We start from the raw sequence: 72,089 nt of genomic DNA on the forward strand, positions 1-72,089 counted from the left end.
ACAAAACAACAGCTATGCCTGCAGAATTTGTGCCTTCAAGATGGGAATGAATTTGAAGCTTATTCTTCAAAGGAGTACACCCAAATCAGGCAAAGGATTACTGGTGGATGATCAAAGGATTTCAAACGACTCTTTAGACGTGCTGATTATCTCAACGTCTCTTTCACGCCTCTATATAAAGGAGTGAAGACTTGAAGATTGTAGAGAGAGATATATACAAGTTCAAAAAGCGCCAAAACTCTGTCAAATTGATTCTACAAAGCACACTGAATTTCTGCACTGATTTGATACATCTTAGAAATTCAAAGTCTAGAGTCTTTATTGTATTGTATTGAGAACACCACCGATTGTATATCAAGTGTTCAAGTCAAACTCAATTCTCTGTATTTTTGTTTGATCAGAAGTCTCTTGCCTGCGTGCTTGAGCATTAGAAGTCTCTTGCTTAGTGCTTGAGCATTGGAAGACTCTTGCGTGTGTGCTTGAGCATTTTTTGTGAAGTCTCATACTTAGAAAGTATTGAGCATTTGTAATCTTTGTGATTATAGTGAAATCTCCTTGGTAGTGCAAGGGGGACTGGACTACTTCCGTGTTGTGGAAGGAACCAGGATAACTGCTTGTGTCTTTGTCTTTCTTTTCTCTGCTCTGTTCTTTTCCGCTGCATATCTAATTCTGATCATTTCATCAGAAGCACTCACAAACTGCTTCTGAAGGTTTATCAGAAAAAGATTTTTTAGAGAGAAAAAGAAAACACAATTCAACCCCCCCTTCTTGTGTTTTTCTCACCTTCACTAAGCTGCATGAGTCGGTCTAAGATGTTGAAGATGATGATGTCCCAAATTATTGGACTAATATAAGAGGTTGTCGAATTAAGTTGTTTAAGAGGTCGAGTCCATGCATTAGCATTCATTGTTGGGGGCTTGATGCCCTGGAACTTTGTACTTACCACGTTGGAGCATTAGCTCAAAATTAGCAATGGGGGCTTGATGCCCTGGAAGTATATTAATACTCAAATAGCGATGGGGGCTTGATGCTGATGAGTCATTTATTGTCTATTTTAATATGCTTTTTAGTTTAGTTTTATTTAGATTTTATATAATTTTATATTAGTATTATTTCCTTTTTAGGATAGTTTGCTTTAAATTGCAATTTATTATATTTCAGGGAAGAATATTGGATGGATTGAGTCTTGGAGCAAAAGAGAGGGATTTGGAGCAAATTGGACACAAAAATATGAAGATTGAGAGACAAAATATGTCTCCCACAAGTCAGAAGCCTGGCACGGCCCGTGCTAGCCTTGGCACGGCCGTGCCACCCTCCATAGCACCTTTTGCTGCTTTTGCTTGGATTCGGAGCTATTCTATTTTGGCGCACAATCTACCGTGGAATATTCTTGGAATATACTTGCTTAGATTTTAAGTCAAATGTGTACTATAAATAGAGTAGCTAGCCATCACAAATATTCATCTTTACTTGGAATACAATAAGTGACAATTGCTTTTCTAATTAAAGTTCTTTTGTTTTCCTTTACTTTCTTGTCTTTTACTTTTATGCTTTCTCTCTTCTCCCCCATGTCTACGATGAACATGAGTAAGTAGACTTCTCCTTGTCTTGGGATTGTTGGATAAGTCTAAATGACATAATCCTAATCAAACCAAGCCCTAAGCCTTAATCTTATGTAACCCTAATTTCTTATCTGGATTCACTGTCTTAACATGGATCAACCATTATCAAACTGTGGAAACGAAAGTGGAGGGTTTGATAATTGTTTATCCATTATTCCAAATATCAATTCATAAAACGAAAGTGGAGCTTTGATATTCGAACAAGTGAATTCAGACAAGGATTGCAAAGTCAGCGAAATAGGCTTTGCAATCTTTGAGACATATAGTTTCGATCTTCAAGGGAACTAATAACAATCAAGTCAGCGAAATAGGCTTGGTTGTTAGAGGAACCAAAATCTAATAGTAATCAAGTCAGCGAAATAGGCATGGTTGCTAGAGGAACATAAGAGAAACTGTCTTGAGAAATTAGGTCTAACATAACATTATAAGCTTATGGTTTTGGCTTGAGAAGGACTTGTCATTTAGAGGAAACCAACGATCCCAAGGATCCTTTTATTATTATATTCTTTCAAACGCTTGAAAACCCCCAACTTACAATTCTCTCCTCTCTTCTAATCATCTCTAAAAAGTTAATTAAATTGAACTACTCCTTGTCGGAACGATACTCTTTTATACTACTTCGGTAAGACCGTGCACTTGCGGTTTTATCTCATCAAGTTTTTGGCGCCGCTGCCGGGGAGTAAACTAATTTGATTAACTCTTTCTTTGTGATTAGAACTCTCTTCTCTTTCTCTTTTCTTCTACTTCTTTCTTTTGTTTTACCACTAACTTCTTGGGTTCTCGGTTTCTTATGCGAAGAAGTAAAAGTCTCGGAGAATTTATTCCTGAGATCGAAAGATTTTTGCATAAGAAAAAGAGAGAGGCACAAAATAATACTGCTATGGCTGAACGCACTCTCAAAGAGTATGCTACTCCTTCAATGGAAGAGCCACAAGCTATTATCGTGTACCCAACGGTTGCGGGTAATAACTTCGAAATCAAGCCTGCACTACTCAATTTAGTGCAGCAGAATCAGTTTTCTGGATCACCCACTGAGGATCCAAATCTCCATATTTCTTCCTTCCTTAGACTCAGTGGCACCATAAAAGAGAACCAAGAAGCCGTAAGACTTCATCTCTTTCCCTTTTCCTTAAGGGATAGAGCTAGCGCTTGGTTCCATTCCCTAGAAGTCGGTTCCATTACTTCATGGGATGATATGAGGCGAGCATTCCTCGCCCGATTTTTCCCCCCATCCAAAACTGCTAAGTTTAGAGACCAAATCACGCGTTTCAATCAAAAAGATGGGGAGTCTCTCTATGAAGCGTGGGAGCGTTTCAAGGAAATGCTTAGACTTTGTCCCCACCATGGCCTAGAGAAGTGGCTTATAGTCCACACATTTTATAATAGCTTGTCATATACCACTAAGATGTCTGTTGATGCAGCTGCAGGTGGAGCTCTAATGAACAAAAACTACACGGAGGCTTATGCTTTGATTGAGGACATGGCTCATAATCACTACCAATGGACCAACGAGAGAGCCGTCACTACTCCCACTCCCTCTAAGAAAGAGGCAGGTATATACGAAGTCTCTGAATATAACCACCTTGCTGCTAAGGTTGAGGCATTAACCCAAAAAATTGAAAAACTTAATTTTAATGCTGTCCCACCTTCTTCTGCATCCCCTCCTTGTGAAGTCTGTGGTATAACTGGTCATATAGGTGTTGATTGTCAGTTAGGTAGTGCTGCCAATATTGAGCAACTGAATTACGCTCAATACAACCAAGGAATGAGGCCAAACCAAAATTTTTACAAAAATCCTCAAGGTTCCTATGGACAAGCAGCACCACCTGGCTATACACACAACCAAAGAGTGGCACATAAATCAAGTTTGGAGATTTTACTGGAAAATTGCATTGCAAATCAAAATAAAAATCTTCAAGAATTGAAAAACCAAACAGGATTTTTGAACGACTCTCTCTCCAAACTCAATACCAAGGTTGATTCCATCGCCACACACACCAAAATGCTTGAGACCCAAATCTCCCAAGTGGCCCAACAAGTGGCCACCTCTTCTCAAACACCAGGAGTCTTTCCTGGTCAACCTGAAACAAACCCCAAAGCCCATGTTAACGCTATTTTTCTAGGGGGTAGTAAGATAGAAGAGACTGTTACTAAGGCCAAAAATGTCAAGAAGGAGAGTGTCAGGTGTCTCGGTAAGTATGGTGTGATAAAAAGTGAGAAACCGCTTGATAAGAACAAAGCCCTAACACCTTTAAGGCTTACTAAGCTCAACTTGGAGGCTCAATTCACTAAACTCTTTAACATAATTCGAAAGATTTGCATTAAAATCCCCTATGCTGAAGCTTTGTCTCGTATGCCTCTATACGCCAAGTTTTTAAAAGAAATTTTTTCAAAGAAAAAGGCTATAGATCATAATGAAACAATAGCTTTGACAAGGGACACTAGTGCAATCATAAAGAAGCCACCCACTAAGCTTAGAGATCCCGGAAGTTTTGCCATCCCTTGTATGATAGGGAATGAAACCTTAAACCGTGCCTTGCGTGACTTAGGAGCTAGTGTTAGTCTGTTGCCCTTGCCCCTCTTTACAAGGCTGGGGTTGGGCAAGCTCAAGCCTCTCGAAACAACATTGAAGTTAGCCGATTGTTCTGATATCCAACCTGTCGGATATGTCGAGGACATCCCCGTTAAAATAGAAGGGATAGAAATCCCAACTGATTTCATGGTGCTTGACATGGATGAGGACAATGCGTGCCCTATAATCTTAGGACGACCCTTTCTCGCCACTGCGGGTGCTATAGTAGATGTTCAAAACGGTAGGATTGTTTTTCAAGTGAGTGATGAGTTGATAGGATTTGAGTTGGAGAATTATATGAAAGGTCCCGCCCTCTATTCTTGTAATATGATTAAAGGTCATAAAGTGAAAGAACGCTCATTAGCGCCATCTACACAATATGACCTCTTTGATCCATTCTAAGGACACTTTCTTATAAACGTCAAGCTAATGACTATAAAGAAGCGCTTCGTGGGAGGCAACCCACGTATTTAACTGCTTTCGTTTTGTTTTTTTTTTTTTTAAGTTATTTTGTAGGTAATTTTCCGAAGGTGATTCAAGAAAACGAGAAAAATTTTGAGGCCCCATGTCCAGAACCTTGGCACGACCCGTGCTCACACTGGCACGGCCGTGCCAGACCTTGCTATCCAAAAAAAAAAAAAACTGACCCACAAGCCAGAAAGTTGGCCCGGCCCGTGCTAAGTTTGGCACGGTCGTGCCCGATCCCAGGTTCAGTTTTATCTAACTTTCCATCTTCTTCATCACCCATTCTCAACCACTCACATCCCTCATCCTCCCATTTTTTCTCTAAAAACTCCATAACCACCAAACCTTACAAACTCCATACCTCCCTCAAAACCTCACCAAATCTCAAAATTTCTTCACCCCACTAACCACAATCCACATTCCAATCATAACCCTTCCATCAAAAACAACTTTCTTCCATCCCAACCAAAAACCACCAAATTCGTAGCCCCCATTCAACCAACTACAAAACCCACAAATTCACCCAACCCAACTCCTAACACTTACTCAAACCCCAACCCCATCACCCAACCAACCTTTTCTACCCAAAACATTTCTCAAAACCCAACCTTCACCCAAAACACAAAAGGTCAACCAAGGTTCCGGATTAATGGCATCTAGGAAAGGTGGAGCAAGCTCTTCCGGAGGACCACAACCAAAGAAGAAAACGCAAGCCAAGAATCATGGCATAATCTTCAAGGACAACAAGCAAAGGGACAGGTATAAAATTCTTCTCTCTAAACCTTTGCATCCTTCTCGATATCCAGATCCTTATACTTTGAGTGTGCTAGGACTAAGGGATAATGTGTTTAGCTTACTAGGAAATTTAGGATGGGTTGATATGCTTAGACCTATGAAAGGCTTCGAAAATTTCACTTATGAATTCTTAAGTTCTATTGAATTTACGAAGGATAAGGTGAATTTTGACAACCCCGATCATAGAGTCTCTTTCCGACTTTTGAATATGGATTATGAGATGTCTCTTGAAAATTTCTGTTTAGAGATGGACTTTGCAAATGCGGGGTTCATCCATGACTCTTGGAATCCAAATTTAAAGTCGGCACACTATGACCCCGCTCTCTTTTGGAAACGCATTACCGGGCTAAGGCAATATAATCCTCGCAACAACAAGGCTAGTAACATTCACAACCCAGTGCTTAGATACCTCCAGAGAGTCATGGCTTGTACCATTTGGGGTAGAAAAGAAGTAGGAACAACTAGGACGGATGAACTTTTTATGCTTTGGGCAATGCTTAGTAACAATCCCGTTAATACTTGTTTCTACCTACTTGACTACCTTTCCTCCATAGGAGCTAGAATTGACAATAGAGCTGAGATAGTAGTCGGTGGTATCATTACCTTCATCGCTAGGAAGTTTGGAGTGGGTGACGAAGATGGGATAAATCCAATTGAGGGCAACAATAGACTTAATATTGAAACCCTTATTGCTATGAACTTCATTAAGATTCACCCACCCATGACTTATGCACTTCAACTTCGCATACCACTTTTATTTCTACTTCCTAACCCATCTTGGACTAACCCCGAGGTGGAGGAAAATTTGTTGTATGTTGGTGATGGATTACAGGTACATGAAGAGCATAATCAAGGTGACGAAGAAGAGGCACACATGCACCATGCAGAAGAACCCCATGACCATAACGACAACGGTGAAAGATGGGCATGGATGCAAACCGAGGTACAAAGGATAAGCACCGAGCAACAAAGGCAAGGTGTTGAATCATCTGGGCTGAGAAATGATGTCCTACGGGGCAACCGCATATCCGAAGAAAATAACCAAATGCTTCAGAACATGATGCAACACTTCCACCTCCAAGGCCCTCCCTATGGACCTCAATAAAAATGTGAGTTTTCCTCTTCCTCTTTTTCAACTTATCTCTTCCATCTCTATCTCACTCTTCTACCTCTCCTTCTCTTCTACTTTTCTTTTATCTTGAATCATTGAGGACAATGCTTCTCCTAAGTGTGGGGGGAGCCTAATAAAGTGTCTTTAGTCGTAGTGTTCCCAAACTCCCTTGAACTTTATTCTTTTGTTTTGTTTTATTGTAAAAGGCATGGTTAAGTAGCTAATTTTTATTAAAAATATCATGACACAAAATTTTTCATTGTCTCCTCGTATTTTGTTGATTCTTGTACATGAAAGCAAACTCTTGTGTTTTAAGTCTTCTTGACATACCCACATCTTGTTTAAAGTGAATAAAATTCTCCAATGAGAAAAACACAAAGTTGCTTCCCTTGAGTAAATGTATGAATAGGTATTTTAAGGAAACGCGTTCTAATCTTAGTGGTGCATTAACCTTTAAAGATTCTCAAAGCGCCAGTAGTATAAGTGAGTATAAGGGAGTTCATAAAAAGCCAAAAAGCAAAATAAATTCCAAGATCTCATCACTGAATCTAGATTGGGGAAGGAGGTAGGCCCTCCGACTTCCTACGTGAAGGTGATTGTTATCTTGAGAAAAACTTTAAAAAGCATCATTGAATCTAGATTGGGGAAGGAGGTAGGCCCTCCGACTTCCTACGTGAAGATGATGTTTTAAGGGATACCATTGAATCTAGATTGGGGAAGGGGGTAGGCCCTCCGACCTCCTACGTGAAGATGTTGTTCCTTAAATAAAGAACTTAAAATGTGCAAATGGCAAAGAACAAAGATTCTCAAATACTCCCATCTCTCTTATATGAATTGTCGAAGGAATCTTTCTTGGTTAGTTTAGTGCTAGGATTAGACCATGTTTCCTCATAATACCTATCTTATACAGGAGCAAGAAAAGGGTTGGACTTCACACACACACTCACTTGAAACTTGATCGTTGGGTTGAATAAAGATTTCAAGAAATGCTTGGGTTTGTGATTAGTGTACATTTGGGATTTAAGCCCTTGAGGAGACATGTGCTTTAATTGAATTGTCATTTGAATTAAATGTTGATGCTACTATGTTTATGTCTTTTGCTTGAGGACAAACAAAGATTCAAGTATGGGGGAGTTTGATGAGTCATTTATTGTCTATTTTAATATGCTTTTTAGTTTAGTTTTATTTAGATTTTATATAATTTTATATTAGTATTATTTCCTTTTTAGGATAGTTTACTTTAAATTGCAATTTATTATATTTCAGGGAAGAATATTGGATGGATTGAGTCTTGGAGCAAAAGAAAGGGATTTGGAGCAAATTGGACACAAAAATATGAAGATTGAGAGAAAAAATATGTCTCCCACAAGTCAGAAGCCTGGCACAGCCCGTGCTAGCCTTGGCACGGCCGTGCCACCCTCCAGAGCACCTTTTGCTGCTTTTGCTTGGATTCTGAGCTATTCTATTTTGGCGCACAATCTACCGTGGAATATTCTTGGAATATACTTGCTTAGATTTTAAGTCAAATGTGTACTATAAATAGAGTAGCTAGCCATCACAAATATTCATCTTTACTTGGAATACAATAAGTGACAATTGCTTTTCTAATTAAAGTTCTTTTATTTTCCTTTACTTTCTTGTCTTTTACTTTTATGCTTTCTCTCTTCTCCCCCATGTCTACGATGAACATGAGTGAGTAGACTTCTCCTTGTCTTGGGATTGTTGGATAAGTCTAAATGACATAATCCTAATCAAACCAAGCCCTAAGCCTTAATCTTATGTAACCCTAATTTCTTATCTGGATTCACCGTCTTAACATGGATCAACCATTATCAAACTGTGGAAACGAAAGTGGAGGGTTTGATAATTGTTTATCCATTATTCCAAATATCAATTCATAAAACGAAAGTGGAGCTTTGATATTCGAACAAGTGAATTCAGACAAGGATTGCAAAGTCAGCGAAATAGGCTTTGCAATCTTTGAGACATATAGTTTCGATCTTCAAGGGAACTAATAACAATCAAGTCAGCGAAATAGGCTTGGTTGTTAGAGGAACCAAAATCTAATAGTAATCAAGTCAGCGAAATAGGCATGGTTGCTAGAGGAACATAAGAGAAACTGTCTTGAGAAATTAGGTCTAACATAACATTATAAGCTTATGGTTTTGGCTTGAGAAGGACTTGTCATTTAGAGGAAACCAACGATCCCAAGGCTCCTTTTATTATTATATTCTTTCAAACGCTTGAAAACCCCCAACTTACAATTCTCTCCTCTCTTCTAATCATCTCTAAAAGTTTAATTAAATTGAACTACTCCCTGTCGAAACGATACTCTTTTATACTACTTCGGTAAGACCGTGCACTTGCGGTTTTATCTCATCAGATGCCCTGTAATGGTACCACATGCATATAAGAGGTCTAAGTTGCATAGTTGCATTTGTCGAGTCGATGATGATAAAATGATTATTAAAGAATGAAGTGATTTATGATATATTATTATCAATGTTGAATAATAAGATGTTTTATGTTGTTAAATATAATTGTTGAATTATATGCTTAATATTATTGTTTTGTGAAATCTCACCCCTTCTGCTTGGAAATGTTGCTCTTCGTATGAGTAACTTGCAGGTGATCAAGTTTAAGTAGCTGGAGTTGCTGTCATGAGTGGTTATCTGTAACACCCCGTTTTCCCCAACGTAAAAATTTCATTTAAATAATCAGAGTTCTCAACATAAACGGAATGTCACACTTCTTTTCAAAAATCGTAAATGGAATAAATAACTATTTATCCTTCATAAATCAATAACATAATATTTAATACTTCGCAGCGGAATTTATTCAATAACTAAAACAGTCCTTGGCACGAAGGCCTCTTCATAAATGTCTCATAAAAGTCCAATCTAAAAATATAGTCATAAATCTTCAAAAACAATACGTAAGGAATAGAAAAGCAATAACAAAGTTCCCATCCCGTTACGTATCAGAGCACCTAAGACACACGAATAGAAAAGCTCACACGATATCAACTATTCTTGGTTACCTGTTAGTTACCCATGGTGGGCAAACAGAAGGGGTGAGATTTCACAAACAATAATATTAAGCATATAATTCATCAATTACATTTAACAACATAAGCATCATCAAGTATATTTAACAACATAAGCATCACCAATCATATTTAACAACTCATAGACAACATCATGTAATCATCATAATATTCATCATAGATAATAATATATCATAATTCACTTCTTTAATAGTTCATATAAAGAATCACAGCTTTAAACAATTTCATGATTTAACAACTTAACAACTCGACAACTTGACAACTCGACAACTTAACCTCTTGACTATGCAACTTAGACCTCTTATATGCATGTGGTACCAATACGGGGCATCAAGTCCCAATCGCTATTTGAGTATTATTATACTACCGGAGCATCAAGCCCCAATCGCTATTTGAGTATTATTATACTTCCGGAGCATCAAGCCCCAATCGCTGAATGCTAGTGCATGGACTCGACCTCTTAAACATCTTAATTCAACGACCTCTTAAATAGTCCAATAATTTGGAACATCATCATCAACATCTTAATCAACTTAGACCGACTCATGCAGCTTAGTTAAATAACAACAGCAACACAGCAGTATACAAAAACAGCATGACATAATAATATCAATTGTAAGTCAACAACGTCTCAATTATTCACATATAATTCAAGTAATGCATATATAATTATATCACAATATAACAACATCAAATGGTAATCAACATCCTAAAACATCATATATACATATAACACTTCATCAATCATGAACAATATCGTATTCACAAACATATACATACATATACTAATTCATCAATCATATTCAATTATTCACTGTGACCTACGTGCAGTAATTTGACCATAACTCAAGTTCTATAATTCATTTTGAAGTCAAACCAACGGCATTAGAAAGCTAACATACATACCTACAACTTTTGTGTTTACACGTAAGACCAATTATGTACCAATCAATACCAGTTTTCATTTCAAATTCGGACAAAATTGTGCTGAAATTCATAAAAATTCACTGTGACCTACGTGCAGTAATTTGACCATAACTCATAAACCAAAAATCATTTTCAAGTCAAAACGACACCACTGGAAAGCTAACACAATTATCTACAACTTTCATGTTTATACCAAAGGCTAATTCAAAACAGAAACGTGTGAAGAAGACGCAAGAACATGAAACAGGACATGCTGTCAGAGAGCAACTCGGGAAGAAACACACTTTTCACCCCAAAATCCCAATTTTAACTTCCCTATGCTCAAATTTGATCCCAAAGTTTGTCTAAACATTTATATACATCAAAAGAGACTCAAAACCATATAAAACTTGACCAAAAATATTATCTTAGAAAATCATCAATTAACCACTTTTAACCCTAATTCCCAAATTCTCAAAAACAAAAACCTACAACATGTTAAATCCAATTTTCAGAATCAATGACTTAAGATTATTGAATATTAGTCTCACCCTTACCTTAGAATAAGAAAATCGCAGCCTCTATGTGCTTCTCCCTTCTCTTGGCTTTTTCTCCCTTTTTCTCCAAAATTGATCGTACGTTATGTTTTTTCTAAACTAGGTTTCTCCTATTTATAACCCTTTTTTTCTATTTTATCTTATTTCTCTTTCTCCCCCAAAACTCTCTAAAATCTCATAACAAACTCTCAACTCAATCTTATTTCTATTTTCAAATCTTATTCTATTAAATAACAACATAAGCCACTTAATAAATCACATAATCAAATAAATATATTTTAAACTCTTCTTAATAAATTTTAGACTCAATTAAATAATTAAATAAATCTAATAATTCAAAGAGGGCGTTACATTATCCCTCACTGTGTCCTTTTAGGTGCTATGATACGTAACGGGATGGGATCTTTTGTGGCTATTTCTTGTTCCTTTACGTATTTGATTTATGAATAAGTTGTTCAACTGAATTTATGAGATATTTTGATGAGGCCTGCGTGCCAAGACTTTTATGACGTTAAATTAATTCCGCTGCTATTATGTTGATGAAGGATAATTAATTAATTATCTGTTTTAAGATTTTTAAGAAGTGTGATATGTCGTTTATGTGATGTTTTACTCTGATTATTTTATGAAATTTTTAAATTGGGAAAACGGGGTGTTACAATTTTTAGGTGGTGTGCTTATGCAAGAAGGTAAAGTAGTAGCTTATGCTTTGAGACAGTTGAGAATTCGTGAGAAGAATTACCCTACGCATAATTTAAGGTTGGCTGTTGTGGTCTTTGCATTGAAGATATGGAGACATTACTTGTACGGTTCGAGATTTGAGGTGTTTAGCGATGATAAGAGTTTGAAGTATCTGTTCGATCAGAAGGAATTGAATATGAGACAACGTAGATGGCTAGAATTGCTGAAAGATTATGATTTTGAGTTGAGATATCATCCGGGTAAAGCTAATGTTGTTGCAGATGCTTTGAGTAGGAAGACCTTGCATATGTCTGCTATGATGGTAAAAGAGTTCGAGTTGCTTGAACAGTTTAGAGATTTGAGCTTAGTGTGTGAAATGCCATCCGAAAGTGTGAAGCTAGGAATGTTGAAGATTGATAATGAATTTCTGAAAAGTATTAAAAAGGCACAGAAAGCTGATGTTAAGCTTGTGGACTTGTTGGTTGCTAGTGATCAGACTGAAGACAATGATTTTAAAATCGATGATCAAGGTGTGTTGAGGTTTCGAGGTCAGATTTGTATTCCCGACGATGATGAGATGAAGAAAATGATTCTTGAAGAGAGTCATAGAAGTAACTTAAGTATTCATCCGGGAGCTACGAAGATGTATCATGATCTAAAGAAGTTGTTTTGGTGGTCCGGATTGAAACGCGACGTTGCACAGTTTGTGTATTCTTGTTTGATTTGTTAGAAGTCGAAGGTTGAACATCAGAAACCTGCTGGTATGATGGTATCGTTAGATGTGCCAGAGTGGAAATGGGATAGTATATCCATGGATTTTGTGACGAATTTGCTGAATACTCCTAAAGGGAATGACGCGATTTGGGTGATTGTTGATAGATTGGCGAAGTCGGCTCATTTTCTTCCGATTAATATTAGTTTTCATGTTTCTCAGTTGGCAGAGATCTACATTCGTGATATTGTGAAGTTGCATGGTGTTCCTTCGAGCATTGTGTCAGATAGAGATCCAAGATTTACTTCTAGATTTTGGAAAAGTTTGCAAGAGGCTTTAAGTTCTAAGTTGAGGTTGAGTTCGACGTATCATCCGCAGACAGATGGTCAGTCGGAGAGGACGATTCAGTCGTTAGAAGATTTGTTAAGGGTTTATGTTCTTGAACAAGGAGGAACTTGGGATAGTCATCTTCCATTGATAGAGTTCACGTATAATAATAGTTATCATTCTAGTATTGGAATGGCACCTTATGAGGCTTTGTATGGTCGGAGATGCAGAACTCCGTTGTGTTGGTTTGAATCAGGTGAAAGAGTGGTCTTAGGACCAGAGATTGTTCAGCAAACTACCGAGAAGGTTAAGATGATTCAAGAGAAGATGAAAGCGTCGTAGAGTCGACAAAAGAGTTATCATGATAAGCGTAGGAAAGATCTTGAGTTTCAAGAAGGAGACCACATGTTTTTGAGAGTCACTCCTGTGACTGGTGTTGGACATGCTTTGAAGTCAAAGAAGTTGACTCCGAGATTTATTGGTCCGTATCAGATATCAGAAAGAGTTGGAACGGTGGCGTATCGAGTGGGATTAACTCCGTATCTTTCGAATTTACACGATGTGTTTCATGTGTCGCAACTTCGGAAGTATGTACCGGATCCATCCCATGTGATCCAAAGTGATGATGTGCAAGTTAGAGATAACCTTACGGTTGAGACTTTACCGGTAAGGATTGATGATCGAAAAGTGAAGACGTTGAGAGGCAAGGAGATACCTCTTGTGAGAGTCGTTTGGGATGGAGCAACTGGTGAAAGCTTGACGTGGGAGCTAGAGAGTAAGATGTTGGAGTCTTATCCAGAGTTGTTCGCTTGAGGTAAATTTTCGAGGACGAAAATCTTATAAGTTGGGGAGAGTTGTAACGCCCGTTTCGAATTATTTAATTATTTAATTGAGTCTAGAGTTATTTTAGATGAGTTTATATTATATTTATATAATATATCTGTGATTTATGCGATTTATATGATTGAGGTGGTTTTTATGATTTTTATGAGGAGTTGTAACTTATTTTATTGTTTAATAAAATAAGATTTGAAAATAAAATAAATATTGAGTTTAGGGGTTGTTTTGATATTTTAGAGAGTTTTGGGGGAGAAAGAGAAAATAAGATAAGATAATTGGAGGAGGTATAAATAGGGAAACCTAGTTTTAGAAAAAACATTGTACGTACGATCAGTTTTTGGAAAAAGGGATAAAAAGCCAGAAGAGGGGAGAAGACCTAGAGGGGCTGCGATTTTCATCATATATAAGGGTGAGACTAACTTTGCAATCTTATTAAGCCTATGAGTCAATGGTTACATTTAACATGAATTAGGATGAGTTTAAGAAGAATTGGAAATTATGTCAAATTGAGTGAATTGATGATTAAACAGTGAAAAGTTGTTAGATTGATGTAGAAACTGTTCCTAGACCTTAGATAATGTGTAGGATGAATTCTGGAATCAATGTTAGGCTTAAAACCATGAGAAAAGATGAATTTTCGTGAAAACTGCACTTCTGCCCGAGCCTACATTCATCGCTCGCCCTCGCGAACGATGATCCTCACCTCGTGAGAGATGAAGTCCATCACTCGCCACGCGAACCATTTCCCCTCGCCTCGCGAGTTGCACGTCGCAGCTCGCCATAGCGAACAGACGAACTCGCCTAGGGAGCTAGACCAGAGAGCATGCAAGATTTCGTATTTTTGACTTTCGAGTTGAACCTTAGATGCTTTTGAGTGCCTGAACATGTCTAATAATGATTAGGAAAGAATGTAGGACGAGATTGAACCTGGAATTAAACTTGTGGGATTCTGACCTGAACTCACCATGGCGAGCAGAGGCTCTCGCCTCGCGAGTGACCCAGAAACAGAGTGACTTGTTAGATTTTGCGACCTTTGTTGCACGAGTTGTCAAGAGTTGAACCCTTGGGTAGGAATAAGACTTAATAATGATGTTAATTATAATCTGTGAAGCTGTATCGGATATGTTGTTGTTGATTATGATGTGATATAATGTTTATGCATTACTTGAAGAATATTTGTATACATAAGATGTTGATGAATTGAAATTGATATTATTATGTCATGTTGTTGTATACTGCCTATGTTGGTGTTTGTTATTTAACTAAGCTGCATGAGTCGGTCTAAGATGTTGAAGATGATGATGTTCCAAATTATTGGACTAATATAAGAGGTTGTCGAATTAAGTTGTTTAAGAGGTCGAGTCCATGCATTAGCATTCATTGTTGGGGGCTTGATGCCCTGGAGCTTTGTACTCACCACGTTGGAGCATTAGCTCAAAATTAGCGATGGGGGCTTGATGCCCTGGAAGTATATTAATACTCAAATAGTGATGGGGGCTTGATGCGTATTGGTACCACATGCATATAAGAGGTCTAAGTTGCATAGTTGCATTTGTCGAGTCGATGATGATAAAATGATTATTAAAGAATGAAGTGATTTATGATATATTATTATCAATGTTGAATAATAAGATGTTTTATGTTGTTAAATATAATTGTTGAATTATATGCTTAATATTATTATTTTGTGAAATCTCACCCCTTGTGCTTGAAAATGTTGCTCTTCGTATGAGTAACTTGCAGGTGATCAAGTTTAAGTAGCTGGAGTTGCTGTCGTGAGTGGTTATCCCTCACTGTGCCTTTTAGGTGCTATGATACGTAACCGGATGAGATCTTTTGTGGCTATTTCTTGTTCCTTTACGTATTTGATTTATGAATAAGTTGTTCACCTGAATTTATGAGATATTTTGATGAGGCCTGCGTGCCAAGACTTTTATGACGTTAAATTAATTCCGCTGCTATTATGTTGATGAAGGATAATTAGTTAATTATCTGTTTTAAGATTTTTAAGAAGTGTGATATCCCGTTTATGTGATGTTTTACTCTGATTATTTTATGAAATTTTTAAGTTGGGAAAATGGAGTGTTACATTAACCGGGGTCGGACCGGTGATATTTTTATATCATTTTAATGTTCAATTATATTAGTTTTTATTACTTTTGGAAACTGTAATATCATTTTTTCACATAAAATTAACAAAATAATTTACATTTATATAAAAGATAGCATTATAGTGTGAATGATTTCCAAGAGCAAAAACTTGTGTGAATGAATAAAATAATATTCTTGTAAAAAAAAATCTCACGTATATTTGTTTGTTAATTATTTTTTTAATTGACTAAAATAAAATGTTTTTTGTATTACTTCTATATTTTTTTGACCAAGCCCACTTTTAATATTATTTAATTACCCAAACAAAGGGAAGGTTTTCCCTCCTTTCTCCCTTTCCTCCCTTTCCTTCTCTTCCCCTCCTTAGCCTTTCCTTTCCTTCCCCTCAAAACTTGCAAACAAAGCCTAAGGAAACGATAACGGAGATAGCTCCTGTAACACTCCTATCTCTATTAAAGCAATTAAACATGCGAATAATACATTTATTCAAGAAATAGAGGCTACGCCACATTCAAAATTCAAAAACCAATAAACATGTATATAAACCTCAACAGTTACAGCGTAATATAAACCAGGGTAATCCAAAATATATACATATCAATAATCAATAAATTACATCACATCGATGCATCTCAAAAATCCCAAACAAACGGGTAAACTCCAGCATAACAGAATCCAAAAATAAACTAATCTAGACCGATACAACAAGCCTAGATCAGAGCCGACTCAACACCAATATCGGAGAAAACTCCCGATATCACCAAGCACAAACTCACCAAGCACTACTCCTGCACAGCGTCTACCCATCCATACAGACAGGCAGGCGGTTAAAACTACTGGGGGTAAGTATTACATTATCATAATCCAAATAACAATTATCATGAATAGTTCAATTAACATTATGCATTTGATCAATAATAATCACACATTAATACTTACATCACACCCCAATATCTCACATCAATAATCATCAATCACATGAACAATTATCAATTCACAAATATTCATTCACAATCACCAACCGCATTTATCAATAAGACTCATGTCATGATATGCACCTATTGACACATATATGCATGTGGTACCAAATCATTCCAGGGTCGTCACCCATATCCAGATCTCTGTCAGGCCGAAGCCCTATAACGAAATCAAACGTCGTATCCAGATCTCAAAAGATCTCTGCCAGGCCGAAGCCCTATAACTAGACCTCAAAAGATCTCTGCCAGGCCGAAGCCCTATAACTAGACCTCAAAAGATCTCTGCCAGGCCGAAGCCCTAAAACTAGACCTCAAAAGATCTCTGCTAGGCCGAAGGCCAATAATGAATAAATCATCATCTCAACTCGACTATGATGCATGGACATGTATAGGGACTCGATAATGCAACAACAATCCACAATTTCAACTTCAATATATATGGCGACACCCAATTATATTGATTTTCTCCACGCATTGCATTATCAAGAAAACATGCCCACACACAATTAAATCATCGTATTCGTCATCACACATCAACATGATTATCAATAGTCAACAATGTCTTTCAACATCAACTATCACATATAGTTTCACCAATTCAACATTTCTTACATATCTCATGATATATCATATCCAATATAATAATTCATTCATACAACTTCACTTAGTTATATAAATATAGCCACCACAATTCTTAAGACAATTGGTTAGAGAAACAATTCCGACTAAAACTATACCAAGTGGCCACCGGCCAACACCGACGAACTCCAAGACAAAACGACATAGACAAGTTGAAAACCTTCAAACAATCTTAATCGACAATATATTCATGAATTTAAGTCGTCTCCGGATCATTAACATTAATCCAAGCACAACTTAAGTTCATATGAAAATCCCGTTTTCACAACCTTTCACTTTCCCACCCAAAATATCACTTTCTACTTGATTAAGATGTTTGACCACTCTTGCCAGTATTACCTAAGTCTATATGAGTTGTAGGTTCAACTTGCAAGCTTTATTAGTTTACAAAATTTATTTTCGACAAAGTTTGGAATTCTCAAAATTTCACAAGTTAAGACTCAATTCAAGAATTTCAAGTATAGGCAAGCAATCATTGTTCCAGTAGGTTTTGGAGGATTAACAGTAGTTAAACATGTTTAAAGAATCATTTAAGAAAACTCGGATTGGCCCCCAAAGACTCGGAACAAAAAAATGAAAGTGGCTGAAACTGAACATGTTCGCTTAAGCGACCACCTGATTCGCTTAAGCGACCACCTGATTCGCTTAAGCGAACAAATTACATTAGCAAACTACTTTGTTCGCTTTCTAGTCGCTCACCAGTTCGCTCAAGAGACCACATGTTCGCTTAAGCGAACGAGTTCCAGTAGCTACCATAAAACTTCGCTCACTATCTCGCTCACAGTTCGCTTAGGCGAACTGAACCCAGAAAAAGTATGAATGTTCGCTTACCAGGTCGCTTAAGCGAACCTCTAAGCGAACCTTCACAGGTTTTCAGAAAAAGTTACGGGTTTGGACCCCTTTTCATCCCAAATTCCCAATTTTGATCCCTCATCGCCCAAATTGTGTTTCCAGAACATGTTTATAGGTCAATATGACTAAAAAGACTCACAAAGACTCAATCAAACTTGAAAACACTTGACAATTGGACAAATTCATCATTTCCACCAAAACACCAACAACAATTCAAATTTTCATCCTCAATTCATGAATATGCATACCCAAGCAATGATTCATCAACCACAACATCAATTAACAGCCATGTTACTCCTTCCTATCCACTATCATGATGGGAACCACCAAGCTTAAGAAATCAACACATTGATTTCTTTAACGTAAAGTATGCATGAGTTGAAATGTTAGTCCTTCCTTGGAAGTTGGAAGGGATAGGAAACCCAAGATATATTTCCTGAAAGACATAGTGCTACGGATACCATACCAGTATTTTGAGTGCATGATTAAACTTCGCAAGCAGAATTCATGAGGAGAAAAAGGATCTAGATTTGTGACCAACCTTGAGCCCTAAAGCAAAACTAAATTGCTACATTCCAGGCGGTATAACCAATAAAACGGTTAAAACCACAAATCAAATACAAATGAAGCTTTGAGGGATTAGTCCAAATATTAAACTTTCATTACAAATAAACACTAACGCGCAAGAGAGACCATGGAAACTAATTGGAATCTCATCTTTTTTGAACAAAAAGTGTTTGATATTTTGAGCATTTCACACAAATTAAAAAAAATGTATAAATAAAAGAGAAAAGAGTATTTTTCGTGTTATCTTTATCAAGTGTTGATAAATTTAACGTTATCATAGACGTACATTGAATTGAGAGTGATGCATGTAATATTAATTAGATGGCGCAATTGGAAAAAATATATAATTGACTCCAAAGAAACGGTTATTTCAGAACAAATTATTTTTGCAAATAGATGAGATAGAGGGTATTGTATCAACACCATAATAATTTGTAGAACAAAGCTTTTTAATTCGCACAACCACAACAATTGACTTTTGAAGCCTTGCCAGCCTAATATTTCAACAAATTTTTCCATTCCATTTACATTTTATCAATTCACCAAATAAAAAGTGAAAACCAATTTAAACTTTTCATTCACGACCTTCAATAATCTTTAAAAAATAATCTAAATTTACCTTTTTATGATTCCATCCTCAATAAGTAAAGAGAAATGATATTTGTGCCAAAACAATATAAATAACCGTAACAATGAAAAACCAAAAGTTCAAGTGGTTCGCAACTCGTACTCTTACAAAATTTTCGTTAATCTTAGCATTTCAAATAAATAAATATTGTTGAAAAGTAAAAATTAAATCCTTTTCAAGACTTGGGGTGTGTAGTTATTTTATCGGGTCTTGTTAACGAGTGCCCCCAAGAAGGATGTTACAAATGTAATAAATCCTTTAAGGATCACAAATTTAGAAAACTTGCTATTAATGGTTCTTAAAGAGTGCCACCAGTTAACATTTCCCTTATCTTTTTATAGATAACCTTTTGAGTGTAAGTTATCTTTTTCCATATAGCCAATTCCCCATTTCTTGTATTCACAGTCCCCATTTTGGGCACACCCTACTCAAGTGACATATTCCACCAACGCATCTTAATGTAACAGATACAATTCTTGTAAAATACAGATGCTAGCAGTAACTAGCTATTGTAACTTTCAGCTTCTAATTTACCTTATGCCCTAAGTAATAACTCATACACATTGGAGTTGTTGTCTCCACTCACGCGCTTCAACATTTCAAAACTCGTACGACTACCCAAAAATTCAATTCGTTTCAACATCACATACCCACGCTCCGCTGTTTCCTTACTTGAGTAAACTGATCGAAGCCTGTCCGCATGTCTTGAATCTGTATGAATCGCCACATCTATTTCAAGGCTTGACATGTTCTCCTATCACAAAAATTGCCACATCCATTGTCTCATTAGTGACAGTTCTAGATGAATGAGAGACACGTAATGAACAATATAAGCCGTATTATAACAAATGCCAATAAGGCCTGCAAGTTTCCTTTTACCTGATAAAATGCATGGATATGATCCAACACCTGAATACATGTAAAACCGTTATGGCTGAACAACGTTCTTGTGGAAGCGCCGATCTCGGAAAACCGGTCCACAGGGAAGAGTATGGTGAGAAAATGGTTTTTAAATATCAACTCGGACTTCTCACTGCAAAAAACCAAAATGAAATATTAAGCCATGTTTACTACATCGGGAAAAAATATACCCATCAGGCCACAAATTGAGAACAACCTTTCTGTTAGAGGACGTGTGGAGTGTGAAAATGAAGCATCTGAATCCTTCCCATCCCCTTTTGCATAAAAAAATATTGAGGTATGATTTTCACTAGGATCTTCAGCACTGAAAGAGTCTGTGTAAATGGAAGCAGTTGAAGTTGCTTCCGATATTGACCAACAGATAGAGTCCAGAAGGTTATTGGGTGTAATCGGACGGATCGGAGTCTGACAAGTCTGCAAAAGAACGTTCAAATTAAGTTAACAATTGACTCATATCTTCAACTTTTAGTACTTATTTAAAAAAAGATAACAAACTAAAGACGGGTGGATAGTGCTCGAAATTAAATATTCCAATATGGAAATCCAGTTTCATAGACCAAAATGTTAAGAATGAGGAACTTTCAAAATTCTCTAATGCATACCAAATTACCAACTCAAATCACATGTATAGTAGATGAGCAAAATCAACAAACTTAGAGGTGGAGTGTGCAGCCTCTAAGACACACAATTACATGGGTATTGAAATCCAACTCCACTGAAAAGACAAAAGTGGAGGTAATCAATGTAATGCTGACCTGCATTCGACGACCACGGCGACTTCTGACACCATTTTTCGCTGAATTTACAATTTGTTGTCTTTCTTTGCAACCAATTTCACTTTTACTTCCCTGAAGATCATCATGGACTTTTTGCTTTACTATTTCCTGTTATGTCAATGAAATTCAGATCACAATTCCAAGAAAATGAGGGAAGTCTAGGATGTTTTTGCAAACCAAATTTGAGTGGTTTGTTGAAAATTAGCAAGTTTAATCTTGATATTTACAATTCCAAGATAAGGAGGGAAATCTAGTTATGTATTGAGAAATTACCTTTCCTGAAATGTCATCAAGCATCAGGCCAACTTGTCTTGCCAAATCAACAGACATGCTAACAAGCCTTTGTACTTGTTTCTCCTTAGCTGTTTTGAGAATCCACACTGGCTGAAATATATCATACATCAAAAAGATGCCATTGTGATATAAATAATACGGTATGGGCCTACTTATCGCATAATATTAACAACATATTTATGTCTTCCAGAAGATGTACAGGGACCGTTAAAAAAAAAAAAAGCAAAACAAGTGGGAGGAGAAAACTGTTCGAGCTTCAAAAAAATTGCATGCCTCCAAAAGATTATTCTAAATGTTTAGATAAGCACTAAATTACAATGTAGAAGCACTCACTGTAATGAGGTTACTAGAGTATCCAAGATATCTTTGAATGGATGTCCCTTCAGTGACTACATGACTAACATTACAGCCAACAAACCATTGGTCTGCCAAACTAGCACCTTCTCTGGATGCAGTTTCAGCAACCTATCGAACATGTAAAGCATCTAAATGTGTCAGCCGAGAACACTTCAGTCATACGCTAGCCTAACTGAAACAGAGGAAACTGAAACCATTACAAAATGTCTAGATATTTATTGCTATATCGCATAAATTTACCTTGTTCTGCAATTCGGATGAAATGCCTGGATCAACGTAGATGGAGCAACCAGACAAACTTGAGTCCAAACTTCTGTTAGACTCTGCACCAGAGAATCTTCGAAATTCTTCAGCATGATGAGTATGCTTGATTTCATGGATTCTTGCAGGAAGACAATTTCCAGCATTTGTGTACCCGGGAAGCAGTCTAAAATCATCCAACTTCATATCGTTATCCCCATAACTCTTCAAACTATAAAGTGATTCGGTCAACCTTACTGTAGTAAACAAAATGAAAATGCATTCAAGTCATAACAATCACAAATATCAGTAAGTATAATTAGAATTCATAAATATCACAAAAGATGTGTGTCAGGTTCTGTATTGTGCATGACTTCAAGCATAGCAGCTAAAAAAAATTAAAACGTGACTATAAATTAAATGAACTTAATTACCATTTTTCCTGACACTATCCACAAACCAACCCAGTGTGACAACAAAGAGACCATTTTTTGTTCCATGCTTCAGCGCATGCTCAAATTTGCGTCCACCAAAACTGTGCTAAATGTTAAAGATTTCATGATGGTACTACAGAAATATCCATGCTGTGGAAACAGATGGCAATCAACAACCATGATCATGGTTCATAAGAGGTGCACTGAGTATAACATAATAAGATATTGATGAGCGCAGAACAGATAAATTTAGATAAACCAGTTTTGTCAATTGCAAATCGCAGAAAACAGAGGTTTGTTCAAATTCCGCTGTGCAGCAGCGCTATAGCGCCGCTACTTCACCATATTTCGTACTAAATAATGTATCGCAGAACAATAGTGGTCTGTTCAAAATCTGCTATGCGATAGCACTACAGTACTACTATAGCCACTATTTAACACTACCGGGATAAAGTAGAAATACTGATACGGGACCAAAATTACTTCTCTCACACAACCAAAAATGTTAAGAAAACAATTTTCAGGATTTAACAGAACTTTTTTCCAATGTGTTCATATAAGTATATGTAAATCACATCCTCCTACCACAGCACATCATCATGCTCATGCTATTGTTATTGTTATACAGGAAAATTCAAGATAATTTAGAAGGAAAGGATATCTGAACCACCAAATGAGTACATTGAGGATGCAGATTGGGGCTATACTGGCCACCTAATCTCTCTGTAGCCTCCATGACCTGATTCCTTGCTTCTGCCAAAACGCCAATTCATAGAATAACATTAACAACATCACAGTATGAATATCAATAAAAAATATACACCTTTTCAAGCTCAGGTATATGAACATGCTATAAAAACAATTTTGTAGAATTTAGGCAATGACTTGAAGTAAGATAAGAAAAAAGAAACGAAATCCAATCAATCATAGAAGAAATGAATCCAAACCTTTGGATAAACCAGTAACACATATAACAAGACCAGCAAAAGGAGCATTTGATGGCAATTGCGGAGAGGATGAAACAGGAGACATTTGGTCCAATGGTTGAAGATTTCTGATTGAAGACGAAAACAGCCTCGAGCACCCTTTGCCACTCACAACTTCAACTCTACCCTCACCACCCATAACTGTTACCACCACTAAAACAGTGAACAAAACAAGAAATTTTTATATTTTTTACTATGCAACACTTTTAAAAACAAAAGCTTCTCTTCATCAACAAGCAATTGAAAATCTATATAACTTATAAACAATTCCTCATTGACCAAAAAATTAATTTTTAATATTTGATTAGCAATAATTCATCATGCAGAACAAACCCAATTTGGAAAAGGTGAAATTTTTGAACAAATTGGGAAAATTAAGAGGAAAGAGAGGGTAAAAGGGGAATCTGGACAAAAGGGGTTATAGAATTGGAGACAAAGAATGAATTTTTAGGATGTAAAAAATGTGGGTTTGTTATGGAGTGTGCAGAAGAAGTAAAGGACAATAAGAAAAGGGAATTTTTTGAATATAGTGCAGTGGTGTGAGGAAGAGTCACAATCAGAGTTTTCAATCTTCTTTTTGTGTGTGATTCCATTTCGGTAATAAATAAATTAAAAAAAAAAACAGTGCTTTTTTGTGAATTGGAATAGCATGTGACTTGTTAAGAGAGAGAAAAGAAAAGAAAAGTGGGTCAAAGATAATGAGTAACGGGAACCATGCTTGTGTTTGGGTTGAAATTGAAATGAAACGGAAAGTGGCAGAGAGAGATTATTATGGAATTATCTTAAAGTGAGCGCAACGCAAAGGGGACAATGAGCTTTACCTGGGTCTGAGTCTGAGTGATGCTTCAACTTCAACCATGATGATCAGTGCCATCGGAGATGATGATGCTTATTCTCTCTGAAACAGGGGGAACCAATTTCAAATATTGAATCAATGTCATTGTCATGTCATGGACCCTTCATATTTTATGTAGATTTAAATAAGTTTTTAATTTAACTTTGGCTTTCACATGTTTTTCCATTTTAGCTAATTATAGTTTAAGAGATGTTATTCGTAAATATAGGTATCTCCCTTGCCGCTATAGCCATTATTTAACAACATTAATCATATAACTAAGTAAACAGATTCAGATTTTGCAACAAAAAAAAAAATGATTTAGCCAAGAACTTCCTAATGTCACGTGAATACAGTACAGACATATTCAAGTTCCTGCAACAGACACTGCCTTTTAAAATAGTTGGCAAAGCAGATAGGGTAGTAATGATTTGGAGACTCACCATCCATCTAGGTGAAGCAGTGAAGTCTCTTCCATTAAATTTTGACAGAGACTTACAGCAAGATAGGAAGCAAAGTAAATATGACCAATAATGAAGACCATAGCAGGAAAAGATGAGGGTTGATTCCAACCAACTTGCCAAAGTTAAATACAAGTCCATAATAGTAACGTATAACAAAGAAAAGTACAACAATAAAATAGATAAGCATCACTTACGTGTCACATTAAATTAATGATTTGACAATAACAGGACAAAGATTTGCTCTGCTTGACTTTTGGCCATTTTAGGACGATTGACATTCTAACTTCTCAAATTGAATAAAATGGAACATCAAAGAAACCATTGACCAATTCAATATACAGTGTTTAAAAAATTGGATCGGAAATCGAACTGGTGAGATCTTTGGGTCATGGTTCAAGCGGTTCAACCATGGTTGAACCAGATGACAAATAAATAAATATTTAAAAAGTAAATAAAAAAAAAAAAGTTGTAAGAATAGTTGAACCCGCTGCGGTTCAACTAGCTCATTCCGGTTCAACCAGACTAAGGTATAACTAGAATTAATCCAATTGTCGAACTGACCTAGTTTTTAAAACATTGAAAATATCCAAATAAATTGACCATAACTTGTCGATGCTGACTAGCATGTAATTTTAGATTTGTCTGTTAAAAAGGTTTGCAACTTCTGAACAAGAGATGGTCAATCCTTTCTCAATTTTTTCCATGTCACAAGTAATCAAATCATTCCCTTCACTAAATATATTTCCCTTTGTGAAAGACACACTAATCATCTTTGTTGAAGCAAATTTAAATCCCATTGAGCAATTAACATCACACCCTAGACTTTTAGGCTAATACTAATGTTTGACAGGGCCTAAAAAATATTGGCCTCAAATGTGATTGATTAAATGATCCCCTCAAGTAGCTGATTTGCATATACTTAAAATATAGGGAAATTACATTCACATCCCTTTGAGGTTTCATTAAATATCGCATACAACTCCCTCCAGTTTTAAACTCAACACTCACCTCCCTTAATTTTCCAATTGACATAAACCCCCGCTTGTCCTCTGTTAAAAAACACTCACACATTACCATTCACCTGGGACTCTCCACATTAAAAACAATAATAAACATTCAAAATCCCCCACTAATTATCTTTTCTTCCTTCCATAATTTTTCTTTTATTCCCTACCGCGGACATCAAATTTTCTTACTGAACATCACTACTCACAAAAAATTATATGAAATCAACCAGTGCAGTAAACCAAACTAATGATTAATGCACTTTAAACCAATTCCTTTCCATGAAAAGATAAAAGATATCGGATTTAGATTACACACAGTTACTGTGTGCCGCTGTTGTTGATTTCAGCCATCCAATCTAGAATCAAACAGTTGAGATTTAATTTAGTGAAGGTGTAATGTGAACCGACGATCTCAAGTCGATGGCCGAGATCGAATGCAGCGTGTAACCGTGAGGTTTTTTTAGAGCTATGGATCGAGGTCCAAAGATGTCCTGCATATCACACACTGGTTTATGTTGATAATACAGTCATCTTAACTGGGTAAAGATAGAACCATCCAGGTACGACTACCAAATTTATCAATCCTCTTTAGTAATATTAGAGCCTAGAATTAATCATGTTTTGTTATTAAAGATGCATTTAATTATCCTCCAAAATTATTCACTCCATATTTACTCTTCAGCTGAACAAGAAAACCATGTTGTCTTGGTTTTCCCATGCCCAAATGTCCGGAAAGAAAAAAAATGTCCCTCCTACCATATAGCCATTAATTAACAACAATGCATGCAGGTACAAAAACAACCTTTATTTCGTATACATTTTTTCATGCATAAAAGAGATCAAGTTTGTTGAAAGATACAAAGCAATGCAAAATTGACTTACAATGAGGTATTAAATTGCATGTTCTTGAGGTAACTGAAGTTTGAATTGAAATATGACAAACCTCCACCTCAATAAGTTATAAAAAATTGACACACTCACGAAATCCCTCTAACATCCATCTCAGAATCGTCCTCAAGTAAAGGATCCTTGTACTCCAAGGTATCCTGTTGCTCAAGCTCCACATTCAAGTCCTCCTCATCAGAATCACTCTGAAGCAAACGCAAACCATCACCGCCTTCCTCATCACTATCACTATCCGCCTCAAACTTCTTCTTCCTTCCTCTATAACCAACAAGACTAAGAAGCTTCTCCCTCCATAAAAACAAAGGAGATTTCTCAATCAGCTCCGAACCTTCATAAGCTTCTGTCAAAAACACACTAAACCTTTTCCCCCTCTCAGAAACATAAAAAATACCACAATGTTTGAGTAAAAGCCTCATCAACTTCTGAGGCATAACTAACTCCCAACGAAAGTGAGTAAGGTGATCTGTCACCAACCTCTTCTCAACTGTAAAACTAAGCAATTCATGCATAACAGCAACAGCCCTCTTATCAAATTCTAAAGAACCCGGTTTTAAACCCTTCGCATCGGCATAAGGAGACAAATAAGTCCTCTCCTGAAACATATTTATCTTTTCACCATAATAACTATGCACCCTTTTAAAATTTGCAGGAAATTTCAAAGGAAATGGCAGAGAAAGCAAACCCGGAGTATGTTCGGTTTCGGTTACCCCTTCCACAATCATCTTATTCTTCTTCTCAATCTCTGTGATAGCCCATTCAGAATTCCAAGAAACAAGCTCCAAAAACTCAACATCATCAAGAGAAGGCTTTACCACACGAAAAAGCTGAGGATACTTATGCACCCAATGAGTTCTAAAATCCATTGGCAACCCAAAATCTCTTCGAAAATGCGCAATTTTATCCAACTGAACACGTTTATCAACAGACATCATAAGCAACCTAGTAACATATTCAGCAGCTTTATCTTCATTTTCCTCAATGACCCTTTTGTGTTCTTCCATCAAAACTTCAGCTTTTTGCGTCAAACCACACCATAACACCCCATTACGATCCTTATAGAGCTCAAAAAGTTTTGGGGTTTTGCGAAGAAAATCAGAGATTCTGTGAGGTTTTGGAAGGCTGATTTGTTTACGATAATGTGAAAGGGATCGAACGGGAATAACAATTTCTGGTTCTTGTTCGAGAAGTTCTATTAAAAAAACGATTTTGGATGTTATCTTCCATTTCTCTGTTGCTGCTTCGAGTTCGTGAACCCTTTTCTTCTTGCTTCGATCTTGTACTCGTTTGCTTGTTGTCATCCATCGTTCACAATGCGAATAACAGCAATTTTTTCTCCATGAATTGATTGCTATGAATCCGAAACGCATTGAATTTGGGAAGGTTTTCATTTACGCATTTGTGTTGTTGTTGAACAGTGACATTGTTGAAATGGTTCAGGGGTTTTAAGAGGTTGCGGGTATTTTCGTCAATAAAAGAGGTTGAATGTGTTTGCTAAGCCCAGATATAGCATCTTCATTCATAAACAAATTAAACTCCCCTGCCACAAACAAAAATCATAGTAAATTAATAACAGGTAAAAAGGAAGGAAATAAAAAGAGTGATTAACAACAATAAAAAAAAAACTATAAGGTGATTAACAACAATAGTAAGTAAGAAGGTTCATAACCAAAAGGAAAGAAAGAGATAACAAAGTCATGTACATACAATTGTAGGAAGTAAGAATGATTTACCCCAAGTTAACAAGTTCATTCCATGAAGAAATGTCCTATTTTTTTTGAGTAAAAATGGTTGACAAGTACATGCATGATAACTCATTTCAACAAGTATGAAACTATCTCTTTGTACCAAATATGAAACTATAGCATGATTTAGTATAACATTCTTTTATACGTGGTTGTAATGAAACTACTGATCTCATCCATAGTTTTTTTCTTCAATATCTTTCAAAAGTATTCAGCAATTACACAACAGAACTAGCAATTACACAATTTCAAAAGTTCAATAAGCAGCAGAACTTGTATTCAACAGTATTACAGCAACAACAACAAAACTTGTATTCAGCAATTACACAATTTCAATAAGAAATCTCAACAAATATAAACAGGGATGAATCAAGGACATCAATTAAACAGCGATTACAAATATAAACAGGGATGAATCAAACCCTAAAAACCCCAATTTCAATCTCACCCTCAATGTGAATCTCAATCCTGTTTGGTTAAACTACTTCGAGTTCAGAGCGTTGGATGGAGGAGCGAGGGGTGTAGGAGAGGTTGGTGATGAGTTTATCGGGTTGGCGGAAGTTTTCAATCCAGAGATTGGAGATGAGGGAGAAAGCGTCTTCCTTGAGGAGGGTGGAAGGGTCGTTTGGGTCGGGTGGTGGACGGCGGAAGGGAGTGGTGGAGAAGTGGCGAGGAGGGGGGTGTAAGGGAGGGAAAGGTAGGTGTGAGTGGAATGGATTTGTGTGGAAGAGATGGCAGAGAGTGGAGAGAGTGAAACGGTGTCGTCGATGCTTTGTTTGACGAAGAGTGAAATGAAATTAAGGTGACTTCATTTCTATTTCTTAGGAGTAGAGAGAAAAGCCCAACAAAAACCCTTGAAGCTGCTACTTCTGCAAATCAAATTAATTCTAACATTATAGACAAAACTTGTTGTTAATTAATTTAAATAACATCAGGATTAGAGAGGATAATTTTTTTTCGCACCTTTTAGATTCGAGAACGATCCAGCATGTTCATCGTAACGTAACGTTTCGTTGCAAAAAGAAGAAGACGAAGTTGGAAGACAGTTTTGGGTCGCAATATTAAGGGGGTGTATTGGATTGAGATTTTAAAGGATTTTAAAATACTTTTTTTGTTTTATAAAAGTCTTGTGTATTCAATCAAGATTTTTAAGGAATGTAAAACATTCTTGTGGATTTTCAAGATTTTTTAATGAGTCCAATGAAATACAGTGGTATTCAATTGAGATTTTGCATAACTTAAAAATTGTCTGCTGATATTCAAAACTCTACGGATTTTAATGGATTGTTGTGAGTAATGGATTTTGTGAGATTGTTTAGTGTAAAATGTATCTACTAACAATCTCACACCTAACCTTGAGACTTTTCTATCTCTCACACATAGCCTTGAGATTTTGTAATACTCTTCCAAATTCATTTTATTTTTTTTTACGTTTCTTCTAAATTCTTTTCTGTTCTACTGTAACAATGGCAGGTTATATATTTTGTTTGGCAAACTTATTGTCAAAATCATCATGCCTCTAACTTGCACTTTTCTTAACATAACTTTTACGTTCATTAAAAAAAGAATGTACCGTATAATCTTGTTGTTAATTTACCATCTACCTATATATCAAATTATTATAAAAATCATAACTTTACGTTCATTGATATTATAATAATTTTTCTACTTGCATTTTTCTACCAGTAACATGCATTTTTCAATCAAATTATTATAATCAATAAACTAACATAATTTATTTTTAGGTTTATTTATTTTGATATCATATGTCCAGAATTTTTAAGATCAATCAACCTGCTAGTAGTATATTATCTAATAGTCTTTTTTTTTTTGAAGAAATATTACACTCATTGATTCAATGTTTTTTTTCGGTTGATTTATAACTGTACTTTTGTTTTTGAGATTTTTTGGTCTGTACTGTATCTTTAAATTTATTGACCCTTTTAAAATCTTTAAAATCCATTAAAATCCTTTAAAATCTATATCATGAATCCATTAAAATCTTGCAAAGAATCTTGATTGTAAAAAGTCTTTCAAAAAAAGTCTTTTAAAATCCCACAAAATCAATACAATCCAACAAAGTCTTTTAAAATCTTCAAGATTTTTTCTATCAAAAAAGTCTTTTAAAATCTCAATCCAATACACCCCCTTAAATCTTCTCTGTAGAAGAGAAAAACCCAACAAAAACCCTTGAAGCTTCTTCTACAAATCAATCAATGGCTTGCGTTTTGAGGTTTTTTACATAAGTCACTAAACATGTGTAATCATCACATCACTTGCTATTATATTGTATTTTTATTTTTATTTTTACAATATTAGTGTATTTACCTGGTTGTCTGGGTTAGATGTACAATTAAGAATGACAAAAATGTTGTATGCATTATATTCGCAAATAAAATTTATCGCGGATTAGTATGAGACAAATATTTGAATGGATGCAAGTGAATATAATAAAATAAAACTATATTTTAACAACCTATAAGTTAATAGATGCACATGCGCGGATGAAATTATCTGGATTTAGTAAAATTATAAAGACATATAAAATAGAATAAACATTTTTTAAGAACATGACTCGCTTAAACCCGTATCCATTATTAAATTAGTAAAATTATACAATTATCATAATACTTAAAAAAAAAAATCTTCTTGTCATGGAATAAAATATAAATGGATTTCCTAGTTAATGATCTTTTTTTTATTAGTAATTTGATGTCAAAGTGAAAGCGTGTAGTATAATATTTTGTCTTATCAAAATAGAAGAAATAAGTCTTAGAGGTGTTTGCTCAGTGGTAAGAGTTTGACTTTGTAGCTTCGAGAAACATTGTCCAAATTTCACATGAAACAACTGTAAAATGATCATTAATGTGTTACAATTATTAATAATACAATTTAAGGAATAAATTCTACATGATTTCAATTATATTATAATAATGCATTTTTTTGTATAAAAATGATTTTACACATTAATATTTGCAACTATTTGTAAATATCTAAATAGCTAAATATCCACTGATACTCGTCTAACATATATTCATATGAATATGAAAACGGTATAAATATCATTAGCTGATACTAATATAGCTATACGCAAAAACATTATATTTGATTCTGAACATTGCTTATATTCATGCATATTGGTTAACAAATTTTGTTGATGATTCTTTCATTAGAGATAGAGGACCAAATTGTTTAGGGTGTCATTGAATATAAGTGGATAATAAAATTGTGTCTACCGTCTAGTAGTTTTATTTCTTAGAATTATTCTCCAAATCATGCATGCTTGCGATGATCATCATCATAACCATCGTCTTAGACTAACGTACTAACCACAATAGTTCATGGCCAAGTTTAAGAAATCATATTATTCCTGTTCAAAGAACTATTGATTTTTGCTGAAGAGGTTCCAAAAACTATTTTAAGTTGTAACACGTTAAATTCAACGATGTGAGGTCATAGTTTTCTTTATTCAACTAGTTAACAGTTTCACTTTCCAGTTAGTTTAGTCTAGAAAGTAGCAATCTAAATCCAATTATGATGAAAATATGTATAAACTATCAGCCCTGCAAATAACATAATAATACCATGAAAAAATATTCACATACTAAAGAATATACAGAGTAACTGGATTTCTCAAAAGCAGGTTTAATCGGAAAAATTCTTTACTTTTCGCTATCATACAAGAGAACGGCATGTTCAATAACTACCAGAAGTGCCATGCAAAATTCATCTAATCAGAGCTCAAGTTAAAACACAGGAAAGATTATGCCTTGTTTCCAAAACTATCAATAGAATATATGCACTTTCATACACCTTCGAAAGGTGGATCACGTGATTGAAGAGTTTTAGAAAAACATTCATCTAATTCCTTCAGAAGATTAAAATCTTCAATGCTCAAGATGGAAGACATATTCTGTCAGCTGTTGCAATTTGCGAGGATCAAGTTTCTGCACTGACGCAACAGGTTGCTTCTTCACAGTAAGCATCCGAGAGGCATTGTCCACGGTCCAACCTTGTTGTAGTACATCTACAATCATACAGTCAAAAAGTCTATAATGATATCATAGGAAGGGAAGAGATGGTTGATATAATTTAATGCGTGATTAATTTTTCAAAAGGCAGCAAAAATAAGACTACACAAGCAGAGCTGCCTTTCCAAGATAGCTCATTTTAAGTAATTGTCATGTTCACTTCCAGCCAGCCAGATTGACCAGTGTTGTCAATTGTAGATGGTGGAAAATAGTGGATTGTTCAAATTCCGCTACACTACAGCATTATAGTGCCTATATAGTTGCAATTTGACATCATTTTGGACTTAATTGCGTATCGCTGGCGAGCAATAGCAGTTTGTCAAAATTCCGCCACGTTGTGGCACTAAAGCACTTCTATAGCTGCTATATGACAACACCTATTCATCATCAAATGTCAATAATCATGTTGATTTGGGCATCAAATATAATTTTGATTATTCTCTCTCAATCCAAGCACAAAATATAACCAATATCCAAGTTCTACTGTTTCTGGGAGAGGGAAAAGTTAAACTGATAATATTAGCTTCAAGACCTTGTTCTCTGATGCAACTGCTCTCCGTAAAAAAACATATATTTCCAAACCGTGGTTTCTACAGTGTCAATATTCATTCTATTTCCTTCTCTTTTCTCCTCATTCCAAGGGTATACTTGTCAGATACTTAGAATTTCAAGAAACAGTTAGCCTCAAATTCAGCAACTGCTCTCCGTAAAAAAACATATATTTCCAAACCGTGGTTTCTACAGTGTCAATAGACCCAAAAACAAACCACCTTAAATCCAAACCCAATAAAGTGAGACACAAATATAAGATTAAACCATTTAAGAGGTTAAAGATTGAGTGCAGAAGCTACGCTAATAAAGATCCAACATATATGTCACTAACAGGACTCTCAGCTATATCTACTTGACCTCCACTAATTACATCACATGGTACATGAGGAACCTTAAAAGATTCTCTTATTGCCCATCACATTTTAGCATAAAATTTTGATTAGCTACTCTACAGTCTACAGTCTAGCTAAAAATCCAATTAGTTAGTAGATATATTGACAGTAGTGGCATGGAATACAACAAGGAGAATTGGAATCCACTTTCACTGAACACATTGTGTATCCGAGTGCAAGATTAAAAGGACTATTTTCGGTTCAACGGTCGTCAAGAAAGGATAAGGGCCAAGCATTAATGAATATCATCTAGTCATGCAAAAATAATGTTGAACATAATCAAGTTATAATAAATACAATGATTGCTTGTGGATGTTATTTAATGTAAAAAAATATATATCAGGACAACATTGTTTATGATCCAAAAGGTGCTAAAACAAATAGACATGCATTGTTTGATTTAAAAATGAACATAAAATTACCTGCAACTTGTAGCACCATCCTCACTCATTCCCAGAAATAAAGCAGCATCTTCAACACTTATTGTAGAATAAGCAGATACAAGAAGCTGAAAAATCTCCTTTGTGTAAAGTTCTGGAAAAAGCATGTTGGTGATATTAACTTTTGCGTTGTACAACTCATATTTGGAAGGAAAAAAAACATATAGATGCAAAAGACTTTTGCAGTCAAACTGCATAGAAAATAAGTTGAAAAGCAAGAAACATACTTATTAAAACAATTGCAAAAGTCATTGCAGAAGTGGCACATCACTAGTTTACTAAATTTTATGCGATCCATGGCACCTTCGTCAACAATACATGTTGGTCAAAGAAATTACATTATTCATCAAATTCTTTTTTAGTTATATTTAAAGGGGAAGAGAACAGCCAAAAACAAGTGATCAATCACCGTTCTTCCCAGGTTGAAACTATATTACACTTTTTTCCATCAAAGTAATTCAACTTTTTGCAATGTTTCCATCCATAACATACTAAAGCAACATGTAACTACTCTACATAAAATTCAATTAGCTACTCAACAGTCTACAGTCTAGCTAAAAATTCAATTAGTTAGTAGTAGTAGATATATTGACAGTAGTGGCATGGAATACAACAAGGAGAATTAGAATCCACTTTCACTGTGAATGGCAGAAATATGTCACGCCATAAAGAAACTCCGCAGTGCTTCAAACATCTCAACAACAGGCGGTTTTGCAGCATACATCATAAAATTTGTGTAGCAGTCGTCAAACATTTAACATACACACAAGTGAAGTAACATCACAATTTCTCAGGCAACATATTTCATCGTCTAATAACGAACAATAATCCATGAAGTAACCAGCAAACAAAAGGTACATAACACATGTGAATGGCTTTTATATTTGTAACATTCATCATTCTTGTAACACACTTTAATGACTACACATTAGATCAAAAGGTAGAGAAAGCAGAGAGGAAGAGGAGGAAGGTAAAAGAACAAGAGTATCTTGAAAGATCCTATTCAAAAAACACATACAAATAAAAAAATAGTATAATTAAAGCATTTCAATGCAAGTGCACATTACCAACCCTTCTGTTACATTTGTGCTCCATTTATCCTTGCATCATTTTCTTCCTCTTTGCTTGTGTCGTCCTGGTTTGAGGAAGCTAGAAAATGTTGATTCCCTACAACACTTTCGTCTCTCTTTGCTAACGAGAAATGGTCCATAGGAAGAGAGTTCCTTTTGTAATTCCAAACAAGCATTGAAATATAATCTTGGGGTGTAACAAGACCTTGTTCTCTGATGCAACTCTGTTGCTCCTCCGAAGTCTTTGGATCTGCTAATTTTATGTATTCTAGCAATGCGTTTACATGGTCAGGCCTCCAATTACCAGGGAATGGGGTGTAATCCGTCTCAGGCACGAGGGACATCCTTGTATACTGAAGCTCATCAATTGATTCGGCAAGACCCATCCTAAGCAAATTCTGGTATTCAGGAGACTGCCCTTTCTTCTCCTTCAGCGGACGGCTCAGGTTTCGAGCACCAATCTTATATACTTTCGCACGCGAGCGAAGCTTGTATTTAGCAGCATAGAGCTTTGCAAGTGAACCTCTTATGATATAAGAACAGAAATTCACAATCTTCTTCCTATTGTCTGCAAACCTATACCACTCAACCATGGTTGACAAAAACTTGTTCATTTGAGCATTGGTATGAGCTTGAGTGGCATGAAACATCCTAAAACAAGGCTGTGGATCAGGATCCCTATCACCCTTAAGAAAACTCAACTTTCTAAATTGCCTAATACATTGCTTTAAGCTCGCGGTGACCGATAAAAGTGTTCCTACACCCTTTTCACTAATGATCTTACCACCAGTTGCAGTGTACCTAAGTGTCGGATAAACAACTCTCCTACAAAGCACATGATCAAGAAACATTATACCTTTGGTTATATGTTCTATAGGGAGGCATTCGTTATCAAGCTTGATCATGAACTTCTGATCACAAAACTCAATCAACTGCTTCCTCAACGTCGCTGCGTCTGCTCTAGGACCCCGAACACCGATCAGTACATGACCTCCATATCTTATAAAATCCATCTTCCTAGTTTTATCCGGTCCACTAGTCGGCACAAACTCCGGCCAAGAAGTGTTCCCTTGCTCAGCTTCCCCTTCGGGACTATTCCATATAACATCACTCTTAGAAGGAACGTAAATCTCCTTCATTTTCCCTTCCAACCAACGATCCAACTCATCCAAAACAATATTTGCCAAAAGCGGACTCAAAACACCACAATGACCCCAACTCGGAACCTTCTCAGCTTCCTCAGGCGCAAATCCAAAAAAAGTATCCAACCAATAAGGATCCGGCTTTGGCTCATCCTCATTCAAAACCCTCTTTTTCTGATACTTCCTCTTCTTCTTCTTCACCTCCCTATCATCAACCTTACTCGTTACAACCGGCGTAACCAACGCGGATTTCAACAAATCCACAGCCATCTTATCCCTAACATCTCTCATAACAGAATTAATCACTAACCCTACTTTTACTCCATCCAACAAAGTACTCAAATCACCTTTCAAATACCATAAATAGCCTGCGAAATTCCTTCTTATCACCCTCAAAACCGTATGCGGCGTCCTCCCAGGACGAAAAGCATACGATTTCTCTGAAAACCTAGGTTCATAAATTGGTTCAAGAATCATTAATAAAACCTCCTGAACAATTCTATCTTGAAAAGGTGTAGGTTGTGTGGTGTTTAAGATGATTTTGATTTTTCTTTTGGATAAGGAATCGTGATCGGTTTTATCAATGGGTGATTTGATGAAGAATTTGAGACGGGAGCCCCATTTGAAATTGCCGTCAACGACGGCGTTACGAAGAGCGAGGAGGTTTTCGAGTTCAGAGCGTTGGATGGAGGACCGAGGGGTGTAGGAACCGGTTTCATCGGTGGTGACTTTCTGGTAAGCTAGGAGCCAGAGTTCGAAGCGGCGGAGGGTGGAGGAGAGGTTGGTGATGAGTTTATCGGGTTGGCGGAAGTTTTCGATCCAGAGATTGGAGATGAGCGAGAAAGCGTCTTCCTTAAGGAGGGTGGAAGGGTCGTTTGGGTCGGGTGGTGGACGGCGGAAGGGAGTGGTGGAGAAGTGGCGAGGGGGGTGTGAGTGGAATGGAAATGGATTTGTGTGGGTGAGATAGCGGAGAGTGGAGAGAGTGAAACGGTGGTGTCGATACATTGTTTGAAGAAGAGTGAAATGAAATTAAGGTGACTTCATTTCTTTCTTAGGAGTAGAAGAGAAAAACCCAACAAAAACCCTTGAAGCTACTTCTGCAAATCAATCAATGGCTTGCGTTTTGGGATTCTTCTCAAAGTTTTTCTGATGGCTTCATCATGTAATATTGCATCAAGGGTAACATGGATTTGATACGGCATCATCCATTTTTCACTTCCACAGCCGGTAACAATTATACGTGTTCTTCCTGAATTTCAGACACAGTTTTTATGTTAGCAACAATCAATAAACCAACATTCAACACAAATCAATTGTTTATTAATTATCAAAAAAAATCCACCCATTAAAACTTCAGTCAAACAAATTCCTGTCTTTTTACAGATTCACAGTTTGGTATTTGGTCAACAAATTTACAGTAATAATGGTAAATTACTCAGGTTTATGCTCAAATTTAACTTTTTCAGCTTTAAAATATAGACACAAAATCCACCGTTCCACCCATTAAAACTCATTAAAATCAAATTAATTCTAACATTATAGACAAAACTTGTTGTTTCGGTAAGGATAATTTAAATAACATGAGGATTAGGGAGGATAATTTTTTCGCACCTTTTAGATTCGAGAACAATCCAGCATGTTCATCGTAACGTTTCGTTGCGGAAAGAAGAAGACGAAGTTGGAAGACAGAGTTTTGGCCTAAGGTACTTACAACAGTAGCATTCTTTTTAGCAACAAAAACATGCAGAAATTTTTACCTCCTCAATGTTATATTTACAATTACTTAGCTCTAGGATTAATCCCCATTAACAGAATTTCTCTCACTAGACTCCTATCAGCTACTAGTCAGATAATATAACATTATCATCACTTATCATAAACTTACATCACATCACTTACAATATCAAGATTTGCATATAAAACTTCCTCAAGAAAATTTCGAGTTCCATACAAAACTTCCATCTTCTACCTAATTAAATCACATCAAACACTTATACAACCCTAGCACGTAAACAAAACTCGTAGAAATAGAACCATTAACAGTTAAAACCAAAGTAATTGTTAATGATTCATCGCATCCCTTTTCATGCAAATTATCAAGCAAGTGATATGCACAAAATTTATAGAAATAGAAACATTTACAATTAAAACCAAAGTAATTGTTAATGATTCATAACATCTCTTTTCATTCAAATTATCAAACTTAATCTTTTGTTTTGCTCCAAAATGAAACAAACTTAGAACCATAAATAATTAAATACAAACACACGTACATACAAAGTCTTTTCTCACCATTAAAGTAACAGAAATTTAATCATTCAGCATTTTGTCGAACACTTGGAGCACATTAAAACAAAATACTTAATCCAATTCAAATAGAGAAGAAATGAGAAATTGGAGAATCAATTGGCTTACCTTAGCTTATCTAACAACAAGAGGTGAGAGAGAGACGAGAGAAAACAGCGGGAGAGTAAACACAAGGATGAGATAATACAGACGTTAGGGTGAGGCGAGTGAGTCGTCAGTGAGAAGAGGAGAATAACTGAGATAATATGATTCACATGAGAAGAATTGAAATACTTGTTGCTGCTTATGGTGAAGCTAAATTGAATACATGTTCATACAGCCCCTGATTCTCTAACATAAGGTGAAGGTTGTGAAAGGAAATATGGTCGTGTGGTGAGTGAGCTGAGCGTTGATGGTAACAACAATGATAATAAAACCCTTCTTAAGCCACTTATTGTTTTTCACTTTTTTACAAAAACTAAAAAATAAAAAAAATAAAAAAATAGATAGTCTGTCCCTTAACTTAATTCTTTGTTTCGAAATGATCTCATGATTATTAAAATTTGTAAATTGCTCCCTTATATATATCCTGTCGTTGGTTATTGGTCATCACCATTAAATTTTTAACACTAAATGTCTAAACTGGATCAATATTGTCGATGATGCACCATAGACTTTTTTTTTTTTTTTTTTTTGAACAAATCAAAATGGGATATATTGCTCAAAAGAAAGGTGAATCGCCCTGCACAAGGTGTGCAAAAGTGAAAAAACACCTAAAGTCTGTTACAAACAAAAGCACCTAAAAGTGATGCCAAGAAAGCTGAAAGCTACAATAGATTACATAATACCCATACAAAACCGTGGAAAACGCCACCAATCATGAAAACCAAACGAAAAACTAGCCATGTTGGATGAAAGCCAAAGAAAAGACAACAACTTCACTCTTTCAAAAATGTTAACAGGATTGATAACCACCATATTGAAAACACAGTTATTTCTCTCCTTCCAGATTGCCCAAACACAAGCCAACCAAATAACCTTCATAAAAACATGAGAATGATGCGTCATCCCTGCCATCTGGCTAAACTGAAGAAAGTGTCGTTTAACCGAGCCCTGAAAAACGCAAGGTATACCAAGCCACTGGCACACAAAATACCAGACCTGCCCAAAAGAAGTACACTGAAAAAAAAGATGATTCGCCGTCTCAGAGTAGCCACATCCACCAACACACAAATTATCAGTAGCTTGTAAAACTCGACGGCGCACCAGATTAGCGCGAGTAGCAACTCTGTCTTGAAGAAGACGCCAAGCAAACACAGACACCTTGGAAGGAACACATTTATGCTATACATCAAGACCTACAACATCAGTCACCGGAACCTCCGTATTGGTTAAGAAACAATAAGTCCCCTTAACCGTATAACCATGAATAGGATCAAGTAACCACCTCCACTGGTCCTGAATATTATCCTGCAAAACAATGTTATGTAACAAATTGACACAATCCCTCACGCCTTCCTCCTCCCAAGCAAATAAACGGCGCCTCCACTCCCAACCACCTCCACCAACATCCCACCCCGCTCTCGCCATATCCTCCACCGAACACTCCTTATTAACAGCTAAATCAAAAAGACGACTAAACTGAATTTTTAACGGAACATCACCCAACCAATTATCAGTCCAAAAAAAAGTGTCACGACCATTACCTACCACCCTTCTAATGTTATCTTCCCACCAACTTCCCACCAATAACCCCGTACCATCCCTCACCCTACAAATCAGTCTCCACCACCTAGAGGAAAGACGCCCTCCCTCCTTAATCCGACCCCCAACTTCCCCATACCGAGCCTTTAAAACTCTGTACCACAGGCCATTCTTATCCACCAACACCATTTACCTAATAACGACAGATTAAAATCCCCTAATTTCCAGACCCCTAAACCACCACGACTCAAGGGTAGACAAATAGAATCCCAATTAATCCAGGCAATTTTGTTAGAACCCTCACACCCACCCCAAAAGAATTTTTTAAAAAAGAGATTCGATAGAGGAGATGATACCTGTAGGGGCCTTGAAGAAGGAAAGAAAGTAAACCGGGAGAGAGGATAGGACTGACTTCAAGAGAACCAGACGACCACCAAAAGATAAATACTTATTATTCCATGTCGACACTCTAGCAGATATACGATCCAACACAGGTTTCCAAAAACAGAGCTTTCTCTCATCACCACCAATAGGCAGGCCCAAATACAAAAAAGGAAGTATCCCAGTTTTACAATTCAACACTGCAGCCGCTTCTGATAACCATGAGTTAGGAATATTAACACCAGTCAACATACTTTTATTAAAGTTAACCTTCAACCCTGACACTTCCTCAAGAAAAAGTAACACCGCCCGAATCGTACGAACATTCAACCAACACTTCTCACCAATAATAAGAGTATCATCGGCAAACTGAAGATGAGAAAGTTTAACCTCCCCTTGAACTCCTACCCCATACGGTTGAAACAAATCATTCGACACAGAGGCCTTCATCATAACATCAAACCCCTCGGCCGCCAGTAAAAACAAAAAAGGGGAAAGAGGATCCCCCTGTCTAAGACCCCTCAGGATCGGGAACTCCTCCGTCGGACACCCATTAACCAAAACTGCTGCAGAGGCTGTGCCAATACATTCCATAATCCATTTTCTCCAAAGAGTTGGAAAATTCATATTCACCATCACCGAATTAATGTACTTAAAATCAATCGAGTCACAGGCCTTTTCAAAATCAACCTTAAAAAGTAATAATTCTTTTTTCATACGCCTAGCCTCATCAACAACCTCGTTAGCAATAAGAATACCATCCAAAATTTGCTTACCTCGAACAAAGGCTGACTGAGCATCCGACACCACAAAATCCAGAACACTACGAAGGCGATTAGCAAGGACCTTAGCTAACAATTTATACATGCAACCCACAAGAGAAATGGGACGAAAATCAGCTAACCTTTGAGGACTAACCACCTTCGGAATCAAAGCAATGAACGTCGAATTTACACCCTTCGTTAATTTCCCATTTCGATGGAACTCCACAAAAAACCTCAACAAATCATCTTTAAGTTCATTCAAAAAATCTTTAATGAACCCCACATTAATACCATCTGGACCCGGGCTCTTAAAACTATCACAGTCCCAAACCGCCTTTTTAATCTCATCCAAAGTAAAAGGCCGAACCAGACTCCCAGCTTGGATAACAGAAAGCTTTCGAAAGTTGAAACCATCCACACCTGGCCGCACCATATCAATATTACGGAAATGGCTTGCAAAATGATTAAAAACTGCTGTTCGAATGCCTTGGACTCCTTCCACCAACACGCCATCAACATGGATCACCTGTAACGCATTTCTTCGTTGTCTTGCAGACATTACATTATGAAAAAATTTAGAGTTCGCATCCCCCTCCCTCATCCAATTCATCCTAGCCTTCTGCCAATTCATACTAGTAAAAACACGTGACATAGAATGTAACTCAACAGACAAATCACGAAGCTCCTTAGATTCTTCCTCCACCAACTCACATTCCTCCGCCTTAGTGTCCAGAATAGAAATTTTATTTTTAATCTTCCCAATCTGACCATCAATATTCTTGGAATGTAGTTGATGCCACTCCTTAAGACACAATTTAATCATCTTAAGCTTCAATTTCAGCACATGGCCGCCCCACCCTTCCAAGTCGAATGAATTCAATTTTTCTCAAACAAAATCACCATAACCGGCATACTCGGACCAACACTTTAACAAACGCAAAGGACGAGGACCCCAATTTGAGTCATCAACAAATAAAACAAGGGGAACATGATCGGATAAACCCCGCTGATAAGCAACTTGAATACAGTTAGGCCAAGATTCACTCCACTTAGCAAACACCAGAAATCTGTCAATTCTACTCATAGAGATACCATCACCCCGAAACCAAGTAAATAATCTACCACACAGCGGTAAATCAATCAGAAAATTTCCTTCAATGAACTCATTAAACTGGTCAGCATCTACTTGTCTGAAAATCATATTCCTACCTCTTCTCTCTTCCGCCACTCTAATAGAATTGAAATCCCCACACACACAAATATTAGCTTCATTGTTATTCAAAATAAAATCAGACAGACGAGCCCATAAAACTTGTTTTGCAGCAAAATCACAAGGAGCATAAACATTAACAATAATAAATTCTTGACCTGACAATAACACCCTCCCTTTAATAATCAAAACATGTCTGAAACTCACAGTACACCAAACCTCCACCACGGACGAGTCCCAAATAGATAATAACCCTCCTGAAGCCCCAACAGAAGGTTGATAGGAATACCCACAACAATTACTGCCCCACACCGATTTAACTGTAAAATTATCAACCAAACCCAACTTAGATTCTTGTAGACATAACACAAACGGTTGCTTATCTTGAACCAAATGCCGCACCTCCGCTCTTTTCTCAAAACCACCCAACCCCCTAACATTATAAGAGAAAATCTTCATAAGCACCTAGACTCCACCCCCACCCACCACTTCCCCACCTCCACTTACATTTCATCCCCACCACCCCTACTAACCACCTCCACATCTTCCCCATCCATACTCCCTCGCTCCGCCCTCAACCCTCGTCTACCCTCCTTAGTCAACAAATTGAAACCATTTAAATTATCACCCTTAACTGAAGCACCCAACAACTTACCCAACTTCCTCACATCCTCCTCCACCTTCTCCTTTTTATCATGAAGAACCACCCAATGCTCCCAATCTTTGTTCACCGACGCATTGGACGAGTTATTAGAAGTAGAGGTTGAATTATTTACTGCCAAAGAAGTCTTGATCAAAGCCTTTTTTTTTCGATCTCTTTTTCGTAGAATTTTCAAAATCTCCTTTCTATCCTTCGAAGGTAACCGAGCAATTCTTTTAACAAAACCCGCCGAATGCTTAAAAGAGACCCCCATCTGCTTCTTATCATTAAGTTTCGATTTTGAAGAAGGCACACTAGAAGTAGGACACACCTTAACCGAACGAGTGACACCATGAGATAATGAGTTTACTTCCTTACCAACACAATCCGCCACCCTGACCAAGGCCGGTTCCTTATTCTCCACCGAGGGCTGCAACTTCTTCCCAAAAAAGTCCTCATTACAAGACACAGTACCCGCAGCATCATTCGAACCACACCCTTTCCTCCAATCTTCATTCAAATCATCCACAAAAAAATCAATATCCTGTTTAAACGCGTCTGTTTCGATATCATCTTGGAAATTAGGAAAAGCTTCCGAAGGTGCCTCCACATTCTCATCTGACAAAAAAGCATCCTCCCCTAGATTACAACCCCACTCCTCCACCAACTTTAGATCAAGTTTAACTCCATCAATAATAACCTCACAAGAATTATCAATAACCTCCAAAAGCGATGTCGAGATAAGAACACGAGCGTAATCCAACCGCCCCCTATCCTCCGTACACCCATCAGAACGAATAAATCTTCCACACTTTGCCACACATAATTGATAAAATGAATTGTTCCATGCATGTAAAGGAACACCATAAATCCGTAACCAAGCACCCCTTTCATAAATAAGATCCACTAGTGACCATTTATGCAAATCCCCAAAGAGCATCCCAAAAAAATGAATAGCATCATTGAAAACATTCCAAATATCCTCATCTCCCAAACAATACAAAAAAACCCTATCACTTCCCAAAGGAATAACAACAACATTTGAGAAACCAGCATCCTCCACCCTATGCTGTAAGGATAACGATGAGTCACCCGATAACACCCTTGCCACCATACCTCCACTAGCCCACAACCGATCCTCCGCTTTCGAGTTATAACATAAAACAAGACTCTCCTTCTCCTTAACTCCCTCATCCTCACCCTTCTTTTCTTTTTTATTATTTTCAACTATATTATTTTCATCCATTTTCTTTTCTATTTTATTATTTTCAACTATCTTTTTTTCATCCAACTTACCATCCTCCATACCAGACTTTACCACAGTATTCCCGTCACTCTCCTTCTCCACCTCCTCCTCCTTTCTCACCCTCACATTCTCAATCCCTTCTCCATGAGTTATCACTACTGGCTGAACCTCCACACCCTTCAAAGAACTACTACTAATCAAATTATCCTTCCTACATTCCTCATCAAAAGCCGCAAACCTATCAAACCTTGCTTCCCTAGCCCATATACGGCAGTCTCCAATCCAAATGTTATTCAAAGCCTGTCCTAGTTTGTCTCTATTTTTCACATTCACATATCTAACAAACCCATAAACCTGACCACGTGCATTAAGCCGTCTAGCTACAAACACATCTGAAAGAATACCACATACCTCAAAATAATGACGTAAACGATGACCAGGAACACGTTGAGGGATATTTGTGAAATAGAAGGAGACTCTGTCACGAGAATTCGCTGAGTAACCCTTGCTGTCCGCAGCATGCTTACGTGAATGATCATAAACCCTAGCCTGGCCGCGCGCTGCCCAAACTGACCTACCAGAATTCTGATCTGCAAACCCTCTTCCCTGAACCAGCCGTCCCTGCCTCTCTGAATCTCTGAACCAGTCCCATCCTCGATCCTCCGGTTGCGTCGCTTTCCACTTCCGAGACCGCACAACAGACCATCCACCCCTATCCCCCCCACTCTCAATATATGCCGCCCTGGCATGAACCCTAACCCCCCCTGTGTTTCTCTCAACAGGAGAATGCCACCGGCGCGGTTGCCACCGTTGGAACGGCCGGCCCCCTCGCAGGCGCACCCTCGCCTCACGTTCGCTCGCCTCACGTTCTCTCATTTTTTACTTAGTTTTTTTTACCCATAGACTTTATTAAATTTTTAATTTTAACTTTTTGATTTATAAATTGTAATAGTTTCGACCGTTCTAATGGAGGGACAACAATCAGGTGTCTATTATACACGTTATTTATTTTTAAATTTAATAATAATAATGAGTAGTGATGTACCAAAAAAAAAAAAAAAGTGATATTTGAACAACCATTTTTTACAACTACGATGACAACTTCATTTTTCTCTTTTTTTATTGATCAAAAATAAAGGAAAGAGAAAAATGAAGAGAGAGAATAAAATTATAATGTAAGTATGAAAGAGAGAGAGTTGTCAAAAAATTGCCACAAAATGATTGTACAAATATTATTTCTCAATAATAATAGCTTCCAGGTTGGTACGATTCACTTGTTGTGTGCTTCAGAACTTTTGACTGGTTTCAAACCTACATTAGTAGGTCATTTGAGTGGTCCATGTTGAACCTAAAGTATAACCGGTCCAAATTATATGAACCCAAGTCACTAGTGCAATCATCACATCACATCACATCACTTGATATTATATTTTATAATATAATAATGATAATAAAACATAAGGTTTATCTGTCACGGTAAAACTGTTATTGACAGTCAAATCTTTATCGATATTTGAGATTATTTAAAGGTGAATTTTTGAATGTGTGATTTAGACTATCCAATTACAAATTAATGGAAAGGTTACAAATTAATGGAAAGGATTGTCTATTGCATATGACTACATGCGGTAGACAAAGATATCGGTGGAGAAAATGGTGGTGAGGTCGTATTTACTAGCTATAAGCTGAAACATTATATTTGATTCTGAACATTGCTTATATTCATGCATAATATTTTTTGGTTAACAAATTTTGTTGCTGATTCTTGAGGACCAAATTGTTTAGGTTATCTTTAAATATAAGTAGTTTTATGCTAAAATATGCTAACGCATCGGAAACTCAAAGCTTTGGCTTTATTTCTTAGAATTATTCTCCAAATTATGGATAGTTCCGGGCCATGATTTTAAATATATATTGCTGATAAGGCATGTTTGCGATTATCATTGTCATCACCGTCTTAGATTAATGTGCTTACCACAAGTTTGCAGGTCAACTAATGTTGGGCAGCGCAATAGTATGGCCAAATTGAAAAAATTCTAAAATTACCGTTCCAAGAACTAATATTTTTAGTTAAAGAGGTTCCAAGAACTATTGTAAGTTGTAACACGTTAAATTCAACGTTGTGAGATCTTAGCTTTCCTTATTTAACTAGTTAACAGTTTCGCTGTCAGGTTAGTTGGTCTAGAAAGTAGCAATCTAAATCCAATTATGATGAAAATACGTATTAACTATCAGTATTACCCCGCCTACAAGTAACATAATAAGAGAATTGCTGTTTACACATGTTATAAGGCTGAGAAACACTAGTAAAAGACGAAAATGACCCCTCGGCAGTTAACTACCGAAATAATGAACCGGCTGCAGTTAACTACCGAAGTTTCTTCCCTTCGGTAATTAACTGCCGACGGAAAAAACAAAAAAAAAAACCTCGGCACTTAAGTACCGAGGAACTCATGAACATTTGTTTTTCCTTTTTCAGCATTGTTGCTGATTTGTTATAAATATGTACAGAATATACATAGTACTTTTATATAAACATGCCTAAAGAATCATTGCAATCAATTAATAGCAATTTATTTCCGAGACATCATATTAGTGGTGGATATTTTGCCAAATGTTACAAACCAATTTCTATTTGCCATGGATGGTGACACAATGACATTTTATGGCAGAAAAGTAAGTATTATTTTTGTAGGAAGTATCATTTCAAGTTTGTAGGAAGTACTCTGTTTTAAAAAGAAAAAAAAGTTTGATGAGTTCCTCGGCAGTTAAGTGCCGAGGTTTTTTTTTTTGTCGTTTTTTCATCGGCAGTTAACTGCCGAAGAAACTTCGGTAGTTAACTGCAACCGGTTCCAAACTTCGGTAGTTAACTACCGCAGGGGCATTTTCGTCTTTTACATGTGTTTTTCAGCCCAAGCATATGTGTAAACAGCAACTCTCACATAATAATCCCATGAAAAAATATTCACTGTACTAAAGAATATACAGAGTAACTGGATTTCTCGAAAGCAGGTTTAATCAGCAAAATTCTTTACGTTTCGCTATCATACAAGAAAACGGCATGTTCAATAACTACCAGAAGTGCCATGCAAAATTCATCTAATCAGAGCTCAAGTTAAAACACAAGAAAGATTCTGCCTTGTTTCCAAAACTATCAATAGAATATATGCACTTTCATACACCTTCAAAAGGTGGATCACGTGATTGAAGAGTTTCAGAAAAACATTCGTCTAATTCCTTCACAAGATTAAAAGCTTCAATGCTCAAGATGGAAGACATATTCTGTCAGCTGTTGCAATTTGCGAGGATCAAGTTTCTGCACTGACACAACAGGCTGCTTCTTCACAGTAAGCATCCGAGAGGCATTGTCCACGGTCCAACCTTGTTGTAGTACATCTACAATCATACAATCAAAAAGTCTATAATGATATCATAGAAAGGGAAGAGATGGTTGATATAATTTAATGCTTGATTAATTTTTCAAAAGGCAGCAAAAATAAGACTACACAAGCAGAGGTTGCAGTTTCCAAGATAGCTCATTGTTAGTAGTTGTCATGATCACTTCCAGCCTGCCAGATTGACCAGTGTTGTCAATTGTAGATGGTGGAAAATAGTGGATTGTTCAAATTCCGCTACACTACAGAGTTATAGTACCTATACAGTTGCAAGTTGACATCATTTTGGACTTAATCGCGTATCGCTGGGGAGCAATAGCGGTTTGTCAAAATTCCGCCACGTTATGGCACTAAAGCACCACGATAGCCGCTGTATGACAACACCAATTCATCATCAAATGCCAATTATCACGTTGATTTGGGCTTCAAATATAATTTTGATTAATTTCTCAATCCAAGCACAAAATATAACCAATATCCAAGTTCTACTGTTTCTAGGAGAGGGAAAAGTTAAACTGATAATATTAGATAGTGCAGGGAAGTTTTAATCTTTCATTCATTTTTTTCCTTTTGGTTCCCACCCCCATTATTTTCTCCTCCATTTTTCACTGACTGACTTCTTGAATTGATAATCCAATATTCATTCTATTTCCTTCTCTTTTCTCCTCATTCCAAGTGTATACTTGTCAGATACTTAGAATTTCAAGAAACAGTTAGCCTCAAATTCAGCAACTGCTCTCCGTAAAAAAACATATATTTCCAAACCGTGGTTTCTACAGTGTCAATACACCTTAAATCCAAACCCAATAAAGTGAGACACAAATATAAGATTAAACCATTTAAGAGGTTAAAGATTGAGTGCAGAAGCTACGCTGATAAAGATCCAACATATATGTCACTAACAGGACTGTCAGCTATATCTAGATGACTTTCATTAATTACATCATGTGGCACATGAGGAACCTTAGAAGATTCTCTTATTGCTCATCACATTTTAGCATAAAATTTTGATTAGCTACTCTGCAGTCTAGCTAAAAATCTAATTAGTTAGTAGATATATTGACAGTAGTGGCATGGAATATAACAAGGAGAATTGGAATCCACTTTCACTGAACACATTGTGTATCTGAGTGTCTTCACTGAACACATTGTGTATCCAAGTGCAAGATTCAAAGGACTATTTTCAGTTCCAAGGGTCGTCGAGAAAGGATAGAGGCCGGGCATTAATGAACTTCATCTAGTCATGCAGAAATAACGTTGACCCCAATCAAGTTATAATAAATGCATTGATTGCTTGTGGATGTTATTTAATGTAAAAAAAAATTATCACGTAAACATTGTTTATGATGCAAGAGGTGCTAAAACAAATAGACAAGCATTGTTTGATTTAAAAATGAACATAAAACTACTTACAACTTGTAGCAGCATCCTCACTCATTCCCAGAAATAAAGCAACATCTTCAACACTTATTGTAGAATAAGCAGATACAAGAAGGTGAAAAATCTCCTTTGTGTAAAGGTCTGGAAAAAGCATATTGGTTGTATTAACTTTTGTGCTGTACAACTCTTCTTTAGAAGAAAAAAAAAACATATAGATGCAAAAGACTTTTGCAGTCAACCTGCTTAGAAAATAAATTGAAAAGCAAGAAACATAATAAAACAATTGCAGAAGTTATTGCAGGAGTGGTACATTACTAGTTTACTAAATTTTATGTGATCCATGGCACCTTCATCAACATTTCATGTTGGCCAAAGAAATTATATTATTCATCAAACTCTTTTGAGTTATATTTAAAGAGGAAGATAACAGCCAAAAACAAGTGATCAATCACTGTTCTTCCCAAGTTCAAACTATATTACACTTTTTTCCGATCAAACCAATTCAACTTTTTGCAATGTTTCCATCCATAACATACTAAAGCAACATGCAACTATCTTGAAGACTATACACAGCAGTGCAAACAATCAATAACAATTTTTAGCCACTTGTTTCCATCCATAGCAACATGCCACTATCTTGAACACTAAATACAGTAATGTAAACAACCAACAATACTACAGATTCAATAATCAATACATCAATGGTTTAGTGATCGTCCCACACAGAAATGGCTTACTTTCATGATAAAATATAGTCTGCTGACAAAATTAACAAGATATAATGGGTTATAATAAAAGCAAGGGCTACGTTTAGATAATTAGGAGTCTATGGTAACAGCTTATACAGCTATAGTTTTAAGAAGATATTTTAAGTGAAGATAAATTGAACAGAATCATGCCTAAAATATAGTGAAGATCAAAGAGTTTCTTTCTACAGAACTTTCAAAGCTCTGCTAACAAAATTAAAAAAATCAAAAATTCTTAAATGCTTGCCTGAGAAAGCAGAAATGAAGCCTTGGAGTTCTGGACTCCACTCAAAACCACGGACCGCCTCATGCACTCCACCATAGTTCCTTAACCAAAGCTGTTGACCAATTTTCCACACAGCATTGACTTCAGGGTTGCTTTCTTTGATTGAAGAAGGTATTGTTTTCCATAGAAAACGAGCACTGTTGCTGTAATATCACAACAGAAAACATGAAAACCTAAAATCAAAGAAGTTACAAGACATAAGATATAACCAACCCCATCCCTTCCAAAATACTGATCCTGTTTGGATAAACAACTTAATTAAACGTCTATAGCATTAGTGCTTCTCATATAAATACTTATGCATAGCTGTTTCTATAGCATAAAATAAAATAAAGTCAAACTATTTTCATATAAGCTATAAGCTATTTCATTTCATAAGCAATCCCGGAGAGCTTATGGAAATAAACTGAAAACAACTTATAGACATGTCATAGGTTGTTTCTATAAATCTACCAAATAGTCTCGCAAGGGCTTATGTAAGTAAATAAGTCCAACCCAATCGGGCGAGTCTCACAAATGCTAATGTAAGTAGGTAAACTAAAATAAGTCAATTCTAACAGCCTATTGTCAATTATAAAACAAAGATTATAACAGTAGCAATATATCAATCCAACATTAAACTAATTTAACTTGAAGCATATAACACTTCCATCTTCATTATTTATTTGTATACATTTTGAATAATAAAATTAAGTAGAGGGAAAATAGATTACGTGTCATGAACATAGAAGTGAGCCAGAAGATGAACAGCGTAGGGCCATTCGTCGTGAAAAGCAACACCGTTGGCAGCAACCTGAGTGAGAGTGAAAGAAAGTAACGAAACTGAAGCATTAGATTATCGCAGATATCAGCAATTTTGTCGTAAGATTTGGATTACAATGCGGTTTTCACTGCTGATAAATCCATTACGTTCTTCTCTCTTCACAAATACTGGTTTCAGATCAAAACCCTAAACGAGTAAAATAATCGAATTGGGAAAATTAAAATCATAACCTAAAAAATGACATGAGTAAAAAAATCTACAAAACCAAACTTTGCATTCATACCTCAATTCGATGCGATGATAGTAGTAATAGATTACTCTCTCCATCATAAATTAAAAGAAAATTACCCTATCATACTTGGCATAAGTACTTTCAAAGGTTTTCAATTGAATAATTGATCTTTCTCTTACTTTTTATTTCCTCGAGGGGTTTGGTTATGTACACCATCTTTTGTACTTTCATTTCCTTTTCACTTATATATCATATAAATTAGAGAGACAAAGAAATATAATTTGATGATTTATGTGATTTTATATGATTATGTGATGTGTTGATATTTTATTTAAAGATTTATTTTATTATTTACTAGAATAAAATTTGAAAATAAAATAAATATTGAGATGTGAGGCTGTTTTTGAATTTATAAGAGTTTAGTGGAAATAGAGGAAATAAGATAAAGTGGATTGAGAAGAGATATAAGGAGGAAACTAGGTTTGGAAAAGTTTTTACGAAACTGCTTCTTGGAGAAAAAGAGAGAAAACAAGAAAAGAAGAGAACCAAGAGTGAGAGAGAGACCGCCGATCATCAATACTAAGGTAAGGGTGGGACTAACCTTCAATAATTATGAGTATGTGATTCTGAAGATGAATTTAACATGGTTGTAGGTTGAGGTTTTAGAATTTGAGAGATTAGAATTAAAAGATGAAATTGAAAGTTGAGAATTAAAGAAAACTAGTTTAGGTGAATTGAGTTTCTAGTCTTAAAAAGAGTGGATAATACAGTAGGTTGATGAATAATTAGTGTTATAATGATAGGGTGATCATAGGGTAATGATTAGGGTCATGTTTGGAGAGTATTGGATCGAAAACGGAGTCGAAAAGATTTCCCCAAAGGCGAAATCGCAGCTGAACTGCGATTTTGCTGTCAGTGTGCAAAACACGTTTTTATTGTCTCAGTTTGACAAGTTTAAGTTTCGAACTGGGTTTAGGTGCCTTCACGAAAGTTGTAGATATGGATGTTATCTGTCACTCGGCTTTGGAGGCACTCGATTTAAGCACATAGAACTCAAAATATGATCAAATTACTACACAGGGGTCAGCAGGGATCAACACAGTCGTCCTCTTTTCACGAGCATAGGAAAATCAACTTTTCTGGAATTTTCTGTTCTGAATTAGGTTTGGGAGTCTTCATGAAAGTTGTAGATAATTTTGTTAGCTTTCCAATGGCATTGGTTTGACTTGAAAATGATTTTTGGTTTTTGAGATATGATGAAAATACTCCAAGGAGGTCTTAGTGAAATTTTATGAAAATTCAGCATAACCGTTTCTAAGTTAATCCAAAACTTAGGGAATAATTCCAAACCTCAAAACTAGAGGTACTAGGAGTTCAATTAAGGTGTTTAAGAGTATTTAACCTATGTTAAGAGTTGATCCTTGGGGTAGGAATGGAGGTTGAATATAATATTACCGATGATCTGTGAAGCTGTTATAATATGATTTAATGTTGATAGTAACGTAATATATTTGTATATGCATTATGTGAATTATATAAGATGTTTAAGTTGATGTTGATTATCATTTGATGTTGTTATATCTTGAGATGTTTACGTGCTGCCTATGTTGTTGTTATTAGTTATGTGAAATATTTATATGCCTTATGTGGAAAATTTATGATGTTTAAGTTGTTGATGCTCTTCATTAATATTGTTATGTTGTGAATTGCTTGTACTGTTTCTGTTGTTGTTGTATATTGATCAAGTTGCAGGTATTGGTCTAAGTTGTAAAGTTGTAAGTTGTCTTTCCAAAGTATTGGAGTCTTAAGTTGTTAATGTTGTCTAAGTTGTTGAAGTCGTAGTTGAAGCTGTTGTTGGTGACTGTTTATGTTCAGGTGTTTTGTGAGAGGTGGTGTACTCTTATGTTGTTGTTCTATAAGAGGTGGTGTACTCTTACATTGTTGTTTTATAAGAGGTGGTGTACTCTTACGTAGCTGTATTGTCAGGTTGACGTTGTCATCGTTGAATCGTTGAAGTTGTTGTTGATGACAAACCATAGAATATTAATGATTATGTTGTGTTTATATTATTATAAGATGATGAATATGTTGTTGCTTATGTTATTATAAGATGATGATTATGTTGTTGTTCTATAAGAGGTGGTGTACTCTTACGTTGTGGTTTTATAAGAGGTGGTGTACTCTTACGTTGTCGTATTATAAGAGGTGGTGTACTCTCACGTAGCTGTATTGTCAGGTTGACGTTGTCGTCGTTGAATCGTTGAAGTTGTTGTTGATGACAAACCATGGAATATTAATGATTATGTTGTGTTTATATTATTATTATAAGATGATGAATATGTTGTTGCTTATGTTATTATAAGATGAGATTATGTTGTTGTTTATATTTGTTATAAGTTAATGATGATTAGAAGTGGATTGAACTATTAATGGAGCACTATATGAAGAATTATTATTATTAATTAATAATGTTTATGTTGTTAAATTTAATTGTTGAATTATATGCTTAATATTATTGATTGTGAAATCTCACCCCTTCTGCTTGGAAATGTTTCTCTTCGTATGAGTAACTTGCAGGTGATCGAGAATAAGTAGTTGTTGATTGTTGTCGTGAGTGGCTATATCTCACTGTGTCTTTAGGTTCTCTGATACGTAACGAGATGGGAACTTTTGTGGCTATTTTCTATTTCTTACGTATTGCTTATGATTTTACATGACTATGATTTAGTTTGGATTTTTATGAGATGTTATGATGAGGCCTTCGTGCCAAAGACTATTTTAGTTGTTGAATTAAATCCGCTGCGAAGTTCTGAATATTTATGTTGAATTGAATTATGAAGGATAAATTGTTATTTATTCCATTTATGATTTTTAAGAAGTGTAGCATTCCGTTTATGTGGAAAACTCTGATTAATTGTTATGAAATTTTTATGTTGAGAAAACGGAGTGTTACATTTCTTATCTCGAATTGTAAATGTGTGCAAATAACAATAATAAATGAAATCCTAGAAAAATATACATGAGTGTTTGTGTGGAGAATGAGTCATTGTCGTCTTGATGTAGTGCACACCAAACTATATTAGAGAAACTCGTTAGACTGAGGTGAGTGATGAAGGAGCACACGTTAATGTGAAAGAATACAACTAATATCACTAAAACTCATTGTGTAACAGCACGATTGTCGCTAGAATTATTTTAATTGTTTTAATATGTGTTTATATGTGCTTGTTTGTGATTATCTATTGGGTGCATTTTTATGGGTTTACGTGTTGGAATGGTAATTTTGTAAATTCATAGTGAGGATTATTTTTAGTTTTTCAAGTGAGAACCATTATTTTACTAAGTTACTAGTGTGGTAATTAGTTGTGAGTCGGTAAGTAATCGCTGTTATTATTTTACCGTTAAGTGAGTAGAAATATTTTAGAATTTATGATTGAGTAGTGAGTTAAGCCCACTAAGGTATTAGGGTTAAGCCCATTTGAGAGGAGCCTATATAAACCCTTGTCTTTAGAGAAAATAGGTTTCATTCATTTCATTTCATAAGAAATTTGAGAGAGGTAGAGAGAGAAAGTTCAAGAGAAGATAAAAGGGTTAGAAGGGAGAGAAGCTTGAAGACTTAAGAAGTGATAGAGATTATAGGAGCTCAATTGAAGCTTTTGCTAGGATTATTGCTAATTGAGGTAAGGGGGTTAGATTTCAATCATAATCAATTAGTTGTAATTTTTCCTTAATTGTATGCTTAAGTGCTTAATTGAATAAGTGATTATTTTGTTCTTAGTTATTGAAATTCGTGCTCTTGTTGTGATGATATGTTTGAGTACATGAAATTGGTGATAATTGAATTGTTGTTGATGAAATTGCATGTTCATAGTATGTGAAAATGATATATTATGAATTGTGCTCTAATTGTTGAATTCAATTTTTCAATAAATCTCCTACAACAGTTCGTCTTGGACCAGATCTAGAACTAGCCTCAACGGTTTGTGTAGCCATAAATCCTATTTTTTTTCATTGAGATCTGTTGACTTTGTATACCGTTCCGCTGTAAATTACCCTATAGATCCATTGTAGTCTTGATATTATATAATCATGGAAACAGCAACCCTAATTGCCATCTCTATATCTGGTTTAATTGTCAGTTTTACTGGGTATGCCCTATATACTGCTTTTGGGCAACCCTATCAACAACTAAGAGATCCATTCGAAGAACATGGGGGCTAGTTGAAATAATGAGCCTCCAATATCGTAATATTGGAGGCTCATTACTACAATTGAGGTAATTCAAAATCATTTCGTCTTTTTAGTAGGAACTATAGGGGGTTCTCTAAAAAAGATAGCGAAAAAAATGATTCCTAAAGTCGAGACTAAGATGAATGTATAAACCAATGCTTCCATAGATTTGATCCTGGTTTACAATTATAGCTTTCATACATGTTTTAGGGGATTATATGTTGTTGTGAATTGTGATGAGAATCATGTTTAATTGATGTTGATGTTGTTAAGAGATATTGTTGTTGATGATTCATAGTTTGGGTGTCATAAATCATGAATTGATGATGTGAAATAAGTTGTTGTTGTTAGTTTTGTAAAAATGGGTTGATTTGGTGAATTATGTTTAAATGACAATTGTTTTCATGTTTGATGTGTTCTTGAGAGCCCTTTTAAGTGCTAAGACCTGTAAACAAACTTTGGAAACATATTTGGGCATTGGGAGATCAAAATTGGGAATTTTGGGTGGAAAAGGGTTGAAACCCGTAAGTTTTTTTCTACATAACTATGACCGTTCGCTTAAGCGAATAATCACAGTAGGTTCTGGAACTCAGTCGCTTAAGCGAACCGGTAAGCGAGCAGTAAGCGTACATTACTGTGAGCTTCTGGAACTTGGTCGCTTAAGCGAACAAGGTGGTCGCTTAAGCGAACATGCCCAGTTTCAGCAACTTTTAATTTTTGTTCCAGACTTTAAGGGGCCAATCCGAGCTTTGTAAAATACTTTTTTCAACTTGTTTAATCTCTGTTTGTACTTCTAAACCTACTGGAACATGATTTACTCATTCAAATTTGGGATTTTCTATTTTGGTTGAAACTTGAACTTTTGGGTAAATTCGGATTTTGTTGGAAATGAACTTTGGTGTACTAATTGGGATTACAAGTTTGATCTACAGTCCTTGTGGACTTAGACAAGGCTTGTAATGTTGGTTTAAAGTCTTAATCATGTCAAACTTGATTTTCGGGTGGGATTACGGAATATGTGAACTTGAGATTTTCTCATACGACCTTAGGCTAATCTTTGAACTAATGATTGATAGTTCGTAAGTGGCCTAAGCTCATGACTGCAAGATTGATTAAGATTGAATTGTGAGCTTTTCAAACTTAAATAAGTTACCTTGTTTTGAAAATTATCAATGTTGGTCGTTTTCCACTTGATACGGACTTTGTCGAAAACGATTCTTTAAAGCCAACTACCTTACAAATCTTTCGTGACTAGCCTTATATGACTAAATGAGGATATGTGAATGCTTTACATGTGTTGAATATGATGTTTATCATAATGTGTTGTATTTTCTCCTTTACTTGGATTGTGAGAAAGTACATGATGTTGTTGAACGATAGGATATAGTTTATGTTGATTAATGCATATTGTTGAAGCAAAAATCTTTTTGATAAATGTTTTAATGATAACAAACCTCGTGGAATAAATAATAAGTTTTATGAATGGTAATCTACTGATGGTTGCACTTGAGTTTTTGTTAAAAGAACAGGAATCACATAAGTGGATGAGCTTGAAGCCACTCACGTCAATAAGTGCATTATATCTACTCAACAATGAAAGAATGAGTTTATCATCAGTTGAAACACCAATATCATATCTCCATGAAGATTCATAGCTCAAGAATCATGATGGAAGAACTTGTATCATGATGGAAGAACTTACATAACAAGCTACAGAACAATGTGCTTGGAGTTATGTGACAAAACTCACATTGAGTGTTATGTTATATGATTTGAAGATCCTCCATGGGTAAACAAGATAAAAGGAAATATGCATACAAGTTAGGAAGATTCTCAGAACCTCCTCAAAGTATCACACTTCCAAAGCTTCTAAAGATAAGAAGTTTAAAGTTCAAAATGTTCATATGAACAGAGTTCAGAATGTTCATATGAATGGAGTTCATAATGATCATGAACATAAACCAGAATATTTCCAGAAATCATAAGGGATTATTTCATGGATAAACAAGAATATTTAAAGTCATCTGTTATAAGAAATTTTGAACAGAAATATTCTTTTGGACTTCAAAGAAAGAATCATCTTGTTTGTCAAAACAAATGATTTCTCCTTTATATTCTTCAAGTAGTTTTTGAAGGAAATAAATAGACAATCTTCATAAGGTTCAAAGTGTTGAAGAACATTAGAATGTCTAGCACAAGGTACAACCGTCAAAAAGGAAGGAACCCAGAAGAAACATTCTGAAGTTCATACGTATGAACCCAGAAGGAGTTCAGAAGGTTGTTCAGAAGGTTGCTCAGAAGGTTTATTAGAGTAAATCCAAAAAATCAATGTCCACACCAAGAACATGCAAGAACAGATGTGACATGAACATATCTTATGAAGACAATGATTTTGACTTTGGATCAAGAAATCATTAAAGGCGTCTATGGTGATTAAATGATTAATGGACTTTGATTAATTTGTTGGTATTTAACTTGTGCTCTTGAGTGGTTAACTAAGACAGGAACAAGTTTCAATTCATACCAAGATACAAAGAATCAAAGGACATAAAGACTTAAGAACTCAGTCAGAGTTCAGAAAGTTAAAAAGAGTTCAGAAGGTTGGACAGAGTTCAGAAGGTTGGACAAAGTTCAGAAGGTTGGTCATGATGAACATCAAGAACCAAGCCCAGAAATTCATGAACTAAATGAAGAACATGCAAGGTTCATATGACTTAAATAAAAGCCCAGTAAAGTACATTGACTAAGATCAATCAAGAAATAAAGGCATTTATTTAATTAAAGTCAAAAAGGGCATCTTCAATGTTCATTCAAGACTATGAACATTTGAAGTACAAAACATTAGGAATATTCCATTAAGAATATCATCCTAGATGTTTTCCATGCTGCACTTCATAAATGTTTCACTATTAGGATTTGATTACATCAATTACAAGTCTTACAAATCATCCTAAGTGAAACAAAAGAAACATTCTGAAGTCCCCTGAGTTCAGAATGTTCGTTCCTGCTCCATGCTTTTTCTGACGTGAACAGTACAGCAGTTGGAAAGCAAGAGGCAAAGTCAAAAGCAAGATCAGATCTGATTCATCAAGATCTCGACACATAAGGGAGTTGGTACTGTACAAAGCAAACCAAATCCCCTAAAGCATGGAAGTGAAGTGACAGCACCACTTTATGATATCCTGCACGCGTTCCAAGACAGATTTTAAAGAAGATCTGCTACAGGAACATTCTGAAGTATGTCCAAGAACAATCTTCAAGAACAACCCAGAAATTCATGTGATATTCATCTGCAAAAGCCCAGATGCATATCTGGCCGTTCATCCACATGAACTCAGATGAAGATCATGAAGAACACAACAACATTCTGAAGTATTCAACAACATTCTGAAGTATTCGAACAACATTCTGAAGTATTTCAGTTTGCCCAGAATTTCAAGTGAAAGTTGGTGGGTCCCAGAACACGTGGCATAAGACCAGTGGTCACTCTCCAACGGCTACAAAGGCTCAAGAACTCTATAAATAGAGATCAAGACCTCAGCATACAACACACCTTTGCAAAGCATACAAGAAAACAACATAAGAGTGTTTGAAGCTTTAGCAAAAATATTGATCATCACAAAGATTCCAAGAAGTCTTCAAAAGTGTAAATCAATATCTCTCTTATCTTTTTAAAGATAAACTTCTCCCTCTTCTTCTTCTTCTTCTGTTTGTTTCTCAAACATTCAAACTCCAAACATCTTGTAAAGTCTCATCTAGCTTTAGGGGTACTAAAGTGTTAGTCTGAGCTGAAGGTGTAAAAGTCTAAGTGGGTAACTTAGCAAGAAGAAAAGAAAGTCTCATCTAGCTTTAGGGGTACTAAAGTGATAGTTTGAGCAGAAGTTGTAAAAGTCTAAGTAGGTAACTTAGAAAGAAGGTGCAAGCCTGCTGAGGCTTAGAGAATACAGTTGGCGTAATTGTTCAGGTGAACAAAGGTTGTAAGGTGCAGGATTTGAGAGGTTATCTCAAGCATCATAGTGGAAACTCTCACAAGATTGTGAGGAGTGGACTAACCCATGTAACACCCCGTTTTCCCAACATAAAAATTCTTAAAAACATTTATCAGAGTAAGCATCATAAACAACGGGATATCACATAAAACTTAATCCAAAACAGTCAAATAATAATTTAACCAATATCTTAAACATTGCAGCGGAAAATCATAAAACGTTTTGGCACGCAGGCCCCATCAAAAGTTCATAATCATAATCCATAACATTATAAAAATAACATATTAGTCACGTAAGAGAATGAAGCATGCATAAACATAAACCCCATCCCGTTACGTATCAGAGCGACCTAGACGACACAGTGAAGGCAAGGCCACTCACGACGGCAACTGCACACTAAGCACGATCACCTGCAAGTTACCCATACGAAGGGCAACATTTTCAAGCAGAAGGGGTGAGATTTCATAATACAATAACATTAATCAATGTAATTGAGAATCATAAATTAACATCATATTCATTTCATTACTAACTTTGCATAATTGCTAAACAGTTATCACGTAATCATATATCCGATCATTAGGAATAACATATCATAATCAATAAACGCATATCACGTAATCACATAATCAATCATCATCAACAAGGCATCTTAATCATGACAATGTGACAATGCTCTTAGACTCCTTATATGCATGTGGTACCAATCGTCATCATAAGTATTAATATACTTTAATCGTGCGGAGGACAAAGCTCCTATAAAACGTGCGGAGGACAAAGCTCCTAATGTTCGTGGTGAGGACTAAGCTCAATGATATGCTATGCATGGACACTTAAGAACAAAACACGTAATCATCGTAATCAACATGCATCCAATAATTTGGAGCTAAACCTTATCATATACATATGCACTTAGTTAAATAACAGAAGCAGCATAAACAAGTCACACAGCAAGATGATATCATTATATCAATAGCACATAAATTGCATTATTATCAAACCTTCATATCTTGCATGAATATACAATACATTAGTTCATACTCAATTAATATCAATATAGTCTTAAACAACTCTACAGGCTGCATTAAACGTCATCACTAGGTCTCAATACCAATTAGGGGTTCACTCTTGATCAATACATGCGACACAGATCGCACAACACTCAAGCAACTACATTCTGGTTGTACTCGCGAGGCGAGAGTACTTACTCGCCATGGCGAGTAACACTAATCTCCCAAACTAATGTTGTTCTGGGTTCAATCCTGTCCTAAAATCGTTCCTAATCATCTCTAGGTATGTTTAGGCACTTAAAGGCACTCAAGGTCCAACTAAAAAGTCGAAAATACAAAATATGACATGCTCTCTGTCTAAGCTCGCGAGGCGAGGAAAGGTTGCTCGCCATGGCGAGTTGCACCAGACAACTCGCGAGGCGAAGGGAAAAGGCTCGCGTGGCGAGCGATGAATCTTCATCACTCGCGAGGCGAGGATCATAGCTCGCCGTGGCGAGCGATGAATGTCGCTACGGCCAGGCTTCCTAAAATCACAAAAATCCGACGCTTCACATGGTTCTAAGCTTGGTTTTGATTCCAGAATTCATCCTAAACATATTCTAAGGTTACAGGACAATTCTTACATCAATCTAAACAAGTTTTACCGTTCATTCTCAAATTTTAGGGTTTTGACCTAATTCCAAAACTTCTCTAAATCAATCCTAACTTTGTCAACTAATCATCAGAATTACAGAGGTTAATGCTACTGAGTTATTAGTCCCACCCTTACCTGGTTATGAAGAAAATCGCAGTCCTCTTGGTCTCTTGCTCCTCTCTAAGCTTTTTCTCCCTTTTCCAAAAGTTTTCACGTACAATCAGTTTCTAAAATATTAGGTCTTCTCCTATTTATATCTCTTCCTAATTACTTATCTTATCTCACTTTCACCCCCAAAACTATCTAAAATATCAAAACAGCCCTCAACTAAATATTTTATATTATTTTTAAATCTTTATTCTATTTATCAATAAAATAAAATCTCATATCTTAATCAAATCCTCCAAAACTCATAACTTATCACGTCATCATTCAAATCATCAAAACATATCAAAATCATGCATATATTATATAATTATAATATAATTGCCTAAACTCGATTAAATAACGATTAAACGAAAGTGGGCGTTACAACTCTCCCCCACTTAAAAGATTTTCGTCCTCGAAAATTTACCTCAAGCAAACAACTCTGGATAAGACTCCAGCATCTTACTCTCAAGCTCCCACGTCAGGCTTTCACCAGTCGCTCCCGACCAAACGACTCTCACGAGAGGTATCTCTTTGCCCCTCAACGTCTTCACTTTACGATCATCAATCCTTAACGGTAAAGTTTCTACCGTAAGGTTGTCTCTAACTTGCACATCGTCACTCTGAATTACATGAGATGGATCCGGAACATACTTCCGAAGTTGCGACACATGAAAAACATTGTGCAAATTCGAAAGATGCGGCGGTAAACCCACTCGGTAAGCCACCGTTCCAACTCTTTCCAAAATCTGATACGGACCAATGAACTTCGGGGTCAACTTCTTCGACTTCAAAGCACGTCCTACACCAGTCATAGGAGTGACTCTCAAAAACACGTGGTCTCCTTCCTTAAATTCAAGATCTTTTCTACGCTTATCATGATAACTCTTTTGTCGACTCTGCGACGCCTTCATTTTCTCTTGGATCATCTGAACTTTCTCAGTAGTTTGCTGAACAATCTCTGGTCCTAAGACCACTCTTTCTCCTGATTCAAACCAACACAACGGAGTTCTGCATCTCCGACCATACAAAGCCTCGAACGGTGCCATTCCAATACTAGAATGATAGCTATTATTATAAGTGAACTCGATCAACGGAAGATGACTATCCCAAGTTCCTCCTTGCTCAAGAACACAAATTCTCAACAAATCCTCTAGCGACTGAATTGTCCTCTCCGACTGACCATCTGTCTGTGGATGATACGCCGAACTCAATCTCAACTTCGAACCCAAGGCCTCTTGCAAACTTTTCCAAAATCTAGAAGTAAATCTTGGATCTCTATCTGATACAATGCTCGAAGGAACACCATGCAGCTTCACAATCTCCTTGATGTAAATCTCTGCCAACTGGGCAACGGGGAAACTAATATTAATAGGCAGGAAATGAGCTGACTTCGTCAATCTATCAACAATAACCCAAATTGCGTCGTTCCCTCTAGGAGTATTCGGCAAACTCGTCACAAAATCCATCGATATACTATCCCATTTCCATTCTGGCACGTCTAAAGGTACCATCATCCCAGCGGGTTTCTGATGCTCAACTTTCGACTTCTGACAAACTAAACAGGAATACACAAACTGTGCCACATCTCGTTTCAAACCAGACCACCAGAAAATCTTCTTTAAATCGTGGTACATCTTCGTAGCTCCCGGGTGAATACTCAAGCTACTTCTATGACTCTCTTCAAGAATCATCTTCTTAATCTCTTCATTGTCTGGGATACAAATTCTTCCTCGGAATCTCAACACACCTTGATTGTCGATTTTAAAATCACTGTCTTCAGTCTGATCTTTAGCAACCAACAAGTCCACAAATTTTACATCAACTTTCTGTGCTTCCTTGATACTTTTCAGAAATTCACTATCAATCTTCAGCATACCCAGTTTCACGCTCTGAGGTGACCATTCACAAACCAAACTCATATCTCTAAACTGTTCCAGCAACTCGAACTCTCGGACCATCATAGCGGACATATGCAATGTCTTCCTACTCAAGGCATCTGCAACAACGTTAGCTTTTCCTGGATGATAATTCAAACCAAAGTCATAATCTTTCAGTAACTCTAGCCATCTTCGCTGCCTCATGTTTAATTCCTTCTGATCGAACAAATACTTCAAACTCTTGTGATCACTAAACACCTCAAACCTCGAACCATACAAGTAATGTCTCCATATCTTCAATACAAAGACTACGGCCGCCAACTCGAGATCATGCGTAGGATAATTCTTCTCATGAATTCTCAACTGTCTTGAAGCATAAGCTACCACTTTACCTTCTTGCATAAGTACACCTCCTAAACCCAACTTGGACGCATCACAATATACCACAAAAGGTTCATCTGACTTCGGCAAAATTAACACTGGAGCAGTCGTCAAACGCTTCTTCAATTCACCGAAACTTTTCTCACAATGGACGTCCCACACAAAAGTTTTACCTTTACAAGTCAACTGCGTTAGCGGAAGAGCTAACTTAGAAAAACCTTCAATAAACCTTCTATAGTAACCAGCTAAACCCAAGAAACTTCTAATCTCCGTAACGGACTTAGGAGTCTCCCACTGTGATACCGCTTCAACTTTAGATGGATCCACTGCAATACCATCACCAGAAATAACATGGCCTAGAAAACTCACTTCTTTCAACCAGAATTCGCACTTAGACAATTTAGCATAAAGCTTCTTCTCTTTCAACACTTGTAAGACAATCTTCAGATGTTCTGCATGTTCTTCTTCAGTCTTGGAGTAAATCAAAATATCGTCGATAAACACAACCACAAACCGATCCAAAAATGCATGGAAGATGCGATTCATATACTCCATAAACACTCCGGGTGCATTGGTCACACCGAAGGGCATAACTTTGTATTCATAGTGACCATAACGCGTTCTGAAAGCTGTCTTCTGCATATCCTCATCTTTCACTTTAATCTGATGATAACCCGATCTCAAATCAATCTTGCTGAAAACTCGTGCACCCACTAACTGATCCATCAAATCATCAATTCTCGGAAGTGGATACCTATTCTTGATAGTTACCTTGTTCAACTGCCGATAATCAATACACAACCGCATACTACCATCTTTCTTCTTTACTAGCAAAACCGGCGCTCCCCAAGGTGAAACACTTGGTCTAACAAACTTCTTTTCAAGCAAGTCCTCCAACTGTTTCTTCAACTCAGATAGCTCGGAAGCAGACATACGATAAGGTGCCATCGAGACCGGCTTCGTTCCAGGAACAAGATCAATAGAAAACTCGACTTCTCTCTCTGGAGGCACATCAGGAATCTCATCTGGAAAAACTTCAGGAAATTCACACACCACCGGTAGCCTATCAATCACTGCTCGATTCTCAACAGATAAAGAAGCCATTAACGAAAACATCAAGATACCATTGCGTTCCAGTTGCTTCAGCTGCTTAGTGGATAAAAACTCTGCACCACTTTCCTCTTCGACGGAAGAGAAATGCACTGACTTGCTAAAACAATTAATAAGAACGTGGTTGTACTCTAACCAGTTCATACCCAGAATCACATCCATACCGCTCAAAGGTAGACAAACTAAATCCATTTCGAAATCACGACCAAACATAGACAAAGGACATTTCAAACATACGAGAGAAGTAGTCACCGAACCCTTAGCTGGAGTTTCGACAACCATCTCTCCATTCATATCAGACAAACCAAGACCCAAAGCAGAAACACAATCAAAAGCAATAAAGCAATGCGTAGCACCAGTATCAATAATAGCAACTAAAGGAGTATTATTAATATAGCAAGTACCTCTGATCAAACGATCCTCATTTTCTGTCTGAGTCCCAGTCAAAGCAAAGACTCTACCAGTAGTCGGCGCCCTCTTAGGCTGAGTACACTGAGAACTAATGTGACCTTCTCCATTGCAGTTAAAACACACAATGTCTGCACGATTACAATCAGCTACGACATGACCCTTCTTACCACACCGGACACACTTCTTGATTTCTTCAGGGCAGACGTTGCTCTTGTGGCCTTTCTCACCACAATTGAAGCACACAATCTCTGCAGCATCCTTCTTCTTAGGCCGCCTAACATCGACCATCTTCTGTTTCCCCTTGTCAGCGGGGGCACTGTACGGCTTAGGACGACTCTGTTGTCCCTTACCCTTCCTCTCATTCACTACCTTGTAGTGAGCCTTGGTATCCTCTTCGTAGATCCTGCAGCTATTAACCAAATCCTGGAAAACTCTCAGCTGTTGGTACCCAATCGCCCTCTTAATGTCAGGCCTCAAACCGTTCTCGAACTTGATGCATCTCGAGAACTCAGCATTCTCAGCGGTGTAGTGCGGGTAGAACTTAGACAGCTCCACAAACTTGGCAGCATACTCTATCACAGACATGTTTCCTTGCTTCAGCTCAAGGAACTCGATCTCCTTCTTTCCGCGAACATCTTCCGGAAAGTATCTTCTCAAGAACTCCCTCCTGAAAACAGCCCAGGTCACAACAGCTCCCTCCTGCCCAAGAGTAGGCAGAAGAGCAACCCACCAGTCATCAGCTTCATCGGCCAGCTGATGAGTACCAAACCGCACTTTCTGATCCTCTGTGCACTGCATAACCCGGAAAATCCTCTCAATCTCTTTAAGCCACGTCTGGGCTCCATCAGGGTCATAACGTCCTTTGAAAGTCGGAGGGTTCTTCTTCATGAACGTCTCCAATGTCCTAGCTTCAGCATTCACACCAGCATTCGCGTTAGGTTGTTGTCCCACAGCTTGGGCAACAGCTTGTAGAGCAGCAGCTAACGCAGCATCGTTTCTTCCAGCCATTCTGAGATTCTACAAAAGTAGCAACAACAGCATAAGATAGTAATATAAATATTACTAAGACTCGACACGACTCTCTAATTGACCGGACGGACCAACCTGCTCTGATACCAATTGTAACACCCCGTTTTCCCAACATAAAAATTCTTAAAAACATTTATCAGAGTAAGCATCATAAACAACGGGATATCACATAAAACTTAATCCAAAACAGTCAAATAATAATTTAACCAATATCTTAAACATTGCAGCGGAAAATCATAAAACGTTTTGGCACGCAGGCCCCATCAAAAGTTCATAATCATAATCCATAACATTATAAAAATAACATATTAGTCACGTAAGAGAATGAAGCATGCATAAACATAAACCCCATCCCGTTACGTATCAGAGCGACCTAGACGACACAGTGAAGGCAAGGCCACTCACGACGGCAACTGCACACTAAGCACGATCACCTGCAAGTTACCCATACGAAGGGCAACATTTTCAAGCAGAAGGGGTGAGATTTCATAATACAATAACATTAATCAATGTAATTGAGAATCATAAATTAACATCATATTCATTTCATTACTAACTTTGCATAATTGCTAAACAGTTATCACGTAATCATATATCCGATCATTAGGAATAACATATCATAATCAATAAACGCATATCACGTAATCACATAATCAATCATCATCAACAAGGCATCTTAATCATGACAATGTGACAATGCTCTTAGACTCCTTATATGCATGTGGTACCAATCGTCATCATAAGTATTAATATACTTTAATCGTGCGGAGGACAAAGCTCCTATAAAACGTGCGGAGGACAAAGCTCCTAATATTCGTGGTGAGGACTAAGCTCAATGATATGCTATGCATGGACACTTAAGAACAAAACACGTAATCATCGTAATCAACATGCATCCAATAATTTGGAGCTAAACCTTATCATATACATATGCACTTAGTTAAATAACAGAAGCAGCATAAACAAGTCACACAGCAAGATGATATCATTATATCAATAGCACATAAATTGCATTATTATCAAACCTTCATATCTTGCATGAATATACAATACATTAGTTCATACTCAATTAATATCAATATAGTCTTAAACAACTCTACAGGCTGCATTAAACGTCATCACTAGGTCTCAATACCAATTAGGGGTTCACTCTTGATCAATACATGCGACACAGATCGCACAACACTCAAGCAACTACATTCTGGTTGTACTCGCGAGGCGAGAGTACTTACTCGCCATGGCGAGTAACACTAATCTCCCAAACTAATGTTGTTCTGGGTTCAATCCTGTCCTAAAATCGTTCCTAATCATCTCTAGGTATGTTTAGGCACTTAAAGGCACTCAAGGTCCAACTAAAAAGTCGAAAATACAAAATATGACATGCTCTCTGTCTAAGCTCGCGAGGCGAGGAAAGGTTGCTCGCCATGGCGAGTTGCACCAGACAACTCGCGAGGCGAAGGGAAAAGGCTCGCGTGGCGAGCGATGAATCTTCATCACTCGCGAGGCGAGGATCATAGCTCGCTGTGGCGAGCGATGAATGTCGCTACGGCCAGGCTTCCTAAAATCACAAAAATCCGACGCTTCACATGGTTCTAAGCTTGGTTTTGATTCCAGAATTCATCCTAAACATATTCTAAGGTTACAGGACAATTCTTACATCAATCTAAACAAGTTTTACCGTTCATTCTCAAATTTTAGGGTTTTGACCTAATTCCAAAACTTCTCTAAATCAATCCTAACTTTGTCAACTAATCATCAGAATTACAGAGGTTAATGCTACTGAGTTATTAGTCCCACCCTTACCTGGTTATGAAGAAAATCGCAGCCCTCTTGGTCTCTTGCTCCTCTCTAAGCTTTTTCTCCCTTTTCCAAAAGTTTTCACGTACAATCAGTTTCTAAAATATTAGGTCTTCTCCTATTTATATCTCTTCCTAATTACTTATCTTATCTCACTTTCACCCCCAAAACTATCTAAAATATCAAAACAGCCCTCAACTAAATATTTTATATTATTTTTAAATCTTTATTCTATTTATCAATAAAATAAAATCTCATATCTTAATCAAATCCTCCAAAACTCATAACTTATCACGTCATCATTCAAATCATCAAAACATATCAAAATCATGCATATATTATATAATTATAATATAATTGCCTAAACTCGATTAAATAACGATTAAACGAAAGTGGGCGTTACAACCCACATTGTGGGAACCACTATAAATCTTTGTGTGTTCTTCTTCTCTTCCCTATCCTCTTTATTTTCAGTATACACTACACACACACACACACACACACATACGTATATTTAAACTGTTTCTGCATAACTACTTCAGAACGTTCTGAAGTCAGTTCACTAACTTAACTATTCCAAGTCCAAAACTTGAGAATCAATTTTTAGTTACAGGTTTAATTTTTAAAGGGTCACAATTCAAACCCCCCCTTCCTTGTGACTATTTTATCTACTTCAATTGGTATCAGAGCCTGCCTCTATGGTTTGAGCACTTAACAGTGTATGAGGAAAAGATCCAGAAGGAAGTAATGTCTAAACCGGAAAATCAAAGTGCATGTCACATATGCAACAACGTGGAATATTTCAAAACTAAATTCCCTCTGAAGAAGAAAATGCAAAGATGGCAACCGGAGATAATTTTGAAGAAGTCAAACACATGAGTAAAGACAAACACAAAAAGTGAAGAGGTAAGAAATTCTAATCCTTATCTTTTATATAAAGTGTTTAATAATATCTCATATGACTCATGCATTTTATCTTAAAAGTATGAACTTTTAAACAATAATTCTTGTATAAAGAAAGAAAATGTGAAACTACTCATCTTAAATGATATATATCTTAAAACCATTCAAAAATTGTAGTGCTCTCATTTTAAAATATTTAAGAAACATAAAATCCTCAATGAGCAAATTTGTAAGATTTAGAAAGGTCTGAATTTTTAAAAAAATGTTATTTTGAAAAGGGAAATAAATTTTTGAAAAAGGACATAACCAACTTTTTAAAGTCTGTTAAGACCTTTAAAAAGAATGGTTTAGGATTCATAACCTATCACAAACAAAAGTAATAAGGTAAATTAAAAATGTTCATTTTGAAAAAGAATTCAACATTATGAACATGTATGTTTTTTTATAAAAAGAAACTTGTGAAAAATCCTCATTTCAAAAAGACATTTTATCCTAAATTAAAATTATCTCAAAAAGTTGAGATGGGTAAAATATAATTTTCTTATTTCAACAAATCTGATCATCTTAAATCAGAATGTGGTCATAAGAAAGAATCTCTCAAGAAGAGAAACACTAACCTCCAAGGACCCAAAGTAATACGGGTACCAAAAACTTTACCAATTTGTGATGCAGAAATGTCTTCTAAAATTCTAGGAAAAGCTTGATTCATGGACAAATTATATTCAAGAAATATGTGGAGATCAAAATGATGAAGATTCAAAAACTTCTCAAGATGATGCTGAGTTGTTCTAGAACAATGGAACAAAAACTTCATTTATTTGCACACCTCTAATAAGCTATCATCTGCCATCACATAAACATGAACCATAACCTATTCTAGAATACACCAAACCTGATCATGATTCCACAAATCTCAAGATGTCCCTAAAATCCTCCATAACATTATTAGGTACACTTTACTCCCTAGATGTGAAACCTTTGATGTTGATACTGATTGATGTATCATCTCATGACCAAAACAAAACTCAACCTCTACTTCATAATCCTTCAATACATGATTGATTCTTGTTTGACTATCAAACAAAAAGTTGTTGAGTTACCATATGGGATGCATTTGACACCCATCTTTAAGGTTGCACAAGTATCCCTAGAAGGTGAAGAAAGTAAATACATCTTCATTAGATTCACAACCAAAACCTTAGGAAAACTTCACATCATCACGTCAAACATGCCAACTCCTCCAACTTCAGGAACATCTGGATCTGTGAAAAGACATGCAGATCAGAAAGTTTAGAAAACTAGGAAGAAAAGATACTTGAAACGGATAGATCCAGAATTCATAAGTAAGAAGAAGATGGATCTCCTGAAAATATGGAAGATGATAAAGCTCATTATCCTCCAGCCCTGGAGTTGTTTCAACAAGTTGCTGAGCTTGCAAAAAAAGCAGTTCAGAATGTTGCTGGCGAGAATGAATAACAACTTCAGAAAGAAGATGAAGTTGTTGAAGAAGAAATTGTGCAAAATGAGGTTGTCACTCAAATGGAAGATGATGAGATACCTTAAGAGGCTCATATGGCTGCTGCTGCAATCACTGAAGAAGAAAGTCAGAAGATTGACTCAGTTGGTGATGTATCTCTTCAAAAAGAAGTTGAGAATGTTGCTGAAAAGAACATCAGAAAGTTAACACACCTAAGAATGTTGAAGAAAGCCCTCTTAACAAAGATAAGAGAGATGAAGAAAATATTTCTCAAGAAGCTGATGAAGATACTCATGAAGGTGCAAAAATCTTGGTTTCTAAGATGATGAGTATGCTCAATTATAAGAAGATGAGCAAACAAAATTATCAACTGGTTTTCATCTCAACATAGATGATCTAAACTCAGACTTCAACAATGACGTGTTTCAAGATGCTCAGGAAACAATTCAAATTGTTTGAGAAAAATCTGAAACTGAAGATCATAATGTTCAAGTGTTTGCATATCAGAATGTTCAGCAAAAATGCTTATGATGTTGAAGCTACTCAATCCAAAAAGTTGAATGCTTCAGTGTTCATCATCTGTTTTCAAGCAGGGTAGAAATAATCTACTTTGAGAAAATTGGTCAGCAATAGTTATTACTCAAAGAAGATTCAATAACTTTGGAAGATTAGGGAATGTTGGATCAAACAACAAGGAGAAATACGAGTCCTCCAATATCAAGTATCTACCTAAGATTCTAAACAATCTCTGCATTTACTCGCTACAATGAGTAAAAGTGTTTGAGAATGTCATTAATGTTGATCATTTATCATATATTATGTTCTTAGCATATTGTCTTTCAATCTCAACTACATGATTCTCCAATATATGATTGAAGAACAAGAAGACTTCTCATATTCTATATGAATTAGCTTTCACACTCACATTCAAGCTTTTTAGGATGTCTCTGAAAAAGTGAAGTGTATGAGAAAGATTATCAAATCTTTAACATAAAGATTTTGACAACAATGAATGTCTTCCAACAATGAATCAAGACATCCCTGAAGAAACCTTCCAAAAAGTTTCTGACATTGCTAACAAAATTGTTCAGAAAGCTGATGAAGTTCAGAATGTTGAAGAACTTCGAAAAGATGATGGTGGTGCTGAGAAAGAGAGCCAGCTAGCTGATGGTTCACCTCAGAAAGATGACAGAATTCTCATTGGTGATAATGAGGTTTAGGAAGCTGATGCAACTACTGAAACATCACTTCAGAAAGTTGACACAACTGCTGAAGATGGAACTCAGAAAGATTGATGAAGTTCCTGCATAACAATTTCAGAAGGTTGATGAAATTGAAGAAGCTTATGGAGAAATACCTCAGAAAGCTAACAAAGATGGAAGCGTTTATTGGAGAAAGATCCTTTAAAATCTTCTACTGCTGAAACAATTTCAAAATCTGAAGTTGATGTTACAAACATCATGAGTGAACTCCAGTTTAATAAACAAGAAATTGTTCTAGAATCTGATATGGGAAATGATCATCTGTCATTAAAAGATCAAGATATGCATGATGTTGCTAAAAGTTCTAGCCACACACATGCTTAGTGAAAACACTACCACAAAAGAATCTGATGAAGATAAGCTAGCTGGAAATCAAGCTGGTTTTGATCTACATATGGAAGATTTCAGCTCAGACTTCAATACAAGTGTCCTTCAGGATTCTCAGATGGAAAATGATGGAACAACTCATGCAACTCAAGTTCAGAATGTTCAAGAAAACATTCTTCATGAACAAAGCATTCCATCTGTTGATCATATGTCTACAGATCTTGAAACATCTGGATATGTTAAAAGACACTCAGATCAGAAAGCTGGAAAGGCTAAGAAGAAGAGAAAACTAATGATGATTAAACTGCTTCAGAAGGTTAAGCTTATTGATGCTTGGAATTCTCCATCCAAATGAGAAAGTACTTTAGAGAAAGAGAAACACGCTATCTTCATTGAATCTCAAAGTGAGGGATATCATCGCATAAGGTACACATTTATTTGCACTATAATAAA

At 36.3% G+C, this 72,089-nt stretch overlaps 3 protein-coding genes, 1 non-coding gene and 1 pseudogene across 15 annotated transcripts; all 5 read right to left on the reverse strand.

The window, feature by feature from the left end:
• Positions 1–2,865: 2,865 nt before the first annotated feature.
• LOC120576242 (small nucleolar RNA R71) lies at positions 2,866–2,972 on the reverse strand. Its single transcript, XR_005642319.1, has one exon. It is a non-coding gene; the product is annotated as a small nucleolar RNA R71 (small nucleolar RNA).
• A 16,534-nt stretch (positions 2,973–19,506) lies between these two features.
• On the reverse strand, positions 19,507–29,461 carry LOC25480494 (protein WHAT'S THIS FACTOR 1 homolog, chloroplastic). 9 transcript variants are annotated; one of them, XM_039826637.1, is made up of 12 exons: positions 24,714–26,713; positions 24,257–24,333; positions 23,397–23,576; positions 23,111–23,202; positions 22,450–22,552; positions 22,016–22,272; positions 21,752–21,883; positions 21,398–21,508; positions 21,104–21,232; positions 20,545–20,762; positions 20,307–20,460; positions 19,507–20,181 (listed from the first exon to the last, which is right to left on the reverse strand). In XM_039826637.1, the coding sequence occupies exons 3-12, from the start codon at positions 23,572–23,574 to the stop codon at positions 19,963–19,965; spliced, it is 1,593 nt and encodes a 530-aa protein (XP_039682571.1). In that variant the 5' UTR covers positions 23,575–23,576; positions 24,257–24,333; positions 24,714–26,713; the 3' UTR covers positions 19,507–19,962. The 9 variants fall into 9 exon arrangements, 8 of the variants coding, with proteins under 8 accessions (XP_039682571.1, XP_039682572.1, XP_039682573.1 ...); XM_039826638.1 differs by having other exon boundaries at positions 23,397–23,588; XM_039826639.1 differs by having other exon boundaries at positions 26,624–26,704.
• Positions 29,462–32,276: 2,815 nt separating this feature from the next.
• Positions 32,277–33,911, reverse strand: LOC120576063 (COP9 signalosome complex subunit 8). Its single transcript, XM_039827026.1, has 3 exons — positions 33,787–33,911; positions 33,097–33,158; positions 32,277–32,416 (listed from the first exon to the last, which is right to left on the reverse strand). The coding sequence occupies exons 1-3, from the start codon at positions 33,909–33,911 to the stop codon at positions 32,277–32,279; spliced, it is 327 nt and encodes a 108-aa protein (XP_039682960.1).
• LOC25480493 (nuclear intron maturase 2, mitochondrial) lies at positions 32,282–38,735 on the reverse strand. 4 transcript variants are annotated; one of them, XM_039826732.1, is made up of 5 exons: positions 38,432–38,735; positions 37,628–37,714; positions 34,876–37,265; positions 33,787–33,898; positions 32,282–32,416 (listed from the first exon to the last, which is right to left on the reverse strand). In XM_039826732.1, exon 3 carries the CDS (start codon positions 37,019–37,021, stop codon positions 34,883–34,885), a length of 2,139 nt encoding a protein of 712 aa, XP_039682666.1. In that variant the 5' UTR covers positions 37,022–37,265; positions 37,628–37,714; positions 38,432–38,735; the 3' UTR covers positions 32,282–32,416; positions 33,787–33,898; positions 34,876–34,882. The 4 variants fall into 4 exon arrangements, with proteins under 4 accessions (XP_039682666.1, XP_039682665.1, XP_039682663.1 ...); XM_039826731.1 differs by having other exon boundaries at positions 37,628–37,722; XM_039826729.1 differs by lacking the exon at positions 37,628–37,714.
• An 8,458-nt stretch (positions 38,736–47,193) lies between these two features.
• LOC25480492 (COP9 signalosome complex subunit 8-like) lies at positions 47,194–50,999 on the reverse strand (annotated as a pseudogene).
• Positions 51,000–72,089: the final 21,090 nt, after the last annotated feature.

Source organism: Medicago truncatula, chromosome 6, assembly GCF_003473485.1.
Source record: "Medicago truncatula cultivar Jemalong A17 chromosome 6, MtrunA17r5.0-ANR, whole genome shotgun sequence".
In the NCBI taxonomy this organism is placed as follows: Eukaryota; Viridiplantae; Streptophyta; class Magnoliopsida; order Fabales; family Fabaceae; genus Medicago; species Medicago truncatula.

Excerpts from the sequence above, each read along its gene's own strand:
- LOC25480494 (XM_039826637.1), bottom strand. The coding sequence starts at position 23,574 with ATGGGTGGTGAGGGTAGAGTTGAAGTTGTGAGTGGCAAAGGGTGCTCG. Across the intron at positions 22,553-23,110 it reads GTACTCATTTGGTGGTTCAG|AGTTTTGGTGGACGCAAATT; the intron begins ATATCCTTTCCT and ends AACATTTAGCAC. Across the intron at positions 21,233-21,397 it reads TTGATGACATTTCAGGAAAG|GAAATAGTAAAGCAAAAAGT; the intron begins GTAATTTCTCAA and ends TTGACATAACAG.
- LOC120576063 (XM_039827026.1), bottom strand. The coding sequence starts at position 33,911 with ATGCTTTTTCCAGAACTTTACACAAAGGAGATTTTTCAGCTTCTTGTA. Across the intron at positions 33,159-33,786 it reads GATGGTGCTACAAGTTGCAG|AAACCACGGTTTGGAAATAT; the intron begins GTAATTTTATGT and ends TTGACACTGTAG. Across the intron at positions 32,417-33,096 it reads TGCTGAATTTGAGGCTAACT|ATGTACTACAACAAGGTTGG; the intron begins GTTTCTTGAAAT and ends GTATGATTGTAG.
- LOC25480493 (XM_039826729.1), bottom strand. The coding sequence starts at position 37,021 with ATGTATCGACACCACCGTTTCACTCTCTCCACTCTCCGCTATCTCACC.